Source organism: Dipodomys merriami, unplaced genomic scaffold (assembly GCF_024711535.1).
Source record: "Dipodomys merriami isolate MVZ:Mamm:240054 unplaced genomic scaffold, mDipMer1.0.p SCAF_3, whole genome shotgun sequence".
Classification (NCBI taxonomy): Eukaryota; Metazoa; Chordata; class Mammalia; order Rodentia; family Heteromyidae; genus Dipodomys; species Dipodomys merriami.
This window is the reverse complement of record NW_027204492.1, coordinates 82,339,754-82,411,842: the sequence shown is the minus strand read 5'-3', so window position 1 is coordinate 82,411,842 and position 72,089 is coordinate 82,339,754.

Below are 72,089 nucleotides of genomic sequence, written 5' to 3'. Positions count from 1 at the left end.
AGTCTCACAGACTTTCCTACCTAGGCTGGCTTGGAACCATGGTTTTTAGATCTCAGTCTCCTGAGTTGTTAGGATTACAGGCCTGAGCCATGGCACCAGGCTCAGAATTCCCATCTTAAATCTGATGTTGCAGTAGAAGATGAAGTCCTCTGGGGCCATCATGTACTGCACCCAGGTGTTTGAGAAATTGTCATTGCTTATGAAGAACTTTGGTAACTGACTGTACATTTTCACAGCCATACCCACGACATGTACTTGAACATTGCTGGAATCACCCATGGCTACAGTGTCATGGTCTACTCAGTCATGAAGTTGGGAGAGATTGTTCCCAGCAAATGACAGCAGATCAGCTGTCAAATACCTCCACAACTTCAGAATTAATCTCCCTTGGCCCAATATACTCTGCAACAACAGTACAAGCCCCACTTTACAACCAAGAGGCCCAATACTTTCTTCTATGTGCCTGGGCCCTGCCTCTTAGACTACCCAATAAAATCATAAAGCCTTGCTTCCAAGCAAATAAACCAAAAATCAACACTGTCTCAGGCCAAATATAGTGGCACATGCTTATATCTATAATCCTACCTACACAGGAAACAGGGGGGGTTGGGAAGGTGGCTCAGTGGTAGAGTGCTTGCCTTGCATGCTTGAGGCCCTGGGTTCGATTCCTCAGCACCACATAAGCAGAAAAAAAAAGCCGGAAGTGGCGCTGTGGCTCAAGTGGTAGAGTGCTAGCCTTGAGCTGAAGAGCTGAGGAACAGCGCCCAAGCCCAGAGTTCAGGCCCCACAACCGGACCCCCTCCCAAAAAAAAGCAGGGGCAGGGGGATCTCCATCTGAGACCAGCCTAGGCAAAAGTGTGAGACTATCTGAAAAACAAATGGAAAGTGAAGAGTTGGAATATTGGATGTGGGTCAAATGGTCGAGGGTTTACCTAGCAAGTGCAAAGCCCTGAGTTCAATCCTCATTACTGCAAAAAAGAAGTATAACTAGCTGATTTAAAATTAGTAAAATATGCAACTGAGCAATTGGCTTATTATATTATGGTTGGTTATACTTTTGTTCATTATACTATGTTAGACACATTATATCATGAGGTTTCATTACAGTATACTTGCTGATTTTGCTTTTGTTTGAAGTGTCCCATAAATAACATCTTAGGGAAAATTAAAAAAATAAAGCATTAATTTTACAGTCTAAACAAGCATAGTAAGAAAATGAAAGAAAAATGTGGAAATATACATTGTTAAATGGTCATTTTGCTGAAAATGCCATTCAGAAAACAAATTCTACTGAGATCAAAGGGAAAAGAAGATAATTTTCAAGGTCTGAAAGTTCTTAAAGACAGGACTAGAAAACAGGGGAATGGTATTTTAATTGTTGCTTGGTTGTAGGGTTTTTCTGAGTTTCAAAGGGACTAAGGAAGAGAGAGAGAAAAAGAAAATACCACCTATGGAATTATTCTACTGTTGAGAGTCCAGATTTACAATGCAAGTCAGCAGTAGCCTCTTAAAGGTGTCTTAAAGAATCCACATTCAAGCCGGGCGCTGGTGGCTCACGCCAGTAATCCTAGATACTCAGGAGGCTGAGATCTGAGGATCGCGGTTCAAAGCCAGCCCGGGCAGGAAAGACTGTGAGACTCCTATCTCCAATAAACCACCAGAAAACTGGAAATGGCACTGTAGCTCAAGTGGTAGAGCGCTCGCCTTGAGCTGAAGAGCTGAGGGACAACGCCCAGGCCCAGAGTTCAAGCCCCATGACCGACAAAAAAAAAAAAAAAAAGAATCCACATTCAAGCCAATTGCCTGTGGCTCACGCCTGTAAACCTGGCTACTCTGGAGGCTGAGATCTGAGGATCAAGGTTCAAAGCCAGCCAGGGCAGGAAAGTCCATGAGACTCTTATCTCCAATAAACCATTCAGAAAACCAGAAGCGACACTGTGGCTCAAGTGGTAGAGTGCTAACCTTGAGCTGAAGGGACGGTGCCCAGGCCCAGAGTTCAAGCCCCATGACCAACAACAACAACAACAAAAATCCACATTCAGTAGCGGGGTGCCAATGGCTCACACCTGTAATCCTAGCTACTCAGGAGGCTGAGATCTGAGGATTGCAGTTTAAAGTCAGCCTGTGCAAGAAAGTTCGTAAGACTCTAATCTCCAATAAACCACCAGAAAATCAAAAGTGGCACTGTGGCTCAAGTGGTAGAGCGCTTACCTTGAGTTGAAGAGCTGAGAGACAGCGCCCAGGCCCAGAGTTCAAGCCCCACAACCAACCAAAAAGAAAAAAAAAAAAAAAAGAATCCACATTCAGAACAATCAGGGAGGAAAAAAAAATGACAGGCAACACATTTCCCTAAAATGTTTAAAATCTAACCATTACAACTTGTGAAAATGGCATGTTACATGACAAAGGGGCTTGCAGCTGTTCTTAAGTGTTTGAACTTTATTTATTTATTTTTTGTTAGTCATGGGACTTGAACTCCGGGCATGGGTGCTGTCTTTGAGCTCTTCAGCTCAAGGCTAGAGCTCTACCACTTGAACCACAGCACCACTTCCAGCTTTCTAGTGGTTAATTGGAGATAAAAGTCTCACAGACTTTCGTGCCCAAACTGACTTTGAACCGTGATCCTCAGTTTTCAGCCTCCAGAGTAAGTAGGATTACCCACACAAGTGAGTGGACTTTAAAACAAGGAGATTATCCTGGATCATTTAGGTAGATCTAATCTCACTTTGGCACAAACCCTTAAAAGCAGAAAACCAGTAGGTGCTGGTGGCTTTCACCTTAATCCTAGCTATTCTGGAGGCTGAGATCTGAGGATCAAATTTCAAGTCAAGCCCAGGAAGATAAATTCAAGAGTCTTTTTTTGGGGCGGGGGGGGGGGGGTCCAGTCGTAGGGCCTGAACTCTGGGCCTGGGTGCTGTCCCTCAGCTCTTCAGCTCAAGGCTAGCGCTCTACCGCTTGAGCCACAGCACCACTTCCGGCTTTTTTCTTTCTGCTTATGTGGTGCTGAGGAATGAAACCCAGGGCATCAGGCATGCAAGGCAAGCGCTCTACCACTGAGCCACCTTCTCAGCCCCTCAAGAGTCTTTTTGTTGTTGTTGTTGGTCTTGGGGCTTGAACGCAGGGCCTGTTCCTGTCTTGGAGCTCTTTTTCTCAAGACTAGCACTCTACCACTTTGATTTTGGTGGTTAATTGGAGATAAGAGTCTCACAGAATTTCCTGCCTGGGCTGGCTTGGAATCCCAATCCTCAGATCTCTCTGTCTGTCTCCTGAGTAGCTAGGATTATAGGCCTGAGCCACCAGCACCCAGCCAAGAGACTCTTATCTCTAATAAATCAGAAAAAGACCAAAGGTATAGTTCGAGTGATAGAGCATCAGCCGTGGAGTGCAAAAGCTGAGAACATGAGTCCCTGAGTTCAAGCACCAGTACCAGCGCACCAAACAAACGGTTAAAACAGAGACCTACCTTTTCGTAAAAAATAAACAAACAACCCATTACAATAATGAGATGTACAAGACGTTATTTTGAAAAACGAACTTTACAACTTTGGCGGGGTGGGGGTGGGGGGTGCGGGTGGGGGTGGAGAGGGGAAGGGATGGTATGGGGAAACAAAGGAGGAGGCAACAATGCTAGAGAAGAAATATACTCACTATCTTGCCCAAGTAATTGTAACCCCTCTGTATGGTATTTTCACAATAATAATAAAACAAACAAACAAAAACATTCCAGGTGCCAGTGGCTCATGCCTGTAATCCTAGCTACTCAGGAGGTTGAGATCTGAGGATCTCAGTTCAAAGTCAGCCTGGACAGGAAGGCCTTGAAACTCTTATCTCCAGTAAACCACCAGAAAACCGTAAGTGGCCTCTAGCTCAAGTGGTAGAGTGCTAGCTTTGGCTAAAAGCTGAGGTGTAGCACTCAGGCCCAGAGTTCAAGCCCCATGACCAAAAAAAAAAAACAAAATAAAAAAACAAAAAAAACCCGACCAAACAAACAAACAAACCAAAAACCCAAGAGATGGCAGAAGGAGAAAACAAAGAGATTCCAAGTGAAAAATACAGAGATGGGATAAAGATATCTAGGAGCTAAGGATGGTCCTAGCTGACAGCCAATAAGAAATCAGTGTCCTGGTTGGGAATGTGGCTTAGTGGTAGAGTGTTTGCCTAGCATGCATGAAACCCTGGGTTCCATTCCTCAGTACTACATAAACAGAAAAAGCTGGAAGTGTTGCTGTGGCTCAAGTGGTAGAGTGCTAGCCTTGAGCAAAAGAAGCTCAGGCACAGAGCCCAGGCCCTGAATTCAAGCCCTAGGATGGAGAGAGAGAGAGAAAGAGAGAGAGAGAGAGAGAGAGAGAGAGAGAGAGAGAGAGAGAGAGAGAGAGAGAGAGAGAGAGAGAGAGAGAGAGAGAGAGAGAGAGAGATCAGAACCCTAGGCATAAAGTCCCATCTTCATAAAGAGCCAAATTTGAATAACAACGCAAATAAACTTTGGAAGTAGATCTTTCCCAGAGCTGATTATGGCCTTGGGAATCGGAGAGCTGAGAAACCAGTTAAGCCAATTAGATCTGACCTACAGAACAATGAGAAAACAAATACATATTTTTAAGCTTCTAAATTTGTGGTAACTGGTAACAACAGCAATAGGAAATTACAACACATCATCATGTTGCATCGGTACATAAAATGTGGACAGATTTATGAAGGGAAGACTAAGAAGATAATTGTAAAATATATCAAGTCTTTTAGATGAGTTTCGGGTCAGCACTCACTTATGGGCAGGGAATCAGGTATGGCATTTCTTTATGAGCACATGCTCAGAACACTAATGGGGTTATGATGAGATATACTGCAAGGTAAACAGGCCAGCCAGTGATGAAACTGGAGACAGATACTGCATTTAAAGGGAGAATACCTCCTTGCTGAGTTATCCAATTCTGCTGAGGTAAAAATGAATCAAGAATTGTAGAATAGTAGCTGGGCGCTGGTGGCTCACGCCTGTAATCCTAGCTACTCAGGAGGCTGAGATCTGAGAATCATAGTTCAAAGCCAGCCCAGGCAGGAAAGACTGTGAGACTCTTATCTGCAATAAACCACCAGAAAACTGGAAGTGGTGCTGTGGCTCACATGGTAGAGCACTTGCCTTGAGCTGAAGAGCTGAGGGACAGCATCCAGGCCAAGAGTCCAAGCCCCACAACTGGCCAAAAAACAAAACAAAACAAAAAAAAGAAAAGAAATATTTCAAGATTTAAATGAATGCCTTTCCTAATCTGCTACTCAAAGAACTCTGAAGCATTCATGAAGGTGAGTAAGCAAATGTTTCCCATTTACTATTACCATAACAAGAAAGCCTGGGTGATATCAGCCTTTGGCAGGCAAAATAACTTCCCATTCAAGATTCCTCTGGTCTTAGACAATGCTTCAGGGCATCCACAGCATATTTGTGACACATATCCTGTATGAAGGATGTGTATTTGCCACTGAACACAACCAGACTCACTCAACCAATAGTCCAGAGATCAACAGCTGTGCTCAAAGCATACTATTAACACCAAATGTTTCATAGGCTATTGAAGTAACTTAATCTGGCTGAATGCTCTGTGTTTTGGAAATGTTCTTTTAAAATTTTTTTCTTTCATTCTTTTTTCTTTTCTTCCTCTCTTTCTCTTTCTTCTTTCCTTCTTTATTTCTTTTCTCCTTCCTTCTTTCTTTCCTTCCTTCCCTTCCCTTCCCCTCCCTCCCACTCTCCTTTCTTTCTTTCTTTCTTTCTTTCTTTCTTTCTTTCTTTCTTTCTTTCTTTCTTTCTTTCTTTCTTTCTTTCTTCCTTTCTTCCTTTCTTCCTTCCTTTCTTCCTTTCTTCCTTCCTTTCTTCCTTCCTTCCTTCCTTCCTTTCTTCCTTCCTTTCTTTCTTTCTTTCTTTCTTTCTTTCTTTCTTTCTTTCTTTCTTTCTTTCTTCCTTTCTTTCTTTCTTTCTTTCCTTCCTTCTTTCCTTCCTTCTTTCCCAGTCTTAAGCCTTGACCTCTGGTCCTGAGAGCTGATCACTCCGCTTTTTGCTCACAGCTAGCACTCTACTACTTGAGCCACAGCCCCATTTCTAGCCTTTTGTGGTTAATTGTAGATCAGAGTCTCATAGATTTTCCTGCCTGGGCTGGATTTGAACTGCAATCCTCTGATCTCAGACTCCTGAGTAGGCTCTTACCTACTGGGTACTGCTGGCTCATACCACTAGCACCCAGCTTGGAAAGGCTTTTTATTCTAAATGCTATTTTGAACAATGTTGCAGTATGAGAAGGTGTCACATATCAATGGGAGAACAGAATTTGAAAAAAATATTTTTTAAATAGCTGGTTCATACCTGTAATTCTCTTACTCAGGAAGCTGAGAACTGAAGATCAAGGTATAAAGTTAGCCTAGGCAGACAAATCCAAGAGGCTGTTATCTGCAATTAACCACCAAAAGTTGAGCCAGAAGGGGCTTAACTGGTAGAGAGCTTAACTGGTAGAGTGCTAGCCTTAAGTGAAAAAGCTAAAGGGCAGCACCTAGGCCCTGAATTCAAGTCTCAGTACCAACACACACACACACACACACACACACACACACACACAACCACACACATTCACACACACACTAAAAGAAAAGAAAAGAAAAAATAGGTTTTGTGTTTGACGATTTTGCTTGTTAGTGAAATGAGCTCCCTTCCCATAGCTTAGTCCACTCCTTCCCTTCTCCACAGCTTAGCATGCTCCCTTCCTATGCAACACTAGGCCCACTTAGTAAAGGCAGTAAATAATCAACTTCCAACCCCAGTTACCTTGGGATGGCACTTCTCTGGGGCAGCTACCACCATATAAGGCAACAAGAGCCCCTTAAAATGACCTTCAGGTCTGGGCAGTTGCAGGACCCTTATCTACTGTTTGGACAGCAGCCATAAATCCTAGTCCGCCATGATGAAGCCCCTGGTCCTCACGTCTACACCAGGGTCTCTGCCTCCTACCCCCTTCTAGCCCCTCCTAAACCTCCTAGATTATATAGGTCACCCCAGACAATAGCCAGTACTTCTTCTCACTTTTCCCTTGTGAGAAGGGGTCTTGCCAGCCCCCTTTCCTGGCAATAAACCTTTCTTTGTTCTCTGTACCTGGATGTTTACGTGGTCCTCTGGCAAAGTCTAATAATCTTTTATTTAATCTTTCACTCTCTGTAGGCAATATAATATATTCTGAGCACATTCGAGGCAGGGTGTCCTATGCTATATCAGACAGTAAGGTATGTTAAATACATTTCCACATTATGATATTTTCATATTATGATATAACCCCATAATAAGTTTAAAAAATCTGTAATTATTTTTTTAGGCATGCACATATTTATTCATTAAGACTACATTTCTCCAGCTAGTGGCATGGCTCAAGTAATAGAGCACCTGCCTAGCAAGTGTGTAGCCTTGAGTTCAAATCCCAGTGCCACCAAAAATAAAAATGAAATATAAAATAAATGAAAGTTTCTATTTCTCATTTCCAGTGTTATCAGGTATAATTGAATGGGTGTGCCAATAGAATATGAGTGGACATGATGTCCAGTTTGGGATTAGAACCCTTAAAATGAGAGGTGGATCCTCTTTCCTTGCTTTTTTTTTTTTTTTTGGCCAGTCCAGGGGCTTGAACTCAGGGCCTGGGCACTATCCCTGAGCTGCTTTTGCTCAAGGCTAACACTCTGCTACTTGAGCCACAGTACCACTTGAGGCTTTTTCCTGTTTATATGGTACAGAGGAATCAAACCCAGGGCTTTATGCATGCTAGGCAAGCACTCTACCACTAAGCCACATTCTCAGCCTTCCTTGCCCTTTTTTCATTCTATTGGTTAAAATCTAAGCCATTTTGGCTGAGGGCTGGTGGCTCATGATTGTAGTCCTAAGTACTCAGAAGTCTGAGGTCTGAAGACCATAGTTTGGAGCCAGTTAGGGAAAAAAAGTCCATCAGATTCTTATCTCCAATTAACCAGCAAAAAGCCAAAAGTAGAGATAAGACTCAAATGGTATTGCACCAGCCCCAAGGGAAAAAGCCTAGTGAAAGAATAAAAAGGCACAGAGTTCAAGCCCCAGTATTCCAGTATTGGCACAAAACAATAAAAACAAAAAACAAAAACAAAAAAATACAAGCTATTTTGTACTATATGGTGGGGGCATGAGTCTATCCGTGATGAGAAGGTAAATAACAAATCTCTGGATGGCCTCATAGAACAATTACTTCATGAGCCCCATATAGCCTTATTCTGCCATTACCACTGAGAGAAAGAAATTAGTTTAACTTAGGCACTCAATATGTTGGGTTGCTGTTATGTTAGAAGAATTTAAACCTCTGTTTTAACTAGTGTAGTCATGTACATGTGAGATAAGGCAAGGTGACTAATCTTTAAAACTTAGATGAGATTCTGGTTCAAGATGGTCATTTGATGTACCCGTATGAAAATGGAACCAGAATATTCGAGGGGATGGGTCCTGTTGGGTGAGATGGGGGAGAATGATGAAAGAGGTGACATTGATTAGGATGGATGCCTTGTAGCCTGGTTCTGGTAGCTCATGTCTGTAATTGTAGCTACTTAGGAAACAGATCTGAGATTGCTCTTCAAAGTCAGCCCAGGCTGGAATTATCTCCAATTAACTACCAAAAAGCAGGAAGAGGAGCTGTGGCTCTAGTGGAAGAACAGTACCCTTGAGCAAAAATAGTTCAAGGACAGAATTTAGGCCCTGAGTTCAAGCCCCAGGACTAGCAGACACACACTGTTAGCAAAATGTGCTCCGTTTCCATATCTTAACACACTCCTTTCCTTCTCCACAGCTTAGCATGCTCCCTTCCTATGCAACACTAGGCCCACTTAGTAAAGGCAGTAAATAATCAGCCTCCAACCCCCTTTGCCTTGGGATGGTACTTCTCTGGGACAGCTACCACCATATAAGGCAACAAGAGCCCCTTAGAGTGACCTTCAGGTCTGGGCAGTTGCAGGACATCTTATCTACTGTTTGGATAGCAGCCATAAATCCTAATCCGCCATGATGAAGCCCCTGGCCCTCACATCCACACCAGGGTCTCTGCCTCCTAGACCCTTCTAGCCCCTCCTAAACCTCCTAGATTATATAGGTCACCCCAGACAATAGCCAGCACTTCTTCTCACTTTTCCCTTGTGAGAAGGGGTCTTGCCAGCCCCTTTTCCTGGCAATAAACTTTTCTTTGTTCTCTGTACCTGGATGTCTGTGTGATTTTCTGTGTGATCATTTGCCATCAGTCCTATTTCAAATAAGAAATCTAGTGTAGGGGCTGGGAAGGTGGCTCAGTGGTAGAGTGCTTGCCTTGCATGCATGAGGCCCTGGGTTCGATTCCTCAGCACCACATAAGCAGAAAAAAAAAGCCAGAAGTGTCATTGTGGCTCCAGTGGTAAAGCGCTAGCTTTGAGCTGAAGAGCTGAGGGACAGCGCCCAGCCCCAGAGTTCAGGCCCACGACTGGACCCAAAACAAACAAACAAACAAAAGAAATTTAGTGTAAAATGTTCCCAACTTTTTTTTTTTTTTGGTCCGGTCGTGGGGCCTGAACTCTGGGCCTGGGCGCTGTCCCTCAGCTCTTCAGCTCAAGGCTAGCACTCTACCACTTGAGCCACAGCGCCACTTCCAGCTTTTTTCTTTTTGCTTATGTGGTGCTGAGGAATAGAACCCAGGGCCTCAGGCATGCAAGGCAAGCACTCTACCACTGAGCCACCTTCCCAGCCCTTGTTCCCAACTTCTTATGGTGAAAATCTAAAACATATATCAAAGTTCAAACTAGTATCATGAATATTATTATTGTTAAGAAACTGAATTGTGAGGATATTAGAATAAAGAAAGGGCAGAAAGCCAGGCGCTGGTGGCTCACACCTTTAATTCTAACTACTCAGGAGGCTGAGATGTGAGGATTGTGGTTCAAAGACAGCCTGGGCGGGAAAGGCCAGGTGACCCTTATCTCCAATTACTCTCCAGAAAACCAGAAGAATGGCTGTGGGTCAAAGTGGTAAAAGTAGTGTGCACTAGCCTTGAGCATAATGAGCTCAGGGACAGCACCCAGGCCCTGAGTTCAAGCCCCATGACCAACAATGAAGGGGGGGGGGGAGAGAGAGAGAGACACAGAGAGAGAGAGAGAGAGAGGAGAGAGGAGAGAGAGAGAGAGAGAGAGAGAGAGAGAGAGAGAGAGAGAGAGAGAGAGAGAGAGAGAGAGAGAGAGAGAGAGAGAGAGAGAGAGGAGGGATGCCATGGTAACCTGAGGAAAGTAAGGAGACAGGAGGCCTTTTATATTTAGATTAAGATTGGCGGGGAGGTGGGGAGGGAAGGGATGGTAGGGGAAAAACAAAGGAGGAAGTAACAATGCTCCTTAGGAAATGTACTCATTACCTTACTCATGTAACTGTAACCCCACTGTACAGTATTTTTACAATAAAGATATATTTTAAAAATAGATTCTGGGCTAGAGAATTTACAAAGGTTTGGGGGATGGGAGGGTAGTCTATGGACCATGCAATGGAAACAACCTTGAGTTGTGAGAATAAATCAGATTCCCACCAATTATTATTCAATTTCAACAATTGCTGCATCTGATCTATTTATTTCTGTGGGTAAACAAACAAGCAAACTTTTGTTCTCCTGTCATAATCAATAGACCTTTTTTGCTCTCTTGTGGACTTGAATTTAGGCTCTGGCTTTGCTTTTTATGTTGGTGGTGGTGGTCATGGGTTTGAACTCAAGGCCTGGTGCTGTCTCTGAGCTCTTTTGCTCAAGGCTAGTGCTCTACTACTTTGAGCCACAGCACCACCTCTGTTTTTTCCGGTGGTTAATTGGAGTCCTGCCTGGGCTGAATGAATTTCAGCCTTCCGAGTAGCTAGAATTACAGGTATGTGCCATCTGTGCCCAGCTATTCACTTTTTTTTTTTTTTGGATCCAGTCATGCGGCCTGAACTCTGGGCCTGGGTGCTGTCCCTCAGCTCTTCAGCCCAAGGCTAGCCCTCTACCACTTGAGCCACAGCGTCACTTCCGGCTTTTTTCTTATGTGGTGCTGAGGAATCGAACCCAGGGCCTGATGCATGCAAGGCAAGCGCTCTACCACTGAGCCACCTTCCCAGCCCCTCACTTTTTTTTTTAACTCAAGGCTAGCAGTATACCACTTGAGTTACACCTCCACTTTTGGCTGTTTTTTTTTTTTTTTTTGCTAGTTAACTGGAGAAAAGACTCTTGGATTTGTCTAAGACTCGGAGTTTTCTCAAATCCTAGCTTCTAAGTAGCTAGGATTATAGTCATGAGCCACCGGAGCCCAGTAATAACTTTTTATTGCCGGTCCTGGGGCTTGAACTCAGGGCCTAGGCTCTGTCCCTGAGCCTCTCTCTACTCAAAGCTATTCCTCTACCACTTGAACCACAGCACAACTTCTAGCTTCTTCTGAGTAGTCTATTGGAGATGAGAGTGTCATTGACTTTTCTGCCCAGGCTGTCTTCCAACTATAATCCTCAGCCTTCTGAGTAGCTAGGATTATAGGAGTAAACTACCAGCACTCAGCTTAACTGTTGTCCAGGCTGGCCTCAAAGTCCTGGACCCAATTTATATTCTGATATAGGCATTAGTCACCATTACCTAGCTCAATTAACTTCTGTGACCCTAAAAGGTATGGTATATATTCCTATTCCTGTTAGTAAGCAAGCAATTCAGTCAACATAAGAATTTAATCTTGTCTACCTGGAAATAATACCAGATCCCACAGGTTAAAGTCTTGACACTCAAGATTGTCTCCTTCCAGCTGGGAACCAGTGGCTCACTCACACCTATAATCCTTGTATTCAAAAGGCTGAGATCTGAGGATCTCAGTTCTAAACCAGCCCAGGAAAGAAAGTCCATGACACTCTTATTTCCAATTAACCACTCAAAAAAGTCAGAAATGGAGCTGTGGCTCAAGTGTTAAAGTGTCGCCTTGAGCCAAAAAAAAAAAAAAAAAAGCTAAGGAGGGGCAATGACTATGACCTGAGTTTGGTTATTGCCTCCTCACTTCTAGGTGCCACATTGTTTTACCTGTGCTTCTGACTAGCTGGATGTAAACAAGGCTTCACCACACTCATCTTGGGTTTGATTAATTTGTTAAGTTAGTAACAAAACTAAAGGAAACACTTGTTTCCTGGTTCCTTTTTTTTTTTTTTGGCCAATCCTGGGGCTTGAACTCAGGACCTGGGCACTGTCCCTGGCTTCATTTGCTCAAAGCCGGTACTCTACCACTAGAGCCACAGCACCACTTCAGGGTTTCTGAATGGTTTATTGGAGATAAGAATCTCATGGACTTCCGTGCCTGGGCTGGCTTTGAACCGCAATCCTCACATCTCATCTTCCTGAATAGCTAGTATTACAGGCATGAGCCACTGGCATGGGGCTTAGTTCATTTTTTTTTTAACATAATGTACTTTGAATATAATGACTGCATTTGCTCATCCTTCCTTCCTCTATTCCTGTGCTCCCTCCTATTTGTCCACCCCCAAATCATGTTTCTGCTTTCTGGAATTCACTTTGACACATTAGTTGTTCAGGAGTTAAACCTTTGGATCCCTCTCTTATGTAGGCATTATTTATTAAGTCATTGGACATTGGATAGAAGGCTAGGACCAAAACTAGATCCAGTAATCTTGCTTTGGAATTTCCTGTGACCCACAGCTTAACCTGAGGCAATCTAGAGGTCGCCAGATAACAAACACATTAGCATACAATAGACACTATCACTATAGAGATTCTAATCTATTCAGAAATGGGGAGGAGTACCAAATCTACCCCATAAAATAATTATTCTGTCTAGTTTTTTGAATCATTACAAAGTGATTTGACAGCATCACTCCTAAATAGCTCAGTATGCATATTGAAAGGACATCTTTTTGTGTAATTACATGATATTTATCACACCTAAGTCACAAACATATATTCTAAGAATTACATTGCCAATCCTGGGCTTGAACTCAGGGCCTAGGCATTGTCTCTGAGCTGCTTTTTTTTTTTTGCTCAAGGCTAGCAGTCTACCACTTCCGCCAGAGCACTACTTCTGGCTTTTTCTATGTATGTGGTACCAAGGAATCAAACCCAGGGCTTCATGCATGCTAGGCAAGCACTCTACCACTAAGCCGCTTTTTTTCTTTTTGTCAGTCCTGGGACTTGAACTCTGGGCTTGGGCACTGTCTCTGAATTTTTGTGCTCAAGGCTACCACTTGAGCCAGGTGCCAGTAGCTCACACCTGTAATCCTAGCTACTCAGGAGGCTGAGATCTGAGGATCATGGTTCAAAGCCAGCCCAAGTAGGAAAAGCCGTGAGACTCTTATAATAAACTACCAGAAAGCCGGAAGTGGCACTGTGGCTCAAGAGGTGGAATACTAACCTTGAGCTGAAGAGCTGAGGGACAGCACCCAGGCCCAGAGTTCAAGTCCCCGACCAACCAAAAAGAAAAAGAGTCCCTGGGCTTTTCCCCCCTAGTTGGCCTTTAGCTGTGATCCTCATTTCTCAGCCTCTTGAGTAGGTAGCCAGGATCACAGATGTGAGCTACTAGCACACAGCTTCTAAGATTTTTTTTTTTTTTAGGAATCAAATATGACAAAATAATTTAAAATTTGTGCAACAGGAATGTGGATTTGTTATTGTAATATCTTTGTACTTTTCACTTTCATAAGTTTCACAATTCTTTTTTTGGGGAGGGGACGGTCGTGGGGCCTGAACTGTGGGCCTGGGCGCTGTCCCTAAGCTCTTCAGCTCAAGGCTAGCACTCTACCATTGGGCCATAGCACCACTTCTGGCTTTCTCTGCTTATGTGGTACTGAGGAATCGAACCCAGGGCTTCATGCATGCAGGGCAAGTGCTCTATCACTGAGCCACCTTCCCAGCCCCATCAAAATTCTTTTTTTCCCTCCCTGTTGGTCATTGTGTTGTAAGGTGAATCATCCCAGAAGCCACATTTTGAAATATAGAATATTGGAGTCTTTATTATACAGTTAACAGGCTGCAGGCCACCAGTTGTTACAAAGGCCTGCATCGGGGCTGAGAAGGTGGCTCAGTGGTAGAGCGCTTGCCTTGTGTGCCTGAGACCTTGGGTTCGATTCCTCAGCACCACATAAGCAAAAAGAAAAAAGCTGAAAGTGGCGCTGTGGCTCAAGTGGTAGAGCGCTAGCCTTGAGCTGAAGAGCTGAGGGACAGCACCCAGGCCCAGAGTTCAGGTCCCACGACCGGACCAAAAACAAAACAACAACAAAAAAAACAAAGGCCTGCATCACGCAAATACACATAACACAGCCAGGAAACATGCTAAAGAAGAAAGAAATAACAAAAACAATACCAACAAGCCAATTAAGCTCCAATGGAGAGCTGAATTGGGACTCCTTGATGACTGGAGACGAGCCAGGAGACAGGAGACAGGACACAGGACACAATCACGGAGACACTCATGGCATGGAGTCCTGGTGGGTAGGCTGGTCGAGGCCTAAATAGGTCGGTGCAGGGGGGCAGATCCTCAGGAAATTCCCAGTCCTAGGCACTAGACTGACAGATTCAGTAACCTATCCGCCCACCAAGTGTTCTACCACTGGAACTACACCTCTACTTCCAGCTTTTTCCTGGTTCTTTACAAATTTCTCCATTTGTGTACATGTGCTGGATTCAGTGATCTTCAGATCTCAGCCTCCTGAGTAGTCAGGATTAAAGGTCTGGATTCAAAGGCCTTTTGCAGCCGGGTGCCAGTGGCTCACGCCTGAAATCCTAGCTACTCAGGAGGCTGAGATCTGAGGAGCATGGTTCAAAGCCAGCCCGAGCAGGAAAATCCGTGAGACTCTTATCTCCAATAAACCGCAAGAAAACCGGAAGTGGCGCTATGGCTCAAGTGGTAGAGCACTTGCCTTCAGCTGAAGAGCAGAGGGACAGTGCCCAAGCCCAGGGTTCAAGCCCTGCGACCAACCCCCCCCCCAAAAAAAAAAAAATCAAAGGCCTTTTGCAAGAGCAGTAAGCCCAGGGCAGCAATTTTTTTCCTCACCAGCACTCAAAGGCACAAGTTTCTTAATGTCAGTTTAGAACTGAGTCAAGCAATCTCTAAGACAGAAGTTTTATACAATCATGAAATTCCACAGTAAGAGAGATTGTGCCTCTTTGCGGCACAACACTAAATGTGAAGAAATATTGATTCAACATCAAGGGAGAATGATGTGCAGATCATGCAAGCTAGGCTGGGAATGTGGCTTAGTGGTAGAGTGCTTGCCTAGTATTTATGAAACCCTGGGTTCAATTCCTCAGTGCCACATAAACAGAAAAGCCAGAAGTGGTGCTGTGGCTCTCATGGTGAAGTTGACCCAGAGATGCGTCCCAAGCTGGTATGATTCCATTTTGAGCTTTGCCTTTGTTTTAGGGATTTAGACTTGATGGGCCTAATTCTCGGAATGAAAAAAATGCATCTGGTCCCCCTCCCCTTAACAACATAACCCACCCTTGATTGTTGAATTAAAGACTGACCCATAAAACAGATAGGTTGTAATCTTGCTCAAACTGGGGACACTACTTGCTTATGGTAAACCCTGCCTTTTGCACATGCTTATGGTAAACTCTGCCTTGCCCACCAAAAGGTAGACCTTGCCTTACCCACTAAATTTGCATGTCATTTTAAACCAAGGTGATAGGCTGGTTTAAACAGCCATTGCAGACAAACTGTAACCTCATTGGCCACCTGTGTATGGTCTGGTATGACTGTACAATCCTTTGTGTGTGTAACGATCCCATTGGTCACTTGCACATGACCACATGGATTTTGCCTTGGGGGCTGTTCAGGGTTGCAGTATCAGCTCCCGAGGCTGTGCTGCAGCCCTGACCGGTCACTGTAGGAACCTTCTCAATAAAGTTGCTTATTAACAACTTTTTTGCCGTGGGCTCTGTCACTCCAGAGGATTAGGTGGGCTTGCCTGCCTGAGTAGGGGGTCTTCCTACTACAGTGGTAAAGTGCTAGCCTTGAGCAAAAGTAGCTCAGGGACAGTGCCCAGGCCCTGAGTTCAAGACCCAGGACTGGCAAAAAAATAAATAAAATAAATAAAAAAGATCATGCAAGTGTAGAACGCAGAGCAATAATCCATCAAAGATGAACAGGTCTAGTTCCTCAAACTGGATCTATTGTGTTACATGGCCAAACAGAGTGTGTAGGTGTAATTAAATTATACATTATGAGATGGAAGAGATTATCCAGGATGAGTTCAATCTAACCACAATTTCTTCTTTTTTTGTGTGCCAAAATTGGGGCTTGAATTCAGAGCCTGGTCACTATCTCTTAGCTTTATCTGCTCATAGCTGGCTCTCTACCACTTCAGTTTTTTGGTGTTTAATTGGAGGCAAACATCCCATGGAATTTTCTCCTGGGGTGGCTTTGAACCAGGATCCTCAGATGTCAGGCTCCTGCTCTCTCAGAGTAACTAGGCTTATAAGTGTGAGTCACTGGTGCCCAGCTTACAACTAACTTTTTTTTTCTTTTTTTTTGTCAGTCATGGGACCTTGAACTCTGGGCCTGGGCACTGTCCCTCAGCTCTTCAGCTCAAGGCTAGCGCTCTACTACAACTAATCATTTTTTGTGGGTATAGTGGTCTTGGAGCTTGGATGTAGGGTCTGGGTGCTGTCCCTGAGCTTTTCTGCTCAAGGTTAACACTCTACCACTTGAACTACAGCTATATCTCCAGCTTTTTGGTGGTTCATTGGAGATAAGAGTCTCATAAACTTTTCTCCCAGGCTGTCTTCAAACCACCATCTGCAGATCTCAGCTTCTTGAGTAGCTAGGATTACAGGAGTGAGCTATGGGTGCCCTACACAGCTAATCCTTAGTATGGAAGACACATAAGAAGCAACATGAGGGGCTGGAAAGGTGGCTTAGTGGTAGAGTACTTGCCTTGTATGCATGAGGCCCTGGTTTCAATTCCTCAGCACCACATAAGCAGAAAAGGCCGGAAGTGGCGCTGTGGCTCAAGTGGTAGAGCACTAGTCTTGAGCTGAAGAGCTAAGGGACAGCACCCAGGCAGGCCCCACAACCGACAAAAAAAAAAAAAAAAAAGGAAAGCAACCCATGGTTGCTGACTTTAAAGATGGAGACAGGGAACCACAATCTAGTGCTTCTGCTTTCAGTCTGGAAGAAAATGGAAACCTTGTTTCTACAATAGAAAGGAATTGAATTCTGATAAAGGCCCAGATTAGCACAAAACAAATGTTCTCCTAGAGCCTCTAGAAAAGAAGCTGTTCACCTGGGTTGTACATAACCATGGAAACTTTCATCAGGTGTGTGTGTGTGTGTGTGTGTGTGTGTGTGTGTGTGTGTGTGTGTGTGTGTGTGTGTGTGTGTGTGTGTGTGTGTGTGTGTGTGTGTGTGTGTGTGTGTGTGTGTGTGTGTGTGTGCTCTTGCTTTTTCTGCCCAAGATTAGTGCTCTACCACTTGAGCCACTCCTCTACTTCCAGCATTTTTTCTATGGTTAATTGGAGATAAGGTTCTCTCATATTTGTCTTCCCAGATAGATTCAAATCCAGATCCTCAGATTTCAGCATCCTGAGTAGCAAGAATTACAGGTATGAGCCACCAGTGTCTGGTTCCTTGTGTGTATTCTGACCTACAGGTCTATAAGATAATAAATGTATTTTTTGCCAGTCCTGGGGCTTTGAACTCAGGGCCTGGGCACTGTCCTTGGTCTTCTTTTGCTCAAGGCCAATGCTCTACCACTTGAGCTACATCCCCAGCCCTAAATGTATGTTGTAAACCACTAAGTTAGCGATAGTTTGTAAAGGCAGCAATAGCATACTCCCCACCAAGACTCTGACCATGCAAATCTATCCTCAGGACAATGTGGAAATTCCAGGAGCAGAACCTTCAAAATGGGGACTTCAGAGGTTTCAAATAAAGAATTGTGGTGTATTTCAGAGGTAGAAAACTTGTCTAATAAGGCTGGGAATGTGGCTTAGTGGTAGAGTGCTTGCCTAGCATGCATGAAGCACTGTGGCTAGCCTTAGTAGATTATGAGAGCTCAAAGTGTGATACATGTTACAGAAAGAAGCCCTTGAGGGCTGGGAAGGTAGCTCAGTGGTAGAGCACTTGCCTTGCATTCATGAGGCCCTGGGTTCGATTCCTCAGCACCACATAAGCAAAAAGAAAAAAGCCAGAAGTGGCGCTGTGGCTCAAGTGGTAGAGCGCTAGCCTTGAGCTGAAGAGCTGAGGGACAGCGCCCAGGCCCAGAGTTCAGGCCCTGCGACCGGACCCTTCCCCCCCCCCCCAAAAAAAAGTCCTTGAAGGCAGGGTGAGATGGTAAACAAGGTGATGGAGACCAATCACTGTGTGTAGGAACATAGTGGTTGTGGGGCTTGAACTCTGGGCCTGAGTACTGTCCCTCAGCTTTTCAGCTCAAAGCTAGCATTCTACCACCTGAGCCACAGTGCCACTTCTGGCCTTTTCTGTGTATGTGGTACTGAAGAATCAAACCCAGGGCTTCATGCATGCTAGGCAAGCACTCAACCACTAAACCACATTCCCAGCCTCATTTTATTTATTTGTTTGTTTGTTTGTTTATTGGTTGGTTGGTTGGTTGTGGGGCCTGGGCACTGTCCCTCAGCTCTTTAGCTCTACCATTTGAACCATAGCGCCACTTCCGGCTTTTTCTGCTTATGTGGTGCTGAGGAATGGAATACAAGGCCTCATGCATGCAAGGCAAGCACTCTACCACTGAGCCACCTTCCTAGCCCTCATTTTTTTTTATTGTGAAAATACCATACAGAGGGGTTACAATTACATAGGCAAGGTAATGAATACATTTCTTATCAAAAATTGTTGCCTCCTCTTCCCTCATTATTTTTTAATAGAGAAAAATAATCTCATCCAGGTGGAACCTGGACTGCTCTTCATCTTCTACTCCTGATGCTACATTTCTTCTCTATTATACCTAATAGATAAGATTTTTGGAAAAATGTGAGGACTATTTGAAGAACTGTGCTTTCCTTTGTTATGGCCTGAATTGCCCTAAATCCTAGTAGCTCAGCATATGACTGTACTTAAAGACAGAGTCTTCTGCTGGGCACTGGTGGCTCACACCTGTAATCCTAGCTACTCAGGAGGCTGAGATCTGAGGATTGAGATTCAAAGTGAGTGTTGGCCGGAAAGTGCATGAGACTTTTTTTTTTTTTGGTCGGTTGTGGGGCCTTAACTCTGGGCCTGGGCGCTGTCCCTCAGCTCTTCAGCTCAAGGCAAGTGCTCTACCACTTGAGCCACTGTGCTACTTCTGGCTTTTTCTGCTTATGTGGTGCTGAGGAATGGAATCCAAGGCCTCATGCATGCAAGGCAAGCACTCTACCACTGAGCCACCTTCCCAGCCCCTGCATGAGACTCTCTCCAATTAACCACTAGGAAACAGGAAGTGATGGGGTGACTCAAGTGGTAGCGCATTCGCCTTGTGCTTAAGAGCTCAGAGATGGCGCCTAGGCCCAGAGTTCAAGCCCTACGACCACTACCAACAACAAAAAAATAGAGAGAGCCTTTAGAGAGGCTTTAGGCAGGTTTCATTTGTAGCAAGATGAAACTTTGAAAGCCTTCCTGCCAAAGCTCACTAAAGCAGCAGATTCAACACAGGCAGTTCTTGCATCATCTCCAAAGGAACACTCATGATCAATTAAATTCATTACATTTGAATATTCAGTTCCTGCCAAAGCATACTTTTAAATCCTCATTTCAAATTAATCTGTTCATAGAGATCAGGTCTACTATATAAAGAACATCATGAATCTATTTATTTCAAGAACTATTACCAAGTCTTTCATTGGGGCAAAGCATTTTGAAAGGGGCTTTCCAGCTCCGGCATTGCTCAGAACATATGTCCTCAGTGGTACTAAATTAAGTGCTGAGGAACAATGGTGGGTAGCTCTGTAGTCTCTCATTTTAATACTCATAACAGAACAGATATCTACCAAAAATCCCTTTCTATGTCATTTAGAAACTCTCCCTGGGAATGTAGCCCTTTAGGACTTCTCAGAATTAAGACAAATTCTTTTTCTTCTTTATTTCCTCCTCCTCCTCCTCCTCCTCCTCCTCCTCCTCCTCCTCCTCCTCCTCCTCCTCCTCCTCCTCCTCCTCCTCCTCCTCCTCCTCCTCTTCCCTCCCCTCCTCCTCTTCCTTCTCTTTCTTCTTTTGTGCCAGTCTTGGGACTTGAACTCAGAGTGTGCTGTCGCTGTGCCTTTTTACTCAAGTGCTCTATCATTTGAGCCAAACTTCACATCTGGTTCTTTTTTGGGGGGTGAGGGGATACTTAATTGGAGTCTTAAGGACTTTCTTGCCTGGGCTGGCTTCAAACCTCCTTCCTTAGATCTCAGCCTCCTACTGAGTTGCTAGGATTACAGGTGTGAGCCACTGGCCCATGGCTAAGACAAATTCTTAAAGAAGCTATAGCTGTTGTGTCAGTCTGGATCCTTGATTGCAAGCAACAGAATTGGACTCTGGATGATTTAAGCAGAAAAAGAATTCATTTAAAAGATACTGGGTAGCTTCCAGAATCAGTAGGCGGGCTGGAGTAGCAAGTTTACAGTCAACATTCAAACCATGCTGCAGAACTGGTCTGGTGAGGAGCCCACTCAGCACCTCTGAGCAGGCATTATGAAGTTTTCACCACAATGTTGTCACCTGTCACCCTGCTAGGATCAATATCCCTCACTATAGATTCTGGGAGGGGGGAGGCAAATAGAGGGGAGAGGAGAGAGAGAGGAAGAAGAGAAGGAAGAGGAGGAGAGAAGAGAAAAAATAAAAGAGAAAGACTTTCTGGAGCCTCCATGGGTTGTTCCTAACTTCTAATTCTTGACTGTTTAGGGTGAAGGAGAGTGATTGTAGCACTCTTGTCTGTAGAGAGAGATAGGCTCTGCCACCTTCCAAGAAACATAAGATAGGGAAGTCCCTACCCAGAGGAAGTGGGTTCAAATGCACACCCAAAATGAATAGCAAATGACCTCACACAAGCTGACACTTGGAGGCTGTTTGGTGTCCTGTGGTACTGAGTTAGTCATTTAGGAGCAGACTACAGGAGGACAGAATGGGCTAAGCTTGATCTAAGAGAGACAATCAAAGAAAAGAAGAAAGAAAAAGCTCTGTTTCTGCCCAGGATATAATATTTTGCCATAAGACTGGAGAAACTAGAAATGCTTTAAGAGTGAGAAGGTTGTCCTGGAAATTTCACAGCTCTGTATACAAGGCAAAGAAAGCAGTTGGTGTTGTGTCCTGAGTACAACCTCCTTGACTAGAGAGCCTGGCATGATGACTTGGTTGATCTGTGAGCATATGGGTACAGTAGTGGTGAACAGGGGAAGTGATTTTTAAAAGTACTTTTTACTTTTCTCAGCAAATTGTTACCTTTGATCTGTGATGGGCTGTACGTGAACATAATCAGGAACAAAGGTACCACATAGTTTTCAGGTTGCAGCTCATCTAGTTCCAAAGATAAGTCTAGTAAAACAGTTTTAGAGACCTACTGCTCTGAAGTTCTGTGTATAAATTCTCTTAGTATCCAGGCACTGCTGGCTCATGCTTGTAAATCCTAATCAGGAGGCTGAGATCTGAGAGTCAAGGTTCAAAGCCAGCCTGGGCAGACAAATTTTTGAGACCCTTATCTCCAATTAACCAGCAAAAAGCCAGAAGTGGCAATGTGGCTCAAGTGGTAGAGAGCCAGCTTTGCATGAAAAAGCCAAATGAAAGCACAAAGCCCTGAATTCAAGCCCTAGCACTGGTGTGCATGCATGTGTGTGCGCTGCACGCTCCCTCCCCCCCCCCAGTCTAGTTAGAAAGTGGGGCAAGGGGTTGGGAAGGTGGCTCAGTGGTAGTGCTTGCCTTGGATGCCTGAGGCCCTGGGTTCGATTCCTCAGCACCACATAAGCAAAAAGAAAAAAGGCGGAAGGGGTGCTATAGCTCAAGTGGTAGAGCGCTAGCCTTGAGCTGAAGAGCTGAGGGACAGCGCCCAGGCCCAGAGTTCAGGACCCATGACCGGACCAAAAAAAAAAGTAGGGCAAATCCAGATCAAGTTCACTACCAAACTAAATTTCTTTTTTTTTTTTTGTTGGTTTTGGGGCTTGAACTCTGGGCTTGGGCGCTGTTCCTGCGCTCTACATCTCAAAGCTTGAGCTCTGCCAGTTGAGGCACAGCACCACTTCCGGTTTTCTAGTGGTTTATTGGAGATAAAAGTCTCACAGACTTTCCTGCCTGGGCTGGCTTTGAACCGTGATCCTCAGATCTCAGCCTTCTGCGTAGCTAGGATTATAGGTGTGAGCCACTGGCGCCTGGCAAACTAAATTTCTTATGAAGGACTTAGTTTAAAACAGCTATCCCGGCCAGGTACCATTGGCACACGCCTGTAATCCTAGCTACCCTGGAGACTGAGATCTGAGGATCAGGGTCCAAAGTCAGCCCAGGAAGAAGCATACATGAGACTTTTTTTCAATTAAGTACCCCCTCAATAGCCAGAGTGGAGGTGTGGCTCAGATAGTAGAGTACTGGCCTTGAGCACAAAAGTTCAGGGACAGGGGCTGGGAAGGTGGCTCAGTAGTAGAGCGCTTGCCTTACATGCATGAGGCCCTGGGTTTGATTCCTCAGCACCACATAAGCAGAGAAAGCTGGAAGTGGGGCTGATGCTCAAGTGGTAGAGTGCTAGCCTTCAGTTGAAAAGCTGAGGGACAGCGCCCAGGCCCAGAGTTCAGGACCCACGATCCGACCCAAAATAAATAAATAAATAAAATAAAATAAAAGAAGTAGGGGCTGGGAAGTTGGCTCAGTGGTAGAGAGCTTGCCTTGCATGCCTGAGGCCCTGGGTTTGATTCCTCAGCACCATATAAGAAAAAAGCCGGAAGTGGCGCACTGTGGCTCAAGTGGTAGAGCGCTAGCCTTGAGCTGAAGAGCTGAGGGACAGAGTTCAGGCCCCACGACCAGACCCTAAATAAATAAATAAACAAATAAATAAAAGAAGTAAAATTGAGGAAATGATATCTAAATCATCACAAAGTAAGGAAGTTGGTTAGAAAATTATAGTGGGGAGATGAAGACAACCTCTGGTCAAGGTTCCCACCCTACTATAGCCTGGAGGAATCCTGCATAGCACCACTTGAATCAAACAATCCACACGAGGGGAGTCTGGAGGTAGGTGTGTAAAGCAGATACTGCTGCTGAGTACTCTTCTTCCTTGCTATTTCAGTCATGTGATCTTAAGATTTCCTCAAGAGCCCTACCTCAGCCCTAGGCTGGGGTGATGGTGGAATCCTGAATAGCCAATAGGAATCATTGTCCTTGCTAATGATTCCTTTGGGTGTGAGCTTGTGACTCAATCCTGGCACAGAAAGGAACTCTCTGCGGGGAGGGAAGGGGGTAAGATATTATTTTTTCTCAGTTATAAAAAAAGAGATGCATTGGAAGACACATCCCTCTTCTTAAGAGGATGTAGTCCTGTCTGCCTGCAACACAGCACTGCTTTAGCCATCTTTTTTTTTTTTCTTTTTGTCAGTTGTGGGGTTTGAACTCTAGGCCTGAGTATTGTCCCTCAGATCTTCAGCTCAGGGCTAGCACTCTACACCGGTACCACTTCCGGTTTTCTGGTGGCTTATTGGAGATAAGAGTCTCATGGACATTCCTGCCTGGGCTGGCTTTGAACCATGATCCTCAGATCTCATCCTCCTGAGTAGCTAGGATTACAGGCATGAGCCACCAGCACCCAGCTGCTTTAGTCATCTTGTAACCAAGAAGCAGGATGTGCTGTCAGCAGAGAGTAGCAGACTAAGGAGTGAAAGCCCTTGTGTGTTGGATGATGTCATTTGCTTGTTCAATCAGTTCTGAAACCACCATACAGGAATTTTTGTTCCAGCTCTAGAAAATGACCTATTTCTTTTTCTCTTTGACAGTTACATGGTTGAGAGAAAGAAGTATGTGTGCCAGGTGCTGGTGGCTCATGCCTGTAATCCTAGCTACTCAGGAAGCTGAGATCTGAGGATCATGGTTTGGTCTGCCTTGGCAGGAAAGTCTGTGAGACTCATATCTCCAAGAAACCACTAGAAAGCCAGAAGTGGAACTGTGGTGCAATGTGGTAGAGCACTATCCCTGAGCAGAAGTGCTCAGGGACAGCACCCAAGCCCTGAGTTAAATTACATTACCAACCAAAATTAAAATAAAAAAGTATTATGTGCACATGTGTGTGCAAGTGTACATGCATGTGTATGTGTATGTATGTGTGCACCTTATTAGATTATGAGGGCATGAGAGCTCAAATTGTGACACACGTTACAGTAAGAAGTTCTTGAAGGCAGGGTGAGATGGTGAACAAGGTGATGGAGACCAATCACTGAATGTAGGAACATAGTGGTTGTGGGGCTTGAACTCTGGGCCTGAGTACTGTCCTTCAGCTTTTCAGCTCAAAGCTAGCATTCTACCACCTGAGCCATAGTGCCACTTCTGGCTTTTTCTGTGTATGTGGTACTGAGGAATCAAACCCAGGGCTTCATACATGCTAGGCAAGCACTCTGCAACTAAGCCACATTCCCAGCCCCAAATGCTGAAATTCTTATCTCCAGTTAATCAGCAAAATGCCTAAAGGTGCATGCAGCTCAAGTGGTAGAGCTCTAGCCTGGAGGGGGAAAGGCTGGGAGAGAGTTTAAGCCAGGAGTCCAAGTCACAGTACTGGTATAAATAAATGCATAAAGAAATGAATAAAATTAAAACAAAAACCCTTGAAAGGGAGGGATGGCATTTTCCCAAAAGAAATGTACTCATTACCTGAATTACATAACTGTAACACCTCTGTACATCATCTTTATAATAACAATTTAAAAAAACCTAGAAAGTGATGAGGACATGACTTATATTGTAGAGTACCTGCCTAGCTTATGAGAGGCTCTGGATTCAATCTCAAGTATCTAAAAAACAAAAACAAAAACAAAACATCTCCAGGAGCTGAATGTGTAACTTAAATGTTAGAGCATAGCAAGTGTGAAGCTTCAGTACTGAAAAAAAAAGATGACCTTACTTGTCATTTAAGACCTTGCTATCTAAGCATCTGTCAATGCATGACAGTGCAGTTGTCCTGCCTGTATCCAAGAATATCATCTTCTGATTTCCCTCTTGTCACATGAATGGTCACATATGATGACTGTGCTTTAAGACTTGTACCACAAAAACAAAGAAACAAAAAGCTGGGTGCTGATGGCTCATGCATGTAAACATAGCTACTCAGGAGGCTGAGATCTGAGGCTCATGGTTCAAAGCCTGGGCAGGAATATCCATGAGACTATTATTTCCAATTAATCATCAGAAAACCAGAAGTGGTGCTGTGGCTAAAAGTGGTAGAGTGCTAGCCTTGATCAAAAGGACCTCAGGGACAGCTCCCATGCCCCGAGCTCAAGCTCCACAGAGGACAAAAAAGAAAGAAAGAAAAGAGGGGCTGGGAAGGTGGCTCAGTGGTAGAGTACTTGCCTTGCATGCCTGAGGCCCTGGGTTCGATTCCTCAGCACCACATAAGCAAAAAGCAAAAAGCCGGAAGTGGTGCTGTGGCTCAAGTGGTAGAGCGCTAGCCTTGAGCTGAAGAGCTGAGGGACAGCGCCCAGGCCCAGAGTTTAGGCCCCACGACCGAACCCCCCCCCCAAAAAAGAAAAGAAAATAAACAACAACAACAAAAACCCCAAACCTTTTGGGGTTTTGGTGTCTCAGTTAGTAAAGCACTAGCCAATGAGTGAAAATGGCAGGTATAGAAGTTGAATCCTGGTCTAAGCTCTTAAAAAAAAAAAAGAAAGAAAGAAAGAAAGAAGGGCTGGGAAGGTGGCTCAGTGGTAGAGTGCTCTTCTAGCGTGCATGAAGCCCTGGGTTTGATTCCTTAGCACCACATACACAGAAAAAGCCACAAGTGGTGCTGTGGCTCAGGTGGTAGAGTGCTAGCCTTGAGCAAAAGAAGCTCAGGAACAGTGCCCAGGCCCCGAGTTCAAGCCCCAGGACTGGCAAAAAAAAAGAAAAAAAAAAAAGAAAAAAAGAAAAGGAAAAAAATGAAAAAGAAAAAAGAAAGAAGGACTTGTACCACAGTCATCTAGCTGACGTGTGATGAACATTAGCCATAGCTCTTGAAGGATCATTTCCAGCTAACATTGATTATCTACTGGTGTCTAAGAGGAGTTCTTACACCTATACATTGAGACAAACAATGAAACATGTTAGTCAATCACTAACTAGGAGCTGAGGACAAACAGACATTATTAATCCCCTAACAATTGAGATAACATATTTTGGTGCCAATCTCATTGGAAAAAGCAACAGCAATTCGGGTAATAAAATTACTTAAGGCTAGACAGGATTATAAGGTTCTCATCTGACTCTACAAGTGTGTGTGTGTGTGCCAATCCTGGGACTTGAACTCAGGGCCCGGATGTTGTCGCTGAGCTTTTTGGTGGTTAATTAGAGATGAGTGTCTAATTTGCCTACCTGGATTGGCTTCTAACCATGATGCTCAGATCTCAGTCTCCTGAGAGGCTAAGATTACAGACATGAGCCACTAGAGACCAGCTATTCTACACTTTAAATGGAATCATGTAGAAGGTAGTTTTTTTTCTTTTGGATCTGGTCGTGGGGCTTGAACTCTGGGCCTGGGCGCTGTCCCTCAGCTCTTCAGCTCAAGGCTAGCGCTCTACCACTTGAGCCACAGTGCCACTTCTGGCTTTTTTCTTTTTGCTTATGTGGTGCTGAGGAATCGAACTCAGGGCCTCAGGCATGCAAGGCAAGCGCTCTACCATTGAGCCACCTTCCCAGCCCCGATGAAGGGGTTTTTTTTTTTTTCATCTGGCGTCTCCCACTCAGCAACTTTTATTTTGAGATTCATCCATGTAGTTGTCTCAATATTTCATTGATTTTTATTGCTGAGTAGAATTCATTATATGGATATTTTGCAATTTGTTTATCCATTGACTTATTGAAGGACTTTTACTTTATTTTCCAATATGAGGCTATTAAAAATAAAGTGGTGGGGCTGGGAATATGGCTTAGTGGTAGAGTGCTTGCCTAGCATGCCTGAAGCCCTAGGTTTGATTTCTCAGTACCACATAAACAGAAAAGCCAGAAGTGTCACTGTGGCTCAAATGGTAGAGTGCTAGCCTCGAGCAAAAGAAGCTCAGGGCTAGAGCCCTGGCCCTGAGTTCAAGCCCCAGGACTGGCAAAAAATAGTGGTTAAAGCCAGGCATGAATGAATCATGCCTGTAATCCTTACTCTGGAGGCTGAGATACGAGGATTTGATTCGAAGCCAGCCCAAGCAGGAAACTGGGAGACAAGCAGTATACACTGAACTATGCCTTGTAGTCCTATCTTAAAACTTATTTGGGTTGTTTTTTTTTTATTATTATTGAGTCTTGAGTGTTATTTATACATTCTGGATTTAAATCTTTTTTGTCACCGGTTCCAAGGGAGGGTTTGTGAAAATTCCCTTTAGAAGGAAGGATCCTCTACTTAAGGTTTTAGCCCCAGGCCATTGACTTTGATTGCAGAATGACAATATCAGGACAAATCACAATGGTTATAGAACTTGGTAGGGTTGCCGAGTGCCAGTGGCTCATGCCTGTAATCCTAGCTACTCAGGAGGCTGAGATCTGAGGATCTCGGTTCAAAGCCAACCCGGGCAGGAAAGTCCGTGAGACTCTTATCTCCAATAAACCACTCAAAAACCAGAAGTGGCTCTGTGGCTCAAGCGGTAGAGCGCTGGCCTTGAGCTGAAGAGCTGACATAGTGCCCAAGCCCAGAGTTCAAGTCCCATGACTGACCAAAAAAAAAAAGAACTTGGTAGGGCTTTATTGAGCAAACAAGCTGGCAAACAGGCAAGCAGAAAGGCAGAGGCACACTCTAACATAATGTGGGTGCTTACTATAAAACTAGAAGTAAACACACCGGTGGTACCCAAGCAGTTATAAATGAATTAACTGAAGTAAAATAGAATCTATGGAGAACACAAATAGTATAATCCTTCAGAAAGACTAAGTCAAACCATGACAAAATAGATACCAGGAAATGGGTACTTGCAAGGGGGGAGGGCAAGAGAAGAGGGTAGAAGAATGAATGGGGGAAATGAGTAGAATGCAAGCACGAGGGGGAGGCTGGGAAGGGATGGGATGGGTAAACAAAGGAGGAGGCTACAATGCTTGATAAGAAATGTACTCATTATCTTGCCCATGTAATTGTAACCCCTCTGTACAGTATTTTCACAATTAAAAAAAAAGAAAAAAAAAGAATGCAAGCACAAATGCATTGTATATGTCACAGAACTGAGAAAAATAAGGGAATGGGTGGGTGGAAGGGAGATGTTGAAGTGATAGATGCATTGTATACATAAATTGCATAGTTAAATGGCAAAAATTTCAATACATAACCTAAAAACTAAGAAAAGTAAGGGAAGGGGTGGGGTAGGAGGGGTGAGAATGTTGGTAGGGGGTGACATTGATCAAGAGGCACTGTTTTCATAAACTGCATTGTTCATTGGTAACTCCCTTTTACAACTTTTTTTATTTTGGGTCCGGTCTTGGGGCCTGAACTCTGGGCCTGGACGCTGTCCCTCAGCTCTTCAGCTCAAGGTTAGCGCTCTACCACTTGAGCCACAGCGCCACTTCCGGCTTTTTTCTTTTTGCTTATGTGGTGCTGAGGAATCGAACCCAGGGCCTCAGGCATGCAAGGCAAGTGCTCTACCACTGAGCCACCTTCCCAGCCCAGGAGACATATTTTCTTTTCTTTCCTTTCCTTTTTTTTTTTTTTTTTTTTTCCCGGTTGTGGGGCCTGAACTCTGGGCCTGGCCGCTGTCCCTCAGCTGTTCAGCTCAAGGCTAGCACTCTTATCACTTGAGCCACATCCCCACTTCTGGCTTTTTCTGTTTATGCCATGTTAAGGAATCTAACCGAGGGCCTCATGCATGCCAGGCAAGCACTCTACCACTAAGCCACATTCCCAGCCCGAGACATGTTTTCTATATGATGACCTTGTTCAGTTTTCAGAGCACACTATTTTGGGCCAGTAGACAAGGTCAGTTGGACAAGCTGCTCTTGATCTTTGTTTTGTTTTGTTTTGTTTTGTTCCCCCCCCCCCCCCCCCGTGTATGAATACTGCTTCTTATGAAGGAATATAAAAGGAAGAAGCAAAGACGATAGTGCTTCTGTATTTGTAACAGAACTATTTATTAAATAGTGTTTGTTGGGCTGGGAAGATAGCTCAGTGGTAGAGTGCTTGCCTTGCGTGCTTGAGGCCCTGTGTTCGATTCCACAGCACCACATAAGCAAAAAAGAAAAAAGCCGGAAGTGGCGCTGTGACTCTAGTGGTACAGTGCTAGCCTTGAGCTGAAGAGCTGAGGGACAGCGCCCAGGCCCAGAGTTCAGGCCCCACGACTGGACCCCCCCCCCAAAAAAAAAACAAAAAAAACCCAAACAATAAATAGTGTTTGTTTCTAAATTCCTGACTGCTGTTTTTCATGCCTTATTTTCCCTAATCTATCCTGCCTCACTTTCAAATATATGATTTGCAAATGCTCTTTGTCATGCTTTACATTCTTTAGCAATGTCTTTCAAAAGGCTGAATTCTGCATACTGGTGGCTTATGATCTGAAGATGATGGTTTGAAGCAAACACAGGCAGAAAATCCTATGAGATGCTTACCTCCTGTTTACCAGCAAAAAGCCAAAAGTAGAGCTGTGGGTCAAGTGGAAGAGCAAAAAAAACCTCGAGCAAAAAAGCTCAGAGAGGGCTGAAGGTGGCTCAGTGGTAGAGCGCTTGCCTTGCATGCATGAGGCCCTGGGTTCGATTCCTCAGCACCACATAAGCAAAAAGAAAAAAGCCAGAAGTGGCGCTGTGGCTCAAGTGGTAGAGCGCTAGCCTTGAGCTGAAGAGCTGAGGGACAGCGTCCAGGCCCAGAGTTCAGGCCCCATGACCGGACCCAAAAAACAACAAACAAAAAATGTTATCAAAGGGCTGGGTAGGTAGCTCAGTGGTAGAGTGCTTGCCTTGCATGCATGAGGCCCTGGGTTTGATTCGTCAGGACCACATAAGCAGAAAAAGCCAGAAGTTGCCACTGTGGCTCAAGTAGTAGAGCACTAGCCTTGAGCTGAAGAGCTGAGGAACAGTGCCCAGGCCCAGAGTTCCGGCCCCACAACCAGCCAAAAAAATGTTATAAAGGAGGTTTAGGAAGGGAACTCACATTTGCAATCCCAGTAATTTGAGAGGTGAGGATTAAGAGAATAGAACTTGGAGGGCTGGGAATGTGGCTTACTGGTAGAGTGCTTGGCCAGCATGCATGAAGCCCTGGGTTCAATCCCCAGTATCACATAAACAGAAAAAAGCCAGAAGAGGTGCTGTGGCTCAGGTGGTAGACTGCTAGCCTTGAGCAAAAGAAGCTCAAGGACAGTCCCCAGGACCTGAGTTCAAGCCCCAGGAGTGGGGGGAGGAGGGGGAGGGAGAGAGAGAGAGAGGGAGAGAGATAGAGATAGAGATAGATAGATAGAGAGAGAGAGAGAGAGAGAGAGAGAGAGAGAGAGAGAGAGAGAGAGAGAGAGAGAGAGAGAGAGAATATGAGAGGGAGAGAATATGAGAGGGAGGGAGGAGGAGAGGAAGAGAGGGAGAGGGAGGGAGAAGTTGGAGGTAAAACTTCATGAAGACCCCCATCTCAACAAATTAAGCTGGGTGTGGTGGTACTGCTATCATTCTAGTTATGTGAGAGAACAAATGCAAAAAAAAAAATCAAGGTTCAAGGTAGTCCCAGGGCACAATCTTGAGACCCAATCTAAAAAATAACTAAAACAAGAAGGGACTGAGATTATGGCTCAAGTGGTAGAGCTCCTGCCTGAGTGGTAATACAGGATCTGAATTGAAGTCCTAGAACTGCCAAAAAAATGTTGATTTCTTGCCGGGCGCTGGTGGCTCACGCCTGTAATCCTAGCTACTCAGGAGGCTGAGATCTGAGGATCGCGGTTCAAAGCCAGCCCGGGCAGGAGAGACCGTGAGACTCCTATCTCCAATAAAACCACCAGAAAACCGGAAGTGGCGCTGTAGCTCAAGTGGTAGAGCACTCGCCTTGAGCTGAAGAGCTAAGGGACAACGCCCAGGCCCAGAGTTCAAGCCCCACGACCGACAAAAAAAAATAAAAAAAATAAAAAAATGTTGATTTCTGTTCTGTCATAATCAGCTACATTTAGGTTAGTCATGTCATAATTGCAAGATGGCTGCTGAAGTTCTACATGTCACATCCATCACTAAAAGAGTTATAGAGTACCTTGTATGTGTGTCCCTCTTTTTTTTTTTTTTTTGTTTGTTGGTCTTGGGGCATGTATTCAGGGTCTCTGAGTTATTGTACACAAAGCTAACACTTTACACTTGAGCCTGAGTGCCACTTCCAATTTTTTTGTGGTTAATTGGAGAAGAGAGTCTCATAGACTTTCCTGCTTGGTCTGGCTTCGAAGTCCGATCCTCAGATCTCATTCACCTGAGTAGCTAGGATTACAGGTGTGAGCCATTGGCACCTGGTACTATGTGTGTCTTTTAAGAATAAAGACACCAGTCAGGGCACCGGCGGCTCACACCTGTATTCCAAGCTACTCAGGAGGCGAGATTTGAGGATTGTGGTTCAAAGCCAGCCCAGGCAGGAATGTTCGTGAGACTCTGATCTCCAATAAACCACTCAGAAAACAGGAAGTGGTGCTGTGGCTCAAGTTGTAGAGCACTTGCCTTGAGCTGAAGAGCTGAGGGACAGTGCCTAGGCCCAGAGTTCAAGCCCCACGACTGACAAAAAAAATAAAGACATCAAACCGGACACTGGTGACTCATATCTATAATCCTACCTACTCAGGAGGCTGAGATCTGAGGTCATGGTTCAAAGCCAGCCCAGGCAGGAAAGGCAGTGAGACTCTTATCTCCAAACCACCCACCCCAAGAAGTTCCATGTGGAGCTGTGGCTCAAGTGATAAAGTGTTAGCCTTGAGCAAAACTTAGAGACAGTACCCAGGCCCTGAGTTCAAGTCCCAGGAGTGGCACACATACAAAAAAAGAAGTAAGATGAAAGCATAGTTCAAGTGATAAGACTACCAGCCGAGCAAACAAGCATGCTGAGTGAGCATGAGACCCTGAGTTCAACACCAGTACTACCAAAAATAGAAGAATGGGGCTGGGATGTAGCTCAGTGGCAAAGCTCTTGCCTAGCAAACACACCATCCTGGGTTCAATCCCCAGTACCAAAAAAGAAAAGACAAAACAAAGTAGACTATTTTGTGACAGGTAAAAATTATATGAAATTCAAATTTCAGTATTCAGAGAACTTGCTGGTTGAACTTCAAGATATTTCAACTCAGGGAGCTAGAAACATGTTACTCCTACCCTAATAAAAAAAAAAAACTGGGGGAGGGGGGAGGCTGGGAAGGGATGTGAAGGGTAAACAAAGGAGGAGGCTGCAATGCTTGGTAAGATATGTACGCATTATCCTGCCCATGTAATTGTAACTCCTCTGTACAGTATGTTCACAAATAAAATAAAATTAAATTAAAAAAAAAAACTGGGCTGGGAAGGTGGCTTAGTGGTAGAATGCTTGCCTTGCATGCATAAGGCCCTGGGTTCGATTCCTCAGCACCACATAAACAGAAAAAGCCAGAAGTGGTGCTATGGCTCAAGCGGTAGAGTGCTCGCCTTGAGCTGAAGAGCTAAGGGACAGCGCCCAGGCCCAGAGTTCAGGTCCATGACTGGCAAAAAAAAAAAAAAAAACTGATGGGGGCCAGGAATGTGGCTTAGTGTTAGAGTGCTTACCTAGCCTAGCATTCATGAAGCTCTGGGTTTGATTTCTCAGCACGATGTAAGCAGAAAAAGAAGTGATGCTGTGGCTCAGGTGGTAGAGTGCTAGCCTTGAGCAAAAGAAGTTTCAGGGACAGTGCCCAGACCCTGAGTTCAAGCCCTAGGACTGGCAAAAAGGAAAAAGAAAGAAAGAAGGAAAAACAGAAAAAAGAAAAGAGAAAGAAAAAGAAAAAGAAAAACTGAGCCGGCTACCAGTGGCTCACACCTTTAACCCTAGCTACTCAGGGGGTTGGGATCTGAGGGTCGTGGTTTGACGTCAGCCTGGGTAGGAAAGTCCATGAGACTCTTATCTCCAGTAAACTACTCAAAAAAGCTGGAAGTGGTGCTGTTGCTCAAGTGTGAGGGCACTTGCCTTGAACAAAAGAAGTCCAGGGACAGTGTGCAAGCCCAGAGTTCAAACCCCAGGACTGAGAACTTCAGGGAACTGAGCTTGCTTACCTAATGACCTGGAGAGAGATTGTCTCCCTTTGCACGTGACATGTCTTAGTTTGCTCTGGTGGTTACTAATATATCTAGGGCATCTTTAGATATGCAACCTAAGATGATGCTTCTCGTTTATCTTTTTGCCTCTGGTGTGTGTGTGTGTGTGTGTGTGTGTGTGTGTGTGTGTGTGTGTGTGTGTGTGTGTGTGTGTGTGTGTGTGTGTGGTGTTTAGGCTCGAACTCAAGGACTTGTACTTGCAAGAGAAGCATTCTTCCATTGAGCTAAATCCCTAATCCCTGATCCCTTAATCATAATCCGGCTTGTTCTCAGGGACTGCTTGCTATCCCTGAGCTTTTTTGATCAAAGCTGGTGTTTTACCACTTACGCCACAGCCCCACTTCTGGCTTTTTTGGTGCTTAATCAGAGATGAGTCTCATACTTTTCTGCCAGCGCTGGCTTTGAACTGTGATCCTCAGAGCTCAGTCTCCTGAATAGTTAGGATTACCAGTGTCAGTCACTGGCACCTGGCTCATTAATCTTTTCTGATCTACAAAGTGATTAAAATATATCATTTCTGCTGATACTCTGTATTGAGAGGGAAGTAAATATGAGATCGGGCTCAAGTAGTCCTTGTAGGCACAGGTAAGATAGTTGGCCAGTTCATTTGCATTTCCTGGATCCCACACCGTTGGGATAATAAAAAATTACCTCTGGGAAGCTTGTAGGGAAATATTACTTTTTTTGGGGGGGGCGGTCCGGTCGTGGGGCCTGAACTCTGGGACTGGGCGCTGTCCCTCAGCTCTTCAGCTCAAGGCTAGTGCTCTACCACTTGAGCCACAGAGCGACGTCTGGCTTTTTTTCTTTTTGCTTATGTGGTGCTGGGGAATCGAATCCAGGGCCTCATGCATGCAAGGCAAGCCTCTACCACTGAGCCACCTTCCCAGCTCCATACTTATTATATTAATAATAATCAAGTTGATCATTTGTGGTGTCTTGCACTTCAGTCTAGCTGCTCTGAGATTTGAGGATCATGGTTTGAAGCCAGCCCAGGCAGTCAAATCTGTGAGATGTTTATCACCAATTAACTAGTCAAAAGCTGAAAGTAAAGATATGGTTCAAGCAGTAGCGCACTAGCCTTGAGTAAAAAGCCAAAATAAGAGTATGAACTCTTGAGTTCAAGCTCCATTATGGGCATGAAAATAAAAGCCCCCTCCCCAAAAGGAAAGAATATATAGCAAATTATGAATAATGGTTAGAGCTCAGAGGTGGTCAGAAAACGTTTATGTTTTTCTCTGTGGCATATTTATTGCTGTATTTATTTCCTTTTTCTCTCAATTTAAAAACTTGTACATCAGTTGGGCACTGATGACTCACACCTGTAATCCTAGCTAGTCAGGAGGCTGAGATCTGAGGATCACGGTTCAAAGCCAGCCTGTGCAGGAAAACCTGTGAGACTCTTATCTCCAACAAACCACTCAGAAAACCGGAAGTGGTGCTGTGGATCAAGTGGTAGAGCACTCACCTTGAGCTGAAGAGCTCAGGGACAGTGCCCAAGCCCAGAGTTCAAGCCCCATGACTGACCCGCCCCCCAAATAAAACAAAAGAAAAAAACATGTATATTTTCCAGCCGGGTACCAGTTTGTGGCTCACACCTGTAATCCTCACTACTCTGGAGATTGAGATCTTAGAATTGTAGTTTGATGCCAACCTGGGCAGAAAAGTATGTGAGATTCTCATCTCTAATTAAACACAAAAAAGCTGGAAGTGGAACTGTGACTCAAGTGCTAGCCTTGAACAGAAAAGCTCAGAGATAGCACTTAGGCCCTGAGTTCAAGCCCTAGGACTAGAACTAGAAAAACAAAACAAACAAATGCATCTTTTTAATGCCTCTGTTGTTATTGCCTTTTTGTTTTGGATCTGAGATCGGAACCTGAACTCAGTACCTGAAGCTTTTGCTTATTAACCAGCACTCTACCAACTGAGCCACTTGTCCAACCAATCATTATTGCTGTTTTTACACACACACACACACACACACACACACACACACACACACACACACACACACACACACACACACGCCAGTCCTAAGGCTTGAACTCAGTTCCTGGGCGCTATCCCTGAGCCTCTTTGTGCTCAAGGTTAGTGCTCTACCACTTCATTCATAGTGCCACTTCTGACTTGTTTGAGTAGTTCGTTGGAGATAAAAGTCTCATGGGCCTTCCTGCCCTGCTTTCAAACTGTGATTCTCAAATATTAATTAGCCTCTTGAGTAGATAGGTTTGAAGGTATGAGCCACCTGCACCTGGCTTCTCACATAATTTTTATTGAGATATAATTGACATAACATACAATTCATCTCTTTAAAGTGTACAACAGAATGTTTTTGGTGTATTCACAAGATTATGTAACTATCACCAATGCTGTATTTTGGCTATGTAATATTCTAAAACTTATTATTCATTAAATAAACTTTCTATATTCCTTTTAGTCCCACATAATCACTTTTTTTGTTTTTTTTTGTTTTTTGTTTTCCAGGGCTGAGGACCGAACCCAGGGCCTTGCACGCGCCGGGCGGGCACCCTTCCGCTGGGCTAAACCCCCAGCCCCCACATAATCACTTTTTATCTTATGTATTTTCCCTTCCAAACCTTTCATATAAACCTTTATATCAGGGCTGGGAAGGTGGCTCAATGGTAGAGCGCTTGCCTTGTATGCATGAGGCTCTGGGTTCGATTCCTCAGTACCACATAAACAGAGAAAGCCAGAAGTGGTGCTATGGCTCAAGTGGTAGAGTGCTAGCCTTGAGCTGAAGAGCTGAGGGACTGTGCCTAGGCCCAGAGTTCAGGCCCCACAACCGACAAAATAAATCTTTATTTATTTATTTATTTATTTTGGGTCCAGTCGTGGGGCCTGAACTCTGGGCCTGGGCGCTGTCCCTCAGCTCTTCAGCTCAAGGCTAGCACTCTACCACCTGAGCCACAGCACCACTTCCGGCTTTTTTCTTATGTGGTTCTGAGGAATCGAACCCAGGGCCTCGAGCATGCAAGGCAAGTGCTCTACCACTGAGCCACCTTCCCAGCCCCATAAATCTTTATATCATATAGTCCCGACCTTTGTTTTTTGCTGGTCCTAGAGCTCCACTTCTGGGACTGGCCACTGTCTCTGAGCTCCTTTTCCTCAAGGCAAGTGCTCTATCACTCGAGCCACAGCTCCATTTCTGGCTTTTTCTATGATTAATTGGAGATAAGAGTCTCATGGACTTTCCTGCCCAGGCTGGCTTCGAATTATGATTCACGGAACCCAGCCTCCTGAGTAGCTAGGATTACAGGTGTGAGCCAGTATGAATTCTCCTACCTCAGTCTCCCAAGAGCTAGACTACAGGTATGATCACTATTCTCAAACCAGTCATCTGATTTCTCCATCTCATCATCACTATTGGTTACCATCCAGTGTATTCAACTTTGTTGCAGTAAAACCTGTTGAAATTGTTTTGGGCAAGGGGAGGGGAAGTACAGGGAGAGTAATAGAAGGGGTAAGATTGATTGGAATACAACATTGTAAACATGTGTGAAAAGGTAATAATGAAAGCCCTTCCCCCTGTATAACTAATGCAAGCTAATAAAAAATAAAAATAAGAAAAACACAGAGGTACTGGTGGATCACACCACCAGGCTCAAGTGTGTAACCCTTGTTACTAGGAAAATGGAAATCAGAGGATTTTGCAGTTCTATGGCAGCCTTAGCAGAAAAACCCATGAGACTCTTTTTTTTTTTTGGTCCGGTGGTGGGGCCTGAACTCTGGGCCTGGGCGCTGTCCCTCAGCTCTTCAGCTCAAGACTAGCACTCTACCACTTGAGCCACAGCACCACTTCCAGCTTTTTTCTTTTTGCTTATGTGGTGCTGAGGAATCGAACCCAGGGCCTCATGCATGCAAGGCAAGCGCTCTACCACTGAGCCACATTCCCAGCCCCATCTGTGAGGCTCTTATCTCCAATTAACCAACATAAATGTTGAACTGAAGGCTGGGTTCAACTGGTAAAATGCCAGCCATAAGCAAGTTAAGCAATAGCATAAGGCTCTGTGTTCAAACCATGGTACCAGCACACACACAAAAAAACATATATACAAAAAAATACCACTTTGATGCCGGGTGCTGGTGGCTCATAGCTATAATCCTAGCTACTCAGGAGGCTGAGGTCTGATGATCTCGGTTCAAAGCCAGCCCGGGAAGGAATGTCCGGGAGACCCTTATCTCCAATTAACCACCAGAAGACCTGAAGTGGTGCTATGGCTCAACTAGTAGCATACTAGCCTTGAGAAGAACAGCTCATGGACAGCGCCCAGGTCCAGAGTTCAAGACCTATAACCGACAAAAAGAAAAATTACCACTTTGAAGAAAAGTAAAATGAGAAAGGAGGCTTTTTGTCACTGTGAACTACTTATTATCCTGGACTTCAGTTTGTAGTGATGATTCTAGAAGAAATAAAATAAACATATTAAAAAAATTAGCCTCCTGGCTCATACCTGTAATCCTAGGTACGCAGGAGGCTGAGATCTGAGGATTGTGGTTAAAAGACTGCCCAGACAGGGATTTCTGTGAGAGTCATCTCCAATTAACCACCAGAAAACCAGAAGTGGTGCTGTGGCTCAAAGTGCTAGAACACTAGCCTTGAGCTGAAGAGCAGAGAGACAGCACCCAGGCCGAGTTCAAGCCCCACGACCAACCAAAAAAAAAAAAAAGCCAACATTGTACAAAAGGAAATGTACTCATTACCTGACTCATGTAATTGTGATTCCTGTGTGTATCATTTCTATAATAACATTAAATTAAGGGGCTGGGAAGGTAGCTCAGTGGTAGAGCGCTTGCCTTGCATGCGTGAGGCCCTGGGTTCGATTCCTCAGCACCACATAAGCAAAAAGAAAAAAACCGGAAGTGGCGCTATGGCTCAAGTGGTAGAGTGCTAGCCTTGAGCTGAAGAGCTGAGGGACAGCGCCCAGGCCCAGAGTTCAAGCCCCACGACCTACCACACACAAAACAAAAAATTAGCAGGCATTGGTGGCTCATACCTGTAATCCTAGCTACTCAGGTTCAAAGCCAGCCTGAACAGAAAAGTCCCCATGTGACTCTTATCTCCAATTAACCACCCCAAAGCGAAAAATGGTGCTGTGGCTCAGAGTGGTAGAGCAGTAGCCTTGAGCAAAAAAGCTCAGAAAAAGTGCCCGGGCCTGGAGTTCAAGACCCATAACTGATACAAAAAAATGTAGTAGCCATCTGTTCTGTTTCAACATGATTTGAGTATATCCCCCAAAGGTCTCTATGTTGGAAACTGGGTCTTCATTGTGAAAAATGATAGGACCTTTAAGAGGTAGGGCCTTGTGTGATGTCCTTAGATCATTAGCAGTACAATCCTTGTAAAGGGGATTGAGCTTTCTCGAAGTATATATTGATCTGAGCTTTTTGTTTTGTTTATTTTCAGTTCCTGGAGTTCATTTCGAGAAGTATTATTTTGGATGACCAGATGCACATAGGCATTGCTAAGAATGTCCTCCTTTGGTCTCACTGTGTGTGAATGCCTAGAGTTGCTCTGAACTTTTTGGAGGACACGTTGTTCTAATAGCAAGTCCTATCTGAATCTCCTGAGATATTATTTCTTGTTCCCACTGCCATTCTTGCTATTTTGATGCCATCTGCCATAATATCCTCATCAGAGCTCAGGAAATATTGGTGTTATGTCTTTAAACCTACCTAAGGTGTTTCAATATAGTAGCAGAAAACACACCAATACAACACTAATATTTATATATGTATATTAAATTATACACACACTATGCATACATACTAATATAATGGAATTTTGCTCTGGATACTTAAGCAGGGTAAAGCTTATAAAAATGACTCTGTCTCTTGGGAACAGATGATTGGCCTAGGAATGAGAGTTTAACTAAATCAGGAATAGCAAACCCTTTCTCTTAGGACCCAGTTGGTCAGTTCTCTTAAATGATGGAGGACACAGAAGCTCTAGAACTGTTGGATTCATTCTGCTAATCACCTGGTAGACCAAACTGGGAATCAATTGATGGTATGAAAGAGAAGAATGAAAAAAAATATATTTCAAGAGGAGATATGGGAGATGTAGAGGAATTTTCTATTGTGCTTGAGATCTTTTCCTCCCTCCCTCCCTCCCTCCCTTCCTTACTTCCTTTCTTTTTTGTCTGTCATGGGGCTTGAACTCTGGGCCTGGGCACTGTCCCTAAGCTCTTCAGCTCAAGGAGAGCGCTCTACCACTTGAGCCACAGCACCACTTCTGGGTTTTTTTTCTGGTGGTTTATTTTTTTATTTTTATTTTTTTGGGGTCAGTCATGGGGTTTGAACTCTGGGCTTGGGCACTGTCCCTGTGCTCTTTAGCTCAAAGCAAGAGCTCTACCGCTTGAGCCACAGCGCCACTTCCTGTTTTCTAGTGGTTTTGTTGGAGATAAGAGTCTCACTGACTTTCCTGCCTAGGCTGGCTTTGAACCTTGATCCTCAGATCTCAGCCTCCTGAGTAGCTAGGATTATAGGAGTGAGTCACCAGCGCCGGGCTTTTTAAACTTTTTTTTGTTTTGTTTTCAGTTGTGGGGCTTGAACTCTAGGCCTGGGCACTGTCTTTGAGCATTTGTGCTCAAGGCTAGTGCTCTATTACTTTGAGCCACCGCACCACTTCCTGTTTTCTGGTGATTAATTGGAGATAAGAGTCCCACGGACTTTCCTGCCTGGGCTGGCTTTGAACTGTGATCCTCAGATCTCAGCCTCCTGAGTAGATAGGATTACAGGCGTGAGCCATCAGCACTCAGCTCTCTCTCTCTCCTTCCTCCCTCCCTCCCTCCCTTCCTTCCTTCCTTGCTTCCTTGCTTCCTTGCTTCCTTGCTTCCTTCCTTCCTTGCTTCCTTCCTTCCTTCCTTCCTTCCTTCCTTCCTTCCTTCCTTCCTTCCTTCCTTCCTCTCTTTCTTTCCTTTCTCTCTTTCTTTCCTTCCTTTCTCTCTCTCTCTTTCTTTCCTTTCTCTCTCTCTCTCTTCTTTCTTTCTTTGTGCTTGTCCTGGAGCATGAACTAGGGGCCTGGGTGCTGTCCCTGAGCTTTTGTGCACAAGGGCTTGTACTCTACCACTGAAGCCACAACCCCACCTTCACTTTTTTTGGTGTTTAATTGACTATAAGAGTTTCACGAGGGGCTGGGAAGGTGGCTCAGTGGTAGATCGCATGCCTTGCATGCCTGAGGCCCTGGGTTCGATTCCTCAGCACCACATAAGCAAAAAGAAAAAAACCAGAAGTGGCACTGTGGCTCAAGTGGTAGAGTGCTAGCCTTGAGCTGAAGAGCTGAGGGATAGCACCCAAGCCCAGAGTTCAGCCTCCCCCCCCCCAAAAAAAAAAAAGAGTTTCACGACGTTCCTGCCCAGGGTGGCTTCAAACCATGACCTTCAGATCTCAGCCTCTTGGAGTAGTTAGGATTACAGACGTGTGTGTGTGTGTGTGTGTGTGTGTGTGTGTGTGTGTGTGTGTGTGTGTGTGTGTGTGTGTGTGTGTGTGTTTATTTCTCTGTCTGGATTGTCTCAATTTTTCTGTTCCTTCTGCAATAAGATACTTCTCTCATCCTTCACAGTTATAGCATAATTTTAGCCTGCAGGCAGAGCTGGATAAACATCACTCAAGTAGCTTGAGGCTCATGATTGGAATCCTAGCTACTCAGGAGGCTGAGATCTGCTTAGGCAGACAAATCCAAGAGACTCTTATCTCAGATTAACTAGCAAAAAGCCAGAAATGAAGGAGTGGCTCAAGTAATAGAGTGCTGGCCTTGAGTGAAAAGCTATGTGAGAGGCCAAGGCCTCGAGTTCAAGCCTCAGTACTGGCATACAAAAAAACAAAACAAAAACAAAACACTGTAACTCAGAATCCAGATAATTTCTGATACCAGGTGTGTGTGTGTGTGTGTGTGTGTGTGTGTGTGTGTGTGTGTGTGTGTATCTGTTTCTGCACACATCAAGAAAGCAATTGGCTCAGCAGTAGAAGACACCAGCTGCATGTCCTTAACCTAATTTAGTTTCTGGCACTATATTGGCAGATCCCCCAGCACCCAAGACTGTTTCTTCCCCATTTTAGTTGATAGTCACAAGCCCAAGGTAGGTTTTTCTGTTTCTGATTGACTGGTTGTTAATTGGGGTTCCCACAGCCCTTTCCTTTGGGTTTGATTAACTTTGCTCAAGCAGCATAAAGAACTCAAGGAAACACATTTATTAGTTTATTCCAAAGGATGCCGGTCCCCAGTGGCTTGCACCTGTAATCTACTATCTACTCCAGAGGTTGAAATCTGAGGATTATGGTTTGAAGCCAGCCTGGTGAGAAAAGTCTGTGAGATTTCTGTCCAATGAAATAGCAAAAAGCTGAAAGTCCAGCTCTAGCTCAAGTGGTAGATTGTCAGTCTTGAGTAGAAAAAACTAAGGGACAGTGTCTAGGCTGAGTTCAAATACCAGCATGAAGCAACAAACAATGTGATTCCAAAGGACTGAGATGAAGCATTGCAGGAGCTGAGGTGTGTGGGAAGAGGTGTGGAGCCATCCATCGCGTCTTCTTGGTGTGTCACGCTCAAGAACCTTCATATGTTCAGCTATCTGGAAGCTCTCTGAACCCTGACCTTGGGTGGGTTTTTTTTTTGTAAATAAAAATTTAATTATATCTAACGCAAGATACACTGAGTGGGGAAACTCAAGGAGGCCTGCCTGTTCAGATTCTTTTGTCCTGTCTGTTCAGCATTCCTCCCTCCCTGGTATGAAGCAAGACTCCTACTGAAATGGGAAACTACCCATGGTAGCTTAGACATAGTCAAGGATTAGAGCCCTCATCAAGGGCTGCCTTGATGAGGGAGATATGAGCCAGGATCAAGGGCACACACACACACACACACACATATATATATATATATATATATATATGCACACATACATGTATATGTGTACACATGTACATAATGTACATACATACACACATGTTTGCATATGCATATGTGTATATATACATATGTACTGCTGAGCTGCTTGGTGTGTGCAAAAACAGAGACATACAAACACACATATACACACATACCTGCTATCAGAAATTATCAGGGTTCAGAGTTGGAGTGGTTTTATTTATTTATTTTGGTGTGTGTGTGTGTGTGTGTGTGTGTGTGTGTGTGTGTGTACTGGGGTTTGAACTCAGAGCCTCTTGATTTTATTTGTCTATCTTGATCTTACTCATGTCTGGAAGTGCCTTTTTCTGCTCTCCTGTGAGATATCTCGAGGGGCTATGCAATTTTTGCATTACAATTTTGGATTTCCACCAATTCTTCTAGGTATTGCTCAATTATTTTCTTATATTTAGAAGTATGGAAGAGAAATCAGAAGGTTATCTAAGATTTTGTTTTCCATTTGTGGCTAACCTGCTTGTTTTCTGCCTGGTTCTGAGTGTGTATATGTGTATATGTGTATATGTGTATATGTGTATACGTGTGTGCATGCACACGCACATGCACATGTGTACATGGATGCATGCACTGAACATGCAGGCACTGGGACTTAAACTCAGGATCTCGTGTGCCTGTTTAGCGTTTTTTGCTCAAGGCTGGTGCTCTACCACCTCTACCACCTCCACTTCTACCTTTCCTGGTTAATTGTCTATTTTGAAAAAACAATCCTTAGATTTCAGCCTCTTGAGTAGCTAGTATTACAGGCAAGAGCCACTGGCACCAGCTCTTGCCTTTTTTTTTTTTTTTTTTTTTCTTCTTTTTTTTTTTTTAGGAGGGGGGGTCGGTCGCAGGGCTTGAACTCTGGACCTGGGTGCTGTCCCTGAGCTCTTCAGCTCAAGGCAAGAACCCTACCACTTGAGCCACAGCGCCACTTCCAGTTTCTGGTGGTTAATTAGAGATAAGAGTCTCATGGAGTTTCCTGCCCAGGCTGGCTTTGAACCATGATCCTCAGATCTCAGCCTAGAGTAGCTTGGATTACAGGCATGAGCCATCTGGCAAATGAAAGAGATTCTTTTTTTTTTTTTTTTTGTCGGTCGTGGGGCTTGAACTCTGGGCCTGGGCGTTGTCCCTTAGCTCTTCAGCTCAAGGCTAGCGCTCTACCACTTGAGCTACAGCGCCACTTCCTGAAAGAGATTCTTATCTCCAATTAACCACCCAAAAAAGCTAGAGGTGGAGCTGTCACTCAAGTAGTAGAGTTCTAGCCTTGACCCCCCCCCCCAAAAAAAAAAAGATCAAGGATGTTAGGTTTTTAAAAAGAGGTAGCTGAGTAAGAACAGTACCAGAACGCACGTGGTATTCAGGTAAGGAGTAGGTTTATTCAGTAGACCTGCTGGGACCAGGCCAGGTTGGCACTCCATGTGGCTGGGAAAGGCCTGGGAATGAGAGAGAGGAAAGAGAGAGGAAAGAGCTAGAAAAGAGCAGGAAAGAACAGAGAGAGCTAGAATAGAACAGAGAGAGAGCTAGAATAGAACAGAGAGCGAGAGAGAGCGTCTGGGCCTGGCCTAGCCCTTATCTAGGGTATGGGCAGAGAAAGGTGTGGCCACATCAAATTCAGATGTGACCTCAGCGGATGCAGATGTGACCTCTTCCAGGTGTCCCAGTTGCCTAGGTAACGCAGGTACTGGGTGGAGACTTTGCTGCGAGGAGGGTGGAGTCTGCTCGCCATCCAGGAGCAGACCTTACAAAGGACAGTGCACAAGCCCCATCACAACACAAAAATTATAAATAAATGAGAAATAAAGTTGGACATTGGTGGCCCATGCCTGAAATCCTAGCTACTCAGGAGGCTGAGATCTGAGGATCACAGTTGCAGCCAGTCTGGGCAGAAAAGTCCACAAGACTCCTTTTTTTTTTTTTTTTTTTTTTTTTTGCCAGTCCTAGAGATTAAACTCAGAGCCTGGGCACTGTCCCTGAGCTTCTTTTTTTTTTTTTTTTGGTCAGTTGTGGGGCCTGAACTCTGGGCCTGGGCGCTGTCCTTCAGTTCTTCAGCTCAAGGCTAGCCTCCTACCACTTGAGCCACAACACCACTTCCGGCATTTTCTGCTTATGTGGTGCTGAGGAATCGAACCCAGGGCCTCATGCATGCAAGGCAAGCATTCTACCCCTGAGCCACCTTCCCAGCCCCTCCTTGAGCTTCTTTTGCTCAAGGCCAGCACTCTACCACTTGAGCCACAGCACCACTTCTGGCTTTTTCTGCTTATGTGGTACTGAGGAATCAAACCCATGCATGCTAAGCAAGTACTCTACCACTAAGCCATATTCCCAGCCCCTGTGAAACTCAAATAACCACCAGAAAACCAGAAGTGGCACTGTGACACAAAGAAGTAGAGTGCTCGCCTTGAGTAAAAAAGTTCAGGGATAGTGCCCAGGTCCTGAGTCAAGCCCCACAACTGACAAAATAAATAAATAGAGTAAAAAATTTAAAAACATATATGAGAAATTCTTGGACTTCTATTTCAAATAACTGACTTGGTTTGTGAGTATATAGATGAGTTCACTATTTTCATTGCCTTTTCAAATTCAATACCCACGTCTTCCAATAAAAATAAGTTCCTGCTGGGCACTGGTGACTCATACCTTTAATCCTAGCTACTCAGGAGACTGAGATCTGAGGATTGTGGTTCAAAGCTAGCCCACACAAGAAAGGCCAAGAGACTCTTATCTCCATTTAACCACCAGAAAATGGGAAGTGGAGTTGTAGCTCAAAGTGGTTGAGCACTAGCCTCGAGCACAAAAGAGCTCAGGGACAGTGCCCAGGCCCTGAGTTCAAGCCCCATAACCAAAAGACAAAAAACAAGTAAGTTCTCTTTTCAGAGATGAATCCTCTCAAAATCACTGGGAATAATAATTTTAAAATTTAAATTATCATCTATTTGTTGAAGCAATTCTACTTAAAAGGTAAACATTTTCTCAGAATTTTTTTTTTTTTTTGTCGGTCATGGGGCTTGAATTCTGGGCCTGGGCACTGTCCCTCAGCTCTTCAGTTCAAGGCGAGTGCTCTACCATTTGAGCCACAGCGCCACTTCCAGTTTTTTAGTGGTTTATTGGAGATAAGAGTCTCACGGTATTTCCTGCCTGGGCTGGCTTTGAATCTCGATCCTCAGATCTCAGCCTCCTGAGTAGCTAGGATTACAGGTGTGAGCCACAGTGTCTGGCTAGAATTTTTTTTGGGGGGTTGGTTGTGGGGCTTGAACTCTGGGCCTTGGCGCTGTCCCTGAGCTCTTCAGCTTGAGGTGAGCACTCTACCGCTTGAGCCACAGTGCCACTTCCAGATTTCTAGTGGTTTATTGGAGATAAGAGTCTCATGGACTTTCCTGCCGGGGCTGGCTTTGAACCTTGAGCCTCAGATCTCAGCTTCCTGAGTAGCTAGGATTATAGGCGGGAGCCACTGGCTCTGGGCTTAAAAATGTTTCTATGGGCTGGGAAGGTAGCTTAGTGGTAGAGTGCTTTCCTAGCACGTATGAGGCCCTGGGTTCGATTCCTTATCACCACATAAACAGAAAAAGCAAGAAGTGGCACTGTGGCTTGAATGGTAGAGTGCTAGCCTTTAGCAAAAAAAAAAAAGCTTAGGACAGTGCCCAGGCCCTGAGTTCAAGCCCCAGGACTGGCAAAAAAAAAGTTTCTATGTCTTTTGGTAGTCATTCTATGTCTTTTGATTAGAAATGTTAATCTATTTATAAATAATTATTAATAGTAAGAACTTGAAGTGGAGTGCTGGAGGCTCATGCATGTAATCTTAGCCACTCAAAAACGGGAAGTAGAGCTGTGGCTCAAAGTGATACAGCACTAGCCTTGAGAAAAATAGCTTAGTGACAGTGCCTAGGCCCCAAGTTAAAGCCCCACAACCAACAAACATATAAAAAATAAATAGTGGGGCTGGGAAGGTGGCTCAGTGGTAGAGCGCATGCCTTGCATGCCAGTGGCCCTGGGTTTGATTCCTTAGCACCACATAAGCAAAAAGAAAAAAGCCAGAAGTGGCGCTGTGGCTCAAGTGGTAGAGCACTAGCCTTGAGCTGTAGAGCTGAGGGACAGCGCCCAGGCCCAGAGTTCAGGCCCCATGACCGGACCCCCCCAAAAAAAACAAACAAATAAAAAATAAATAGTAAGAAGTTACTACTATCATTTTCTTATTTGGTTTCTGGTTGTTATTCAGAACTTTTGTTCCTTTCTTGCTCTCCACCCACCCCATAATTTGATGACTTCCTTTTGTTGTTCCAGTCCTGGGGCTAGAACTCAGGGTGTAGGCACTGTCCTTGAGTTTTTTTTTGTTTTTTGTTTTTTTTTTTTTTTTGTCGGTCGTGGGGCTTGAACTCTGGGCCTGAGCGTTGTCCCTTAGCTCTTCAGCTCATGGCGAGCACTCTACCACTTGAGCTACAGCGCCACTTCCGGTTTTCTGGTGGTTTTATTGGAGATAGGAGTCTCACGGTCTCTCCTGCCCGGGCTGGCTTTGAACCGTGATCCTCAGATCTCAGCCTCCTGAGTAGCTAGGATTACAGGCGTGAGCCACCAGCGCCCGGCTGTCCTTGAGTTTTTATGCTCAAGGTTTGCACTCTATCATTTAAGCCACAGCTCCATTTCTGGCTTTTTTGGTGGTTAATTGGAAATTAGAGTCTCACAGACTTTCCTGCCCGGGCAGGCTTCAAAATGCAATCCTCAGATCTCAATCTTTTTTTTTTTTTGGGTCCGGTCACGTGGTACGCTAGTGCTATACCACTTGAGCCACAGTGCCACTTCCAGCTTTTTTCTTTTTGCCTATGTGGTGCTGAGGAATCGAACCCAGGGCCTCATGCATGCAAGGCAAGCGCTCTACCACTGAGCCACCTTCCCAGCCCTCAGATCTCAATCTTATAGATAGGTAGGATTGCAGGCATGAGCCACTGGTACGGCTTCATGACTTTCTTAGTCCTTCTTGGTGTTGTGTCTTATATGGTCCACAAGCAATCACACTGGGTTCCAAGTCATGGTGCTCAGAGCCACTGTGGAACTTTAGGCTTACTTAGGTCTCATGAACTTTTTTGTTTTCTGTCATGGGGCTTGAACTCTGGAACTGGGCACTGTCCCTGAACTTTTTTACTCAAGGCTAGCACTCTACAACTTTAAGCCACAGTTCCACTTCTGGTTTTTGGTGGTTAATTGGAGATGAGTCTCATGGACTTTCCTGCCTGGGCTGGCTTTGAACCACAATCGTGAGATCTCAGCCTGCTGAGTGGATAGTAGGTAGGTCACCATCTCCTGGCCTTCATGAACTTTTTGTGGTAGTTCTCCAATTAGCCACCAGAAAATCAGTAGTGGAGCTGTGGCTCAAGTGGTAGAGTGCTAGCCTTGAGCACAACAGCTCATGGGCAGTGCCCAGGCCCTGAGTTCAAGCCCAGGACACACACACTCTCTCTCTCTCTCTCTCTCTCTCTCTCTCTCTCTCTCTCTCTCTCTCTCTCTCTCTCTCTCTCTCATACACACACACACACACACACATGCACACATGCACACACACACACACCACAACAGCAAAGATATTTGTCACTTGGGCCTTGGAGAAGAGGGAAGAGAGAAGACAGCAATGACTCAATAATCTACTTTTTGGGAGAGAATTATATCAGCAGCTCAGACTCCAAGGAGCCATTCTCATTCTTAGGAAGTTATTTGGCTTGTAGAGTGAGATGTCTCAGCTCAATGTTCTGCTTTCTTGAGACATGGGGTACCATGCTAGCTCAGTCCTGGGCTGCCTGGTTGCTCCTGTGCTGCCTGGCCTCCATTATTCAGTAAACTACCATCCACTTGAGCTCAGGATGAGGAAGGCATGACTGCTATGGGTGGTCAAGGCTAGCAGTTGATTCCTTAAGCCACAACTCAAATGCCAGAAGTTATGCAAAGGGAGCACTGTTACTTTGGCTGGTCAAGGCACTGGTTCTGCGATGTAGGGTGCTGCTGCAATTTAGGTACTGGGGTGGGATGGGGAAGGTATATCTGCTCCCAGCTGCCTTATTGAATATTAGATTAGCTGATTCTCACTGGGCACGATGGCTCACGCTTATAATTCTAACTACTCAGGAGGCTGAGATCTGAATATTGTAGTTTGAAGCAAGCCTGCACAAAATGTCTGTGCAACTCTTTTCTTCTTTTGGCCAGTTCTGGGGTTTGAATTCAGAGCCCAGGCATTGTCCTTAGCTTCTTTTGCTTAAGGCTAGTGTTCTACCACTTGAGCCATAGCGCCACTTCCAGCTTTTTCTCTTTATGTCATCCTGAGGAATTAAACTCCAGGGCTTCATGCATGCTAGGCAAGCATTCTACCACTAAGCCCCATTCCCAGCCCTGTGCAACTCTTTTTTTTTTTTTTTTTTTTTTTTGTCGGTCATGGGCCTTGAACTCTGGGCTTGGGCGCTGTCCCTCAGCTCTTCAGCTCAAAGCGAGTGCTCTACCACTTGAGCTACAGCACCACTTCCGGTTTTCTAGTGGTTATCGGAGATAGGAGTCTCACGGTCTTTCCTGCCCAGGCTGGCTTTGAACTGCGATTCTCAGATCTCAGCCTCCTGAGTAGCTAGGATTACAGGCGTGAACCACCGGCGCCCGGCCCTGTGCGACTCTTATCCCCAATCAATTACCAACAAATCATATGTGGATCTGTGGATCAAGAGGTAGAGCACAGGTCTTGAGTGAAAAAGCTAAGGGACAGTGCCCAGGCCCAGAGGTCAAGCCCCTGCCCCAACACTAAAGAAAAGTCTGTGAGACTCTTAACTCCAATTATCCAGCATAAAAACAAAAAAACAAAAAAACAAAACCCAAAACAACCAGAAGCAGAAATATGATTCAAGCAGCAATGCACAAGCCTTCAATGATACAGGTAAGGGAGAGCACTCTGTCCCTGAGTTCCAGCCCCAGTACTGGTACACACAAAACAAACTGACTCTCTACAGCTCCTCAATAGATTTGCAGTACATGTTTCCTTTAATGCAGGTTGATTCTTGAGCTGGGGATGTGGCTCAAGCACTGATAACCTCCCTAGCAAGCACCAATTAACCACCAGAAAACAGAGAGTGGTGCTGTGGCTCAAAGTAATAGAGCATTAGCCTTGAGCAAAAGAGCTTAGGGAAGGGACAGCACCTAGGCCCAGAGTTCAAACTTCATAACCTACAAAAAAAAAAAAAATGTTGTCCGGACACTGGTGGCTCAGGTCTGTAATCCTAGCTACTCAGGAGGCTGAGATCTGAAGACTGAGATTCAAAGCCAGCCCAGGGCAGGAACGTCCCTGAGACTCTGATCTCCAATAAACCACTAGAAAACCGGAACTGGCTTTATGGCTTCAGTGGTAGAGTGCTCGCCTTGAGCTGAGGAGCTCAGGGACAGTGCCAGGCCCAGAGTTCAAGTCCCATGACCGACAAAAAAAAAGTGGGGGGGGAATAAGAAAAAATGTTGATTAGACATATACAAAATTTATAAAGAAATCTTGACACTCGGGGGGAGGGGGGAGGCGGGGAAGGGAAGTGAAGGGTAAACAAAGGAGGAGGCTGCAATGCTTGGTAAGAAATGTATGCATTATCCTGCCCATGTAATTGTAGCCCCCCTGTACAGTATGTTCTCAAATAAAATAAAATACAATTAAAAAAAAAAAAGAAATCTTGACACTCTACAGTTTAGGCAATTACATTAGAAAATCAACAAAAGATGCTGGGCGCTGGTGGCTCACGCCTTTAATCGTAGCTACTCAGGAGGCTGAGATCTGAGGATCTTAGTTCAAAGCCAGCCTGGGCAGGAAAGTCTGTGAGACTCTTATCTCCAATAAACCACTGGAAAACTGGAAGCGGCGCTGTGGCTCAAGCAGTAGAATGCTCGCTTGAGCTGAAGAGTGCAGGGATAGCACCCAAGCCCAGAGTTCAAGTCCCATGACCGACCAAAAAAAAAAAAATCAACAAAAGGTATGGAGATACCTTTCATTGCAGAGGGTGTACAGATAGCACATAAATTATGAAAAGATATAACATTATTAAACATTAGATTACTTAAAATTCTGAAAGCGTTCTGCTCTCAGATTGCCTGAGAATGCTTACCAAGTACTTGTCCACTTTAAAGAAATAAAAACTATAACTCATACTGTACCATCTGTATGGTTTATGTAGGGAAAAATGAGGCCAAAGACCAAGCAATAAACCTATACACAAATAGAAGTCCATGATCTTAAATAAAGATTGATGAATAATGTTAATTTATGTTTTAACTTAAAGTTTTAGTTAATTTATTAGAGTCTGGCACTGGTTGCTCATGCCTATAGGGGTAGCTACTCAACACCTTCTGAGATCTGAGGATTGAGGTTTGCCAGCAGCCTGGGCAGTGGGCAGCAGCCTGACTCCAATTAACCAGTAAAAAGCTATAAGAAGACATGTGGCTGAAGTGGGAAAGCTCCAACCTTAAGCAAAAAAACCAAGTGAGACCATGAGGCCCTAAGTTCAAGCCCCACAAAGGGAAAATAGATTAATGCATTCTATTCATTATTCTCTGCTTTATTAAATTGTCGCATTAGTTACGTCACACAATTCTTTCAATAGTACCAAATTCCCTTTAGAATGTTTTCATCTGCAATGTTTTCAATCATGGAGGACACATAGTTTTTTCTTTTCCTTTAAAATCACATGTTTTCTACAGTTACTGTCCAGGGCTTTAGCATTTTGTCCTCACACAACACATAGGAATATTAATGCTGTATTAGTCATATCATCATATCATTCCGAGCTTTGGGAGGCCTAATATGATTTGCAAAGAGAAAAGAATACTCGAAAAGCGTGTCCATGGGAACAGTGTGATTATTCTCATCATCTTCTCTCCCTTTTGTTCCCTTTACACTTTTGGTTGCTGCTCAGCACAAACATCCTGAAATTGGTTCCAAAATGTGACCTTCTCTGTCAACAACCTTTCAGATGAATCTCTAATTTTACTTTCCGTGGCAAGTTTTATTTTACAATTTAAACACACATACACACACACACACACACACACACACACATACACACACACACACACACACACAAAATCGAGATGCATTGTATTCATTATCTCACTTGTTGAATTGAAACCCTTTTGTATAACTACTTAAAATAATAATAATAAAATATGGGCTGGTAAGGTGGCTCAGTGGTAGCGCGCTTGCCTTGCATGCATGAGGCCCTGGGTTTGATTCCTTAGCACCACATAAGCAAAAAAGAAAAAAGCCAGAAGTGGCGCTGTAGTTCAGGTGGTAGAGCGCTAGCCTTGAGCTGAAGAGCTGAGGGACAGCGCCCAGGCCCAGAGTTCAGGCCCCACAACCGGACCCCCCCCCAAAAAAAAACAAAAAACAAAGAAACAAAATAATAATAAATTATTTTTGAAGAATTAAGCAATACATGGGCATACAAAGAATAATACTAAAAACCCCACTCATACACCTAGTCTTCTCAGTTATTGGCATTTTATCACCTTTACTTTTTTTTTTTTTTTGGGTCCAGTCGTGGGGCCTGAACTCTGGGTCTGGGCGCTGTCCCTCAGCTCTTCAGCTCAAGGCTGGCACTCTACCACTTGAGCCACAGCACCACTTCCGGCTTTTTTCTTATGTGTTGCTGAGGAATCGAACCCAGGGCCTCGAGCATGCAAGGCAAGTGCTCTACCACTGAGCCACCACCTTCCCAGCCCTCATCACCTTTACTTAAAATCTGGATTTTTAAAAATTTGTTTTGTGCCAGTCCTGGGGCTTGAACTCAGGGCCTAGGTACTACTACCATGAGCTTTTTTTTGGGGGGGGGGTTCTGGTCGTGGGGCCTGAACTCTGGGCCTGAGCACTGTCCCTCAGCTCTTCAGCTCAAGGCTAGCACTCTACCACTTGAACCACAGAACCACTTCTGGCTTTTTTCTTTTTGTTTATGTGGTGCTAAGGAATTGAACCCAGGGCCTTGGGCATGCAAGGCAAGCACTCTACCACTGAGTCACCTTCCCAACCCTCATCTTTATGTTTATGAATTTGTTTATAATTGTTTTCTATCCTTTGATTACTAACAATGTGTCTGGTGTAGCTGTGAATGCTTGATACATGTAGGATTCTTCGGCTCAGTTAGGAACCACTCACAGACACATCTCAGGGTAAACAGTGGGCTCTCTTCCAAATTATATCGAAAAAAAGAAAAAAATTCCTATTTCTGAAGCAATGTCCTATGAGATTCCAAAGAATGAAGTAGAAAAAAAGAACATAAAGCCAGTTACTGGTAGCTCATTCCTGTAATCTACTCAGGAAGATGAGATTTGAGAATCTCAATTTGAAGCCAGACTCCGCAGGAAAATTGTGAGATTCTTTTTTTTTTTTTTTTTTTTTTTTAATTTTTATTTTTTGGGTCCAGTCATGGGGTCTGAACTCTGGGCCTGGGCGCTGTCCCTCAGCTCTTCAGCTCAAGGCTAGCACTCTACCACTTGAGCCACAGCGCCCTTCTGGCTTTTTTTCTTTTTGCTTATGTGGTGCTGAGGAATCGAACCCAGGGCTTCAGGCATGCAAGGCAAGCACTCTTCTAATGAGCCACCTTCCCAGCCCCAATTGTGAGGTTTTTTTTTTGGGGGGGGGGGTCCAGTCGTGGGGCCTGAACTCTGGGCCTGGGCTCTGTCCCTCAGCTCTTCAGCTCAAGGCTAGCGCTCTACCACTGGAGCCACAGCGCCACTTCTGGCTTTTTTCCTTTTGCTTATGTGGTGCTGAGGAATCGAACCCAGGGCCTCATGCATGCAAGGCAAGCGCTCTACCACTGAGCCATATTCCCAGCCCCAATTGTGAGAGTCTTATCTCCAATTAATCACCAAAAAAACCAGAAGTAGAAGTGTGACTCAAGTGATACAGTGCCAGCTTTGAACAAAAAAAGCTGAAATACAACACTAAGACCAAGTTCAAGTCACACACAAACACACACACACACACACACACACACACACACACACACACACACACACACACACACACACACACACACACCATCAACATAGATAAAGCAAATAAGCATAAAGAAAATTTAGAAAATAAAAGACCCAGAGACCTTGATGTGAAGACGAGACAAATGCAGGTTTTGAAAAGAGGAATCAGATTTATAGATGACAATGAATCTGGAAAAGTACAGTAAAGAGAGAAATGGAATGATAACAAGAGTTCCACGAGAAAGAAAATTATTCAAAAAAAACATGGAAGTCTTCTCAACAGCAGAATGTAATTCCACTTATACTTGGTACTCAATGGCTTGTCCATTGAAGAAGAAAATAGATAAATCACACATAAAAGCACTTTTAGGGAAGTAGAGCGATGGCTCAAGTGGTAGAATTCTAAGCCTTGAGCAAAAAACATCAGGGACAGCACCTAGGCCCCGAGTTCTGTGAGAAAAGCCTCTTTTCTATGGAAGTAATTTGCTTCCTTTCTGTTCATCTTGAGAGAATTTTTTTTTTTCTGAAAAGTTCCTATTTTGGTCAGGTGGCTTGGATCTTGTTTATTACATTTTAATTCTATTCTTTTTCTGCTGCAATTTAATTAAGACATCTGGTTAAAAGCTCCTTAAGCCAGGTACCCATGGCTCATACCTGTAATCCTAGCTACTCAAGACTCTGAGATCTGAGGATCACAGTTCAAAGCCAGCCTGGGCAGGTAAGTCAGTGAGACTCTTATCTCCAATAAACCACCAGAAAACTGGAAATAGTGCTGTGGCTCAAAAGTTGTAGAGTGTTAGCCTTGAGCAAAATTGCTCAGGGACAGCGCCCAAGCCCCAGGTTCAAGCCCCACAACCACCAAAAGCAAAACAAAACAGAAACTCCTTGAATTTTTGTTATATCTTGTTAATTAAGCCACATTCTTTCTCAGGTTGTGACCCTGAGCTCAGCCAATCTGAGCGGAGAGGCAGGGCCTTCTAGATTAGGGACTAAAAGGGAGCAGTGTGACAGCTTTGTGTGCTTACTTGCCAGATTTTTGGCTCATGGTGCACCCTTTGCAGAAAAGTAAGCTTTTCCTTGCTGAATTCTTTTTGAGTTGGTGTCCTTATTTCTATGTGACACCTCAATATCGTGAGCTATTTCTAACAGTTCAAGCCCCAGGACTAACACACAAAACACACACACACACACACACACACACACACACACACACACACACAACAATTTTAGTCAGGTATCAGTGACTCATGCCTGTAATCCTAGCTACTCTGGAAGTTAAGATCCAAGCAATCAAGGTTTGAAGCCAGTCTAGGCAAAAGAATTAAGACTCCATCCTCAACCAACAAAATGCTGGGCTGGAGGGATGGCTAAAGTGGTAGAGAGCAAGCCAAGCAAGCATGTGGCCTTAAATTCAAGTTTTGTTTTGTTTTTTGTTTTTGTTTTGTTGGTTGTGGGGCTTGAACTCTGGGCCTTGGCGCTGTCCCTGAGCTCTTCAGCTCAAGGCCAGAGCTCTACCGCTTAAGCCACAGTACCACTTCCGGTTTTCTAGTGGTTTATTGGAGATAAGAGTCTCACAGACTTTCCTGCCTGGGCTAGCTTTGAACCGCGATCCTCAGATCTCAGCCTCCAGAGTAGCTAGGATTACAGGTGTGAACCACCAGCGCCCGGCTCAAGTTTTGCTAATGACAAAAAATAGTAAAGTTCTTAAAAATTATTAAGTAATTGTACAAAAAGATTGCGATTCCCTAAGTCAGGTTATAAGTACAATGCATTTTGATCAATGTCACTCTTCCATCATTCTCACCCATGTTCCCCCTCTCATCCCTATTCTCAAGTTACATAATTCAATTTTTACATAGGTACATTGAATGTAATGGCTGCATTTAGTCACTCTTCTCTCCATTAAGGATCCAAAAGAGAGAGAGAAAGAAAAGCATATACTATTCTTATCAAGTCTTAGGAAATAATTCTTTCCCTTCCTTTCCCTTCCCTTCCTTTACTTTCCCTTTTTCTTTGCTTTCTGTTTTTTTGTGGGTGTTACATTCCTGGGGCTTGAACTTAGGGCCTGGGTCCTGTCCCTGAACTTCATTGCCGAAGGATGGTGCTACACAGCTCTACTTCTGGCTTTTTGCTGTTATTGGAGATAAGAGTCTCATGAACTTTTTTGCTTGGGCTGGCTTTGAACCACAATCCTCAGACCTCAGCCTCCTAAGGAGCTAGGATTATAGGTGTGAGCCACCAACACCAGGCTCTTTCTGGTTTTAGTTTTAGTTTTGTTTTTTTGTTTTGGTGCCAGTCCTAGGACTTGAACTCAGGGCCTGGGTGCTGTCTGCTTAAGGCTAATGCACCACCACTTGAACTATAGCTCCACTTCTAGGTTTTCAATAAATTTTTCTTCATTTTCTGCATATACAAATGAAGGACAATTTCTTGAGATATTTTATTTATTTATTTTTATTGTAAAGTGAGGTACAGAAGGGTTACGGCTACATAATAAGGAAATAAATGCAACTCTTTTTTTTTTCTTTTTGTTTATGTGGTGCTGAGGAATCGAATCCAAGGCAAGTGCTCTACCACTGAGCCACCTTCCCAGACCCACTGAATGCAACTCTTTTGAACATTGTTATCCCCTTCCATTAGAAGTTTTAAATGGATCTTTACATTTTGTTTGTATGCTGGAGTTTGGGTATTTTCTCATCCTATTGTCACAGAAGTGAGTTCTACATCTTGGCAAACAGTATAAACACAAACACATGTAAATGAAGGCAATTGAATGTAATGGCTGAATCAGGAGAGGGAGAGACACTGAAGATGCAGAGATGAAAGAGGTATTTATTTATTAAGGTTTTTGAGGAGGTGGTGGCAGAGAATGGAAAGATTATTGAATAGGAAGAAGACCCCTTCCACTGTGTCAAGAGAGGAGCAAAAAAAGACAGATATTCTGGAGTATATAAGTATATGAATTAGTAGATAGTTTGTGGTAAGGATTGTAAAATAGATGAGCTAAAGACTTTCCTATTTTGGTGGTAGAGCTCAGTGGTAGAGCACTTGCCTTGCATGCCTGAGGCCCTGGGTTCGATTCCTCAGCACCACATAAGCAGGAAAAAAAAAGCCAGAAGTGGCGCTGTGGCTCAAGTGGTAGAGCACTAGCCTTGAGCTGAAGAGCTGAGGGACAGCGCCCAGGCCCAGAGTTCAGGCCCACGACCGGACACCTCCCCCCCGCCCAAAAAAAAAAAAGACTTTCCTATTTTATCTAGGCTCTGGTGGCTCACTCCCATATAATCCTTGCCACTCAGAAGGCTGAGATCTGAAGATTATGGTTCAAACCCAGCCCAGGCAGGAAAGTCCATGAGATTCTTATCTCCAATTAACCACCAAAAGGCTGGAAGTTGGAGGTGTGACACAAGGGGTAGAGCACCAGCATTGAAGAAAGAAACCAAGAAAAAGCACGAGGCCCTGAATTCAAGCACTAGGACTGGTGTGCGTGCGTGTGTGCATGCATGCACATGCGCACCCCCACATACCCACACACATATGACTTCTATTTTCTTTGTGTGTGTGTGTGTGTGTGTGTGTGTGTGTGTGTGTGTGTGTGTGTGCGCGTGCGTGCGCCAGTCCTAGGACTTGAACTCAGGGCCTGAGTGTGGTCCCTGAACATTTTTTCTCTCAAAGCTAGTACTCTATCACTTGAGCCAGAGCTCCATTTCTGTTTGTTTGTTTGTTTTGTAGTTTATTGGAGATAGAGTCTCAGTAAGTTTCCTACTGAGTGAGGCTGGCCTCAAACCTTAATCCTCAGATTTCAGCCTCCAGAGTAACTAGGAATACAGGTGTGGGTCACCAGTATACAGCAAACTTCCTAGTTTCAATGCAGTGGGAGGTAAGGGGGACATGTGGGAGGATTGAAGAGGATGAGGATTTGGCAAAGCTGCTCTTGCAGCTCAGGCTAGAATTTCATATTTTCTCTGTCTTCAAAGGGAGATGCTCATAAGCATGTGTGTGAATAAACTTTTTAATGCCTCATGAATTTGTGCTCCAGGATATTTGCTGAGCTGGTCACAAGATAACTTTCTATGGAATTTTAGTTCAAGGCAAACATCTACTTAGACATGTTTGTATATGTCCTTTTATTCAGAAAATGTTAAATTTGGGAATACTGTCAGGAAGCTTAGGGGCAAAGGGAGCCCCATACTCCTGAGCGCCTGCTGACATACATTCCCTGGGCTTCCTTCCTTCCAGAAGTCTTTGTTTTGTTTGATCCCCTCAGGATTGCTTCTCTCCTCTCTTTCAACCTTTAAGGAGAAGGGGGAGGGAGCTGCCATTTTTAGCTTAGGGCTTAAGAGCAGAGGCTGCAGCACTCACATGGCCTGTGAGCCCAGGTCCCTGCTGCTGCCCTGAAGCCCTGGACCAGCCATCCCTCCCTCCCACCCCCAGCCTCCCTGTCCATAGCCTAGCACTGACCATGTCTCCTGCTTCCCAGGCAGTCCATGTGGGCATGAAACTCCAGCAGGCCCATGTGCAAATCTGTGCATCTTGTGAGTGCCAAATAGAGCTCGCTCTGAAGGCCAGCATGCAGTATTCACTGCTCTGCACCATAAATTTGGGGCGCACTGTTATCTAGTTCTCCTCCTGGTCCTGGGCCACAGGTGACATCTCTTGCACCCAACTCCTTCTTATGGATGGGAAAAGAGAGACAGAGCAATGGGCTGACTTGCTGTGATGGCCCCACTTTAGCAGGGATGGGAACTGGTCTGTGTGTCTGTCTCTCTGCACTGTGTGTTCCCCACTGCCTGTCTGGTCAGCAGGGTCAAATTAGCCAGGGCGCCCAGTGTTGCAGAGCTTCGGGAGGGTGGCCACGGGGGCTGGCACACCCCTGTGCTGTCCCTCAGCTCTCATGGGAGCTGTGTTTGGTGCTGAGGTCTGGGGCCTGGCTGGGCCTCAGGTTCACCTGCGCTGGTTCAGGACCGGCATTGCTGGGCTCCTCCCCACCCTCTGACCCCAGCTGTAAGCCTGGCAGCCAGGATGGCTCTGTGCCCACAGGGCCTGCAGTGGCCCCTCCAGAGCAGCCTGCATTCCCTGCCTGCCCATCTTCCTTCAGCCCTCCATGGGGGTTCCAGGGCAAAGCACACTTCTGCCAGCCTGGCTGCTGCCACCCTCAGGGATGATGGGAAAGTTTCACATGCCACTCAGGCCTTTCCCCATGCACATGTGTGTGCCTCCATTCAAGCCTTCGCTCACGTTTCATTCACCCACGCTTTCCTCTACCATTCACTCACTTGTTCTTTTCTCACTGACACTCACTGTCACTCAGAGTGCTGTCAAAAAGCAGGTGCACACTGGGAAGATGGCAGATAAATGAATGAGGGCATGCTATACGGAGGCGGACAGTGTCACAGGGAGCCGGGGTGCATGGACTCACAGCCTGCAACTGAGGCTACCCAGCATCATATGGCATGTGACATGAAAGGCCGAGGAGCAGTGGGGGGCACAGGTATGGGTGAGAGGCTCACCCTCCCAGCGGCTGTGGCCAAAGTTAGGCAACTTCACCAAGGCCAAAGCACAACTAGAAGGTAAGGTGGGGGAGCATAACCCCCCACCCTTCCCACACGTGCCTACCCACCCCCTCCCACACAAACATACTTCCTGACCACCTCTCCACACCCCACCCAGGGCCTCTTTTGTGCAGAACAGGGGAGCCCAGATGTTACTGTGAACGAGAGCCCCTCTCCCTGGACACAGAGCAAGATGGTAAGGGTGAAGAATGGACCTGGAAGAGCCATGGGGAACGTGGGAGAGGACTCCCACCACCAGCCCCTGAGCTGCCCTTGCTCCTGCTTCTGTCTGGCCCAGCCACCTGTCCTACATCAAGATCTTTGATGTGGGCACACGCTACATGGTGAATCGAGTTCAGGACCACGTTCAGAGTCGCACAGTCTACTACCTCATGAACATCCACGTCACCCCACGCTCCATCTGCCTGTGCCGGCATGGTGAGAGTGAACTCAACCTCAGAGGCCGCATCGGAGGTGACTCTGGACTCTCAGCTCGGGGCAAGCAGGTAGGGAAGGCCTCATGCCAGACAATTGCGGGCTGGCTGAGCTGGCCTTGGTCAGGGGGCCACTGCCTGGGTCCTGAGATGGGGGAGGGGAGACCTAGTGATAGGTCACAGCAGGTAACAGTGACTCTTCTTCCACACTGCCAGCCACTCAGTCTTGACACAGCCATTAAATGGCTCCATGTGCAATGGCTTCTGCAAGTCTAATGACTTCATCTTGGTCTTCCAGGCAGCCAAATGTGACCGTTTCTCCAGCCCCAGACCGATGTCCACCTTGTACCCCTACTTGACGCGTCCCCTCATCATTGTCATGGCTCTGTGCCTTGGCTCAGCTCCACCTTGTTGCCCTCTGTCCCTCTGTCAGCTGGTGACCGTCATGGGCACAGGCAGCTCCCCCGAGGCCCCTGGTCCTTCTGACTCAGTGCTGACATTGGCCCCACGTCACTGCAGGAATCACATTATCACCACTTGTCCCCAACAGCCTGGTTCCTGAGCTATGATCTGCTCCTTTGGACCAGTGTCCCATCCTTCCCTCCTTCTCCCAGGCAGGTCATGAGCCCAGAGCTCCATCTCTTCCCTGCCTGAACCATCTGCTGACTCTCAGGGAAAGTCTCTTCCCCCATGCCAGGCAGAACGATCTGCACACTGTGGGTCCATGTCCCAGCATCTGGCCCTGTGCCCAGGCTGATTAGCACAGGTACTGCTTGCTAGAGGACTGCCTGAGGGTGGGACAGTGAGAAATGAGGTGCAGCAGAGACAGTCATTGTCGTCATTGTCATTTATTGGCCACCTATGCATCGTCATGGCACCATCTGCCTTCACATCAGTAGCCTCATTTAATCTTCACAACAGCCTGTGGCAGGTTTATGAATGAGGAAGCTGAGGTCCAGAAGCAGCCCCAGGCCTTGCAGCCAGTACAAGACTGAGCCAAGACAGATAACCAGGACTCCCTGTCTGGCCTCAGCACCTCAGCTGGAGAGGAGAGAGTTATCCAAAGCTTAGAACTGCCTCAGTCTTCAGGGTTCCCTTCTGTTCCTTCCAGATTGTCAATCTCCCCTCAAAGGCTGACTTTGATCTGACCTCCAATTCTTCCACTCCTCAGAGCAGAGGAGAGACCATAGGAGGGATCACTCTGTCTCATACCACATGCACCCTCGGCTCTCTTATCTAGAGCTGGCTCTGGCCAAGTCTGTCTAGACAGGTGGCCATGTCTATACAAGTGCATCATATCCACACAACCTTCATGCTCACAGGGACAGTGGACCAGGCCTGGATTGAAAGTACTTTCCCATTGACGACACCCCCATTGCTGTTGCTGTGTGCCAAATATCAGTTTGCGTATTTGCAGTCCATCATCTAAAGTGACACTGAGACAAGGCCTCACATTGTAGAAGTATGGTAGCAGATCAGAAAGGAGAAAGGGGGCCAGGCACCAGTGGCTCACACCTATAATCCTAGCTACTTAGGAGGCTGAGATCTGAGGATCACAGTTCAAAGTCAGCCCAGCCAGGAAAGTGCGTGAGACTCTTATCTCTAATCAACCACCAGAAAACCAGAAGTGGTACCATGGCTCGCCTTGAGCTAAAGAGCCCAGGGGCAGCACCCAGTCCCAGATTTCAAGCCCCATGACTGACAAAAAAACGTAAAAATATAAAAAAAGAAGAACGTAGAAAGGGGCAGGAACACATCTGAGGGCATTGATGTAGTGTGAAGGAGAATGACATGTCTCCTACCTTCCAGTCAAGAGCTCGTTCTACTCATGCACACTGACTGCATTCTTTCAATGTCATCATAAAACACCTGGTGTGTGTGTGTGTGTGTGTGTGTGTGTGTGTATGTGTGTATGTGTGTGTGTGTGTGTTCCAGTACTGGGGCTTGAACTTTGTGCATCATGTTCTTGCTTGGCATTCTTTGCTCCAGGCTGATGTTCTACCACTTGAACCTCACCTCTGCTTCCCAAATGTCTATTTTTTTGTCAGCTGTGGAGCCTGAACTCTGGGCCTGGGCACTGTCCCTCAGCTCTTCAGCTCAAGGCTAGCTACCTACCACTTGAGTCATAGCGCCTTTTTCTGCTTATGTGGTGCTGAGGAATCAAACCCAGGGCCTCATGCATGCAAGGCAAGCACTCTATCACTGAGCCACCTTCCCAGCCCCAAATGTCTATTTTTTTTCTATTTTTTGGGGGGTGTCCGGTTGTGGAGCCTGAACTCTGGGCCTGGGTGCTGTCCCTCAGCTCTTCAGCTCAAGGCTAGCGCTCTACCACTTGGGCCACAGTGCCACTTCTGGCTTTTTTTCTTTTTGCTTATGTGGTGCTGGGGAATTGAATCCAGAGCCTCATGCATTCAAGGCAAGCGCTCTCCCACTGAGCCACCTTCCCAGCTCCCCAAATGTCTATTTTTTTTTTTTTTTTGTCGGTCGTGGGGCTTGAACTCTGGGCCTGGGCACTGTCCCTCAGCTCTTACAGCTCAAGGCGAGCACTTTACCACTTGAGCTACAGCGCCACTTCCAGTTTTCTGGTGGTTTATTGGAGATAGGAGTCTCATGGTCTTTCCTGCCCGGGCTGGCTTTGAACCGCGATCCTCAGATCTCAGCCTCCTGAGTAGCTAGGATTACAGGCGTGAGCCACCAGCGCCCGGCCCAAATGTCTATTTTTATAGGTGGAAATTTTCTCCTTTATGTGGAGGAAGAGAAGAGCCCTGCACATGGCACAGGGACATGAACACTGTAACACAGTTTGTGGTAGTTGAATGAATAAATAAATATGTATAAGGAAGACTTAATTGTTTGACAAATAGGGGTACTGTTTGGATCCTGTGACCATCTCCAGCTGAAGAATCGAAGCACACGCTTCACCTGGGGAGTATTTCAGTGGTAAAAGACTTGTCTAGAATGAATAAAGTCCTGGGTTCAATCCCCAGCACCACACACACACACACACACACACACACACACACACACACACACACACACACACACACACACACACACACACACACACACACACACACACACACACACACACACACACACACACACACACACACACCCTACAAACTTTGCTAGATGCTGGTGGCTCACATCGATAATCCTAGCTAATCAGGAGGCTGAGATGTGCAGATCTTACTTCAAAGCCTGGGCAGGAATGGATGGAGCTAGAAGAAATCATGTTGAGCTAGGTAAGCCAAGAGCAAAGAGACAAACGGTTCATGGTCTCCCTGAGAAGTGGATGTTAAATCCAAAATGTTAGGTGATACGACAAAATTAACAGTACTTAAGAAACAAAGAACTTCCACTCATCTGGTCGAACCACTACTAAATATCCCCATGTTGCTGATCACAGGTATGGTGTATATGTGTACACCGTTATATGTTATAGACCGTGATAGACAATTTGCTCCAGGAAAGTTAGAATGAACGCGTGACTTTAAATGAGCATCATTATTCCACAATACTGTGAAATTTGGGAAATTATGTAATCACTTAATCACAATTAAAAAAAAAAGAGAACCTCGGGGAAGGTAGAGAGGGAAGAGATGGTAGGGGGAAAACAATGGAGAGGGTAACAATGCTAAATAGGAAGTGTACTCATTACCTTACTCATGTAACTGTAACCCTCTGTATAGTATCTTTACAATAAAAAAATTTTTTTAAAAGCCTGGGCAGGAAACTCCACGCAATTCTTTTTTTTTTTTTTTGGGGGGGGTCTGGTCGTGGGGCCTGAACTCTGGGCCTGGGCGCTGTCCCTCAACTCTTCAGCTCAAGGCTAGTGCTCTACCGCTTGAGCCACAGTGCCACTTCCGGCTTTTTTTCTTTTTTCTTATGTGGTGCTGAGGAATTGAACCCAGGGCCTCAGGCATGCAAGGCAAGCGCTCTACCACTGAGCCACCTTCCCAGAACCTCCATGCAATTCTTATCTCCATCTAATCATAGAAAAAGCCACAAGTGCAGCTGTGGCTCAAGTGGTAGAGCACTAGCCTTGAGCACAAAAACAGGAACTAGCTAGAAGCTGACCCTGGTAGGAAGTGAACTAGGACAATCTTCCTAGGTGTCATGCATCTGGTGGATCTCATTAACCAGAAAGCAACCTGGCCATGGGCATTGAGCAATGCTAGTACAGATTAAGTCAGGCCAGACGGCCTGAGACCACAAAGAAACAGATTGGAGAACTAATAGTGATAATAAAGCAATAAAATACTTGAAGATGGCACATGATGTGCAAAGCACAGTTCTAATTACTTATCCCACTCATATATTGAGAAGTAAGTGATCTGCACTTTCAGAATGGGCTGTGTGGGAATATTTGTGTCCCTGGTGAATGCTCACTGAAAGGAACATGGTAATTCAATCCAAGCAATTCTATCAACCTTTCCCCAGATACACAGTGCTTTTTCAATGAGCCAATAAATGAAAGTTCTGTGAGTGGTGGTTGCTGTGTATGGGTTCCACACAGATTTACTCTCACTAGCAACACTGAATGCCCAATCTCACTTGACTCTGGTGGCTCCTGCCTGTAATCCTAACTTCTCAGGAGACTGAGATATCAACATTGAAGCCAACAGGCCAGGAAAGTCCTTGAGAGCCTGATATGCAATTAACCAGCAAGAAACGAAGTAGGCGTATGGCTCAAGTGATAGAATGCTATGCCAAACTTGAGTGAAAAAACTAAACAAGAGTGTGAGGCCCAAAATTTCATCTCCAACACACACACACACACACACACACAGAGAGAGAGAGAGAGAGAGAGAGAGAGAGAGAGAGAGAGAGAGAGAGAGAGAGAGAGAGAATGCCCAGTATCTCAGGAGCAGGAATATCTAGGGTGACCAGCAAATCCTTAGGTGGCATGGGTATGGGTATTATACTGGACACCTTCCATCATAAAGCTCATATAGCCAGGTGCCAGTGACTCATACTTGTAATACTAGCTACTTAGGAAGCTGAGATCTGAGGATCATTGTTCAAAGCCAGTCTAGGCAGGAAGGGCCGTGAGACTCTTTTTGCTTTTTTTTAAAAAAAATTTATTTTTTGTGAACATACTGTACAGAGGGGTTACATGGGCAAGATAATGAGTACATTTCTTATCAAGCATTGTCTCCTCCTTTTTTTACCCTTCACATCCCTTCCCAGCCTCCCCCCCCCTACCCCCCCAACCAATTCTCGCCCCCCCCCCCTGCACCAAAGTTGTAAAGTTCATTTTCGACATGACGACTTGTACTTCTCATTGTTGCAACGGGTCCACCTGTATCCTTAAACGACTTGTTTTTCCCCATCTCCTCCACAAATTATACCGACATCAAATATAGTGAAAGCAGGGGTTATACTGTGGGGGAGGGACATACAAAGCAACAAAGAAACAATCTTATAAATGCGTTAGAAACAAATGCATGAAAGAAAAAAAAACATTTAAATACATATCTAAGGGTTCATTTTCCTAACATCACATTATCTGACCTTTTCTGCTTGACTCATACATATACTAGATATTGCAAATAAGGGAAACCATGGGACCTATGTTTCTTTGGGCTTAGCTTACTTCACTTAATATAATTTTTTTTAATTTTATTTTATTTTATTTGAGAACATACTGTACAGAGGGGCTACAATTACATGGGCAGGATAATGCATACATTTCTTACCAAGCATTGCAGCCTCCTCCTTTGTTTACCCTTCACCTCCCTTCCCAGCCTCCCCCCTCCCCCACCCAATTATACCCCCCTCCCCCCCACACCGACATTGTAAAGTTGGTTTTGACATGACATTTTGTACTTCTCATTGTTGCAACAGGTACACCTGAATCCTTAAACGACTTGTTTGTCCCCATCTCCTCCACATGTTATACTGACATCAAATATAGTGAAAGCGGGGGTTACACTGTGGGGGAGAGACATACAAAGCAACAAAGAAATAATCTTAAAAATGCGTTAGAAACACATGCATGAAAGAAACGAAAACATTAAAATACATATTTAAGGGTTCATTTTCCTAACATCACATTATCTGACCTTTTCCGCTTGACTCATACATATACTAGATATTGCAAATAAGGGAAACCATGGGACCTATGCTTCTTTGGGCCTGGCTTACTTCACTTAATGTAATTTTTTCCAAGCCTTTCCATTTCCTAACAAATGGGGCAATGTCATTCTTTCTGATGGAGGCATAGAATTCCATTGTGTATATATACCACATATTCTTGATCCATTCATCTACTGAGGGGCATCTGGGTTGAGAAAGTTCACGGTCATGAGACTTTTATCTCCAATTAACCATCAGAAAATCAAAGTGGTACAGTGGCTCAAGTGGTAGAGCACTAGCCTTGAGCAAAAAAGCTCAGGAACAGTGCCCAAGCCCTGAGTTCAAGCCCCAAGACTGACCCCCCAAAAAAGCTAACAATTTATATTTGTAAAATAATTGTGTTGGGGCTGGGAAGGTGGCTCAGTGGTAGAGTGCTTGCCTTGCATGCATGAGGCCCTGGGTTCCATTCCTCAGCACCACATAAGCAAGAAAAAGAGCCAGAAGTGGTGCTGTGGCTCAAGTGGTAGAGCACTCACTGTGAGCTGAAGAGCTGAAAGACAGTGCCCAGGCCCAGAGTTCAGGCCCCACGAATGGACCCCCCCCAAAAAAAAATCTGTTGGAGCTGGGCACTGGTGGCTCACGGCTAAAATCCTAGCTACTAAGGAGGCTGGGATATGAGGATCACAGTTTAAAGCCAGCCCAGGCAGGAAAGTCTGTGAGACTCTTATCTCTAATAAACCACCAGAAAACTGGAAGTGGCACTGTGGTTCAAGTGGTAGAGCACTAGCCTTGAGCTGAAGAGCTCAGGGTCAGGGCCCTGGCCCAGAGTTCAAGCCCCACAATGGACAAAAAAAATATTATTATTATAATTGTGTTGGGGAATGGATTTGCTTTTGATTTGTAAAGTGATTCTCTCAGAACCATCATGGTTAAATTGTCTAATTACTTTATATTCCTTATATAACATTGCAATACAGCCACCAGCAATATTACTTTTTAGATAGAGGAACACATTTCCTTGTGAAGGAGATGATTTTTTTTCCTATTGAGCTCCCTGTTGTATCATATACACAGCCACACAACCACACAAGCGACTCGCCTTCCAGGTGATTATCTAGAAGTCAGTGTAATCTTTTATTTTATCAGCTTTTTTGCTCAAGCCTAACACAACTCGAGCCACAACTCTACTTTCAGTTTTCTTCTGGTGGTTAACTGGAGATAATAGTTTCATTGACTTTCCTGCCCAGTCTGGGTTTGAACCATGATCCTCAAATCTCAGCCTTCTAAGAAGCTAGGATTATAGACGTGAGCCACCAGCGCCCAACTTCAGTGTATTATATATATTAACAATCAATAGGTATGGGGCTGGGAAGGTGGCTCAGTGGTAGAGTGCTTGCCTTGTATGCAAGAGGCCCTGGGTTCAATTCCTCAGCACCACATAAGCAGAAAAAAGCCAAAAGTGTCTCTGTGGCTCAAGTGGTAGAGTGCTAGCCTTGAGCTAAAGAGCTGAGGGACAGCACCCAGGCCCAGAGTTCAGGCCATGACCAACCAAAACAAAACAAAACAAAAAACAATATGTGATTCTGTTGCTTTCATAAACATAAATATAAGTTTGGTGGAAATCGGAGTAACATTTGCCATCAATTTAATGAGTATACACATGCACACATAATTATATATAATTATGCATATATAATTAATGGTACCAGAGCTTGATCAGTTCCTCATGCTCATCTTCCTTGCACATGGTTGGTACTTTGCCACTTGAGCCATGCCTCCAGTCTGGCTTTTTGCTGGTTCATTAGATATGGAGTCAGTCTCTCAGACTTTTCTGTCATAGCTGGTTTCAAACTAAAATCCTCTGAACTTCAGTCTGCTTAAGCAACTTGGATTACAGACATGAACCATCAGCACTTGGCTCACTTGATCATTGAAGTTGCATATGACATCAGATCATGTTTGGGGCCTAGGAGATTCACAGCATGAAGCTAGCATTGCCAAGTCCACTGAAAAAAGTTTGTGGCAGATTACCACAATCCATACAGTGTTGTGAATCTCTTGAGAGATCTCACTTATTCAATCTTTTTTCCTTTTGTCAGTCATGGGACTTGAACTCAAGGCTTCGGTGCTGTCCCTGAGCTCTTTTTTTTGTCAGTCATGGGGCTAGAACTCTGGGCTTAGACACTGTTCCTCAGCAATTTAGCTCAAGGCAACGCCTCTACCACTTGAGCCACAGCACCACTTCTGGTTTTCTGGTGGTTAATTGGAGTGTCCCTGAGCTCTTTTGCTCAAGGCTAGCACTCTACCACTTTGAGCCATAGCTCCACTTCTAGTTTTCTGGGGGTTTATTGGAGATAAGAGTCTCCCTGACTTTCTTGCCCGGGCTTTCTTTGAACTGCAATCCTCACAGCTCAGCCTCCTGAGTAGCTAGGATTACAGGCATGAGCCACCAGCACCCAGTCCTCAATCTTTTTTTTCTAATGGATACTAGAATTTGAACTCAGATCATGCCTCCAGGCCTTTTTTGTGTGTGCGGGTTTTGGGGCTTGCACTCAGAGCCTAGTGCTCAAGGTTAGCACTCTACCACTAGAGTCACAGCTCTACTTGGGGCTTTTTAGTGGTTAATTAGAGATAAGAATCTCATGGACTTTTCTGCTTGGGCTGGCTTCGAACAGCAATTCTCAGATCTCAGGCTGCTGAGATTATAGGTGTGAACCACTGGTGCTTGCCCTAGACCCTTTTGTTTAGTTTTTGTTGTTGTTGTTGTTGTTTTTGTTGGTTGTGGGGTCTGAACTCTGACCCTTGGCGCTGTCCCTCAGCTCTTCAGCTCAAGGCTAGTGCTCTACCACTTTAGCCACAGGGCCACTTCCGACTTTTTCTATGTTTTCAGATCCAGCCTTGCCAGGATGGCTTCTGGTTATGATCCTCTGTGTATGCCACTCTGTTCATTGAGATAGGATCTCACAAATTTTTCTCCACAGACACTGCTCATGCACTGCTATCCTCTTTATCTCTTCCTCTCAAGTTGGGGTTACAGGCTTGAGCTACTATAGATGATTTCTAGGGTTGCTTAGGATCATAATAGACAATTGCTTTGACTAGGCATGTTCAGTAATACCAAAAATGAATAGATAACTCTGATTGGAGAATTATTTTTTCATTTGGGGGAGGGGGAGTGCTAAGATTTTAAACCCAGGCCCTCACACATGCTCCTCCTCTGAGCTACAACCCTAGCCTCAGAGGAATTTCTTTTTCTTTTTCTTTTTTCATTTTTGTCAGTTGTGGGGCCCGAACTCTGGGCCTGGGTGCTGTCCCTCAGCTCTTCAGCTTGAGGCTTGCACCCTACCACTTGAGCCACAGCACCACTTCTGGTTTCCTGGAGATAAGGGTCTCATGGACTTTCTTGCCTGGGCTGGCTTTGAACCATGATCCTCAGATCTCAGCCTCCTGAGTAGCTAGGATTACAGGCGTGGGCCACAGGCCACAGGCTCCCTGAACTTCTTTTGCTCAAGGCTAGCACTCTACCACTTGAGCCAAAGCACCACTTCTAGCTTTTTGTTTATGTGATACTGAGGAATCAAACCCAAGTTTTCATGCATGCTAGGCAAGCACTCTACCACTAAGCCACATTCCCTCATTGCCCTGGTGTATTACTCAAAATTTCCAAATTAAATATGAATACCTTCAACTTATTTCTGCATGCTGGGCATCAGTGGCTCCTATGTATAATCTTAGCTTCTCATGAAGCTGAGATCTGAGGATGGAGGTTTGAAGCCAATGTAGGCAGAAAAATCTGTGAGTCTTAGCTCCAATTAATCAGCAAAAAGCCAGAAGTAGAGGCATTGTTCAAGTGGTAGAATGCCAGGCTTGACTGAAAAAGCCAAGTGAGAACTTGAGACCTTGTATTCAAGCCTCAGTACCTGAACCAAGAAAACAAAACAGAGCTGGGAATATGGACCTAATATTATAGTGTTTGCCCTGGGTTCCATTCCTCAGTACCACATAAACAGAAAAAGCTTGAAGTGGTGCTGTGGCTTAAGTGGTAGAGTGCTAGCCCTGACTACAGAGAGGGTCAGGGACAGAGCCCAGGCCCTGAGTTCAAACCCCAGGACAGGCAAAAATAAGTAAATAAATTCCTAATTCATTTAAAAATTCTTTTTTTATTGTTATCAAGGTGATGTATAGAGGGGTTACATAACTCAGGTAATGAGTACATTTGTTTTGGACAATGTCACCCCTTTCCTCACTCTCTCAAATTTTTCCTTCCAGTCTCCACCCACGAGTCATATAGTTCATTTTCAACATAATGTCTATGAGTACCACTGCTGCATTTGTTCACCCTTTGCCCTTCCATTTCTGTGCTCCCATTATCCTTCCAAAGATACATAAACAAACAAGGAAAAAAGAAAAGAAAACATAAACAGCAGCAAAGAAATAAAAATCTCTTGTTTCCATTTTTTAGAGTTCATTTCAACGAATATTATTTTATATGACCAGCGGCACATAGGCATTTTGCTTTTATGTTTCTCTCTCCTAAGAGTATCCTTGTGTGAATGCCTAGAGTCCTGTATGATTTATCATGTCCCACTGTATTTTCTATCTAGCTTCCTCATATGAGAGAAAACATGCGTCATTTGTCTCTCTGAGTTTGGCTTATCTCACTTAACATGATTTGTTCTAGGTTCATCCATTTTCCTGCAAATGACATATTATTATTCTTTTTAATGGCTGTGTAAAGTTCCATTGTGTATTTTTTTAAGTTTTTCCCTTTTAATTTGACTTCTTTTATTTATTTTTTATGTGGTACTAAGGAATTGAACCCAGGGCTTCATGCATGCTAGACCAGCACTCTACCACTAAGCCACCTTCCCAGCCCATCCATTGTATATTGATACTACATGTTTTGGACTCACTCGTCTATTGTAGGGCATCTGTGCTATTTCCACAACTTGGGTATTGTGAATAGTGCAGCAATGGACATGACTGTGGGGTTGTAGAAAGAGAAAGTCCCCTAATGGGCTGGGAATGTGGGTTAGTGGAGTGCTTGCCTAACATGCATGAAGCCCTGGGTTTGATTACTCAGAACCACATAAGCAGAAAAAGCCAGAAGTGGACTGTGGATCAAGTGGTAGATTGCTAGCCTTGAGCAAAGAGAAGCTCAAGGACAGTTCCCAGGCCAAAAAAGAAGGAAGGAAGGAAGGAAGGAAGGAAGGAAGGAAGGAAGGAAGGAAGGAAGGAAGGAAGGAAGGAAGGAAAGAAGGAAGAAAGGGAGGGAGGGAGGGAGGGAGGGAGGGAGGGAGGGAGGGAGGGAGGGATGAAAGAAGGAAAAATGTCTCCTAATTCATAATAACAAAATGAACTATTCAACTTGTGGGCAGGGACAGGAAGAAGAAACTGGGGGAAAGCAAATGAAGGGGTGACATTTTCTAAGAATTGGACTCATTACCAGAGTTATAGAATTGTAACCACCCTCCCCCCACCCATACTATCCCTTAATAATACAAAAAAAAATCCTTGCTGGAAACAAACAAAAAACACCCTAGTTCTAAAGTTACTCAGATTCTTATTAATTATCTTAAATGCTAAACAGAAAAAATATACCAACATTGAGATTTATGCCCAAGTTGTAATCACTTGTAGACTTGCAGTGGAAGACTTTCCAGTGTTCAGCTGAGAGCTGTGTGGCAGGAGGGTTACAGTGTAGTTTCACAGCGCTGGATGGCCCTGGTAGCCAAACTTGTGTTCAGCACACCTGAGCTCCAGCTGATCGCTAGCATCTTGCTGCTAGAGGGAACCTAGCTGCAGTCTGTCATATTTCCCAGTGAACATGTTGGAGTTACCTGTGGGTTAATGACAGAGATAGTCAAGAGTCAGTTGTCCACTTCCGTGCTACTTGTACCTTTGAACTTCCTTTTGTTGTGCCCCCTAGGTCACTGCTGGCTGCGCAGGATCTTTTAGTCTGTGGACCAAGCAGGTCCCACTAGCTGCACGGGAGCCTTGTGTGTCCCTTGAGGCAGTACAAGTGCTGCCCTTGAGGTGTCTCTTAAATGTGCCTGACAGTGGAGGAATAAATGGAGCACTGAGTTCTGCCCTGGGGTAGAGAGCGGAGGGGTTCATGTGTGCTAGGCCTGCAGATCAGCCAGCAGCTGTCACCCTGTGGAGAGGAGGAGGAGGACAGGGCTGTCACAGGGCCTCCTGTGCTCCACCCTCTTGGGCACCTGGTAACAAGTCCTCTCAGCCAGCAGCCAGCTGCGGGATACTGAACAGACTCAGTGGGGTCCTCCCAGAGTGAGCCTCAAGCCCAGGGCCTTGCTCTAGGCAGGGAGGGCTGGCCCACCCACCACCAGGCCCTGCACTGCCTGAGCTCCTGGCACTGCTTTGATTTCTCAGCTCGCTCATCTCAGAGCCATTTCTTCACAACTACCTCTCATGGCTGAACACTAAGACTAGGATACCCTAAGCTGTGATTTTTTTTTGGGGGGGGTCTGTATTGGGGCTTGAATGTTGTCTCAGCTTTTTCCACTCAAGAATAGTGCTCTACCACTTGAGCCACAGCTTCACTTCTGGCTTTTTTTGTGGTTCATTGGAGATAAGAGTCTCATGGTCTTTCCTGCTAGAGCTGACTTGAAACTGTGATCCTCAGATCTCAGCCAACTGAGTAGCTAGGATTACAGGCATGAGCCACTGATGCTTGGCAGCCATTCAACTCTGAAGGGAAGTTCAGGATCAAATCCTACCTCCCTGCTGGCCCCCACAACCAGCTAGCAGCAGTTTCTGGGACCTGAGCTCTGTACCAGC